Here is a 72089-nt window from a genome sequence, read left to right as displayed (position 1 = left end):
ATGAACACTGGATGCATGACGTGCTGAGACGTCGGGGCTGCACGTAGTGTCTCTGCCTGCTTCCTCATTTGTTGCAAGAGGTGGGGTAGTTGTGTGTCATCTGGGAGAGGAACTGGTGCAAGGAATTCAGCTGGAACTCGGAGTGGTTCTCTGTATACCAACTCTGCCAAGGAACAATTGATGTCTGTTTTTAATGCGGTCCGTAGCCCCAACAAAGCCAATGGCAACGCTTGAGTCCATGAGTCCTTGTGGCACATCAGGGAAGCCTTTAAGGTCCGGTGCCACCTTTCCACCAAACTGTTGCTGGCCGGGTGGTAGCTAGTAGTACGGTTTTGTTGGAAGCCGCAGAGTTTTGACAGTTGTTGGAACAGTGTTGACTCGAACTGGCGTCCTTGGTCGGTGGTAACGAGAAATGGGCACCCAAAACGAGCCATCCAAGTTTCCAAGAATGCGCATGCAGTAGTCTCTGCAGAAATGTCCCTGATTGGTGTAGCCTCTGCCCACCGCGTGCTACGATCCACTGCCGTAAACAAGTACCTGTAACCTTCTGAAGGGGAGATGGGTCCAACCAAGTCAATGTGTACATGCCCAAAATGTGCCGTTGGGTTTGGGAATTGTCGTACTGGAGCGTGAACATGGCGTCCCACTTTCCTACGTTGACACTGATAGCAGCTGCGGGCCCACTCCCGTGTATCTTTCTTGATTGAAGGCCACACAAAACAGTCCGTCACGAATTTCACTGAGGCATTGGTTCCCGCGTGTGCCAGGTTGTAAATGCTGTCGAATACCTTTCGTCGGAACTGGGGGGTGATGTATGGGCGTGGTCTAACCGTGGAGGTGTCTCACCATACCTTACATGGGCTGCAGGGGACGTCCACAAGTTGTAAACGTAGGCCAGTGGATGGGTCCACCAACAAGGATTGCAGCTGCGTATCTGAAGCCTGAGCCCTTGCCAATTCGGAATAATCTAACATTGGACTTTTCCCATTAATACATGAGAAATAGTCTGCCACAATGTTTTCAGCACCATGGATGTGACGCACGTCTGTCGAAAACTGGCATATAAACTCTATATGGCGGGCCTGGCGGGGGGAACATGAATCGCTGACTTTGTAGAAAGCTGCCACGAGAGGTTTGTGGTCGGTGTATATGGTCAATTGCCTGCCCTCAACTAAGGGGCGGAAGTGCCTGACGCTTTCATACATTGCGAGGAGTTCCCTGTCATATGCACTCCAACGAGTTTGACTCATCTGTAGTTTTTGTGAGAAGAAACTTAGTGGCTACCAATGACCCTTCACTCTCTGGTGCAGTGCTGCCCCGATTGCGACTTGGCTTGCGTCCACTACTATGGCTAGCTGAGCTTCTCGTGCAGGGTGCGCAAGCCCCACTGCGTTGTGAAGGCTGTTTTGCAGTGCCTTGAAAGCCGAGTCCATCTCAGGTGTCCATGGGAGTGGGCGCTTGCCAATTTTGTTGTGTCCGGCCAAGGCATTGTTCATTGGCGTCTGGATTGCTGCTGTTCCGGGGAGGTGGCGACGATAGAAATTTATCACCCCTAGGAACTGTCGGAGATCGTGGTAGGTTTGAGGCCGTGGTAGGGTAGGCAACAACTCCAGCTTCTCTGGCAGTGGGAAAATGCCCTGAGCTGACACTTTATAACCCAGGAAGGTTACAACGGGTTCCCCAAACACGCACTTGTCCTTGTTAAGTGTAATTCCATGAGCACTAAGCCTGCTTTGCACCTCGCTTACGTGTTTCTGATGGTCAGAAACATTCTCCGAAAACACCAGAATATCGTCTAAATAGGCGAAACAATATGGTAGTCCTCTTAGTACGCTGTCTAGGAACCGTTGCCATGTGTGGGCCGCATTTTTCAGCCCAAATGGCATCACCAAAAATTCAAACAGCCCCAATGGGGTTGTCACTGCAGTCTTTGGTATGTCCTGCTCTGCCATTGGGGTCTGATTATAAGCCTTACGGCAATCCAAAACACTGAATATGGATGCCCAGGCCAGTGAATGGGTGAAATCCTGTATATGTGGCACAGGGTATCTGTCTGGAACAGTTCGGGCGTTCAAAGCTCGCTAATCACCACATGGGCGCCATGACCCACTCTTTTTATGAGCGAGATGCAGAGGAGAGGACCACGGACTGTTGGATGGCTGTATAGTTCCTTCCTGTAGCATCTCGTTGAAAATGGCCTTGGTTTCTCACAAGCGATCAGGTGCAAGCCTGTGAACACGTGAGGAGACTGGTGGGCCCGGAGTTGTACGGATGTGGTGCACCGTCTCATGCTTTGCCCTGCTCTTTCTTGTTCCCTGTTGTGGTTTGGGTGTCGCCTTTGTGGTTGAAACAGCAGGAGCCTGTTGTTGTGTCGTTAACTGTTTTGATGTCGTTTGAGCCATGTGCCGGTCAGCTTCCTTCGTTGCTATGGTGTCCTCCCAGGTGGATGCACTGAGGTTATCTACCCTTTGGCATACATGAGAAGTCGGACGTCCTGGAATAACAAATCCATTGACAGAATGGACGAGTTGTGACTTGTGTAAATCCATGGACAATGCATGTTTTGCCAGGAAATCAGCACCTAGTATAGGTTGGTTGATATTGGCCATAACGAAGGTCCAGTAGCATTCTTCTGGTAGCCCAATGTGCACTGGCAGTGTTTTCTGTCCATATGTGTGGATGACTGAGTCGTTGACTGCTTTCAAAGTGGTCTCTTCAGTGTGTTTGTCTGAAGGGAAGAAATTTACAGGCAGAGTGCTGACATCTGAGCTGCTGTCGACCAAGAACATCCATCCTGTAGAGCGATCAGGAACGAAAAGTCTTTGTGAAGCAGCATACCTTACAGCTGTGGGAGAAGTCGATCCACATAACGTAGGCTCGTGCTGAAATGGGGGTGTTCCCCTTCCATGCGTCTGTGAGATTAGGCGCAGTTGCTTGTTGTCACGGTCGGCTGCGCCTAAAGCAGGCTGTGGGATGCGTTTGGGTGCGAGCACGGCGTCTTACACTTCGTAGCTTGCGCGCCGAAGCGCTGGTGGAACCAGCAATAACCGGTGCCGTTGTTTGCGTGACGTGGCAGTCGCCTCCGCTGGCGACGAGGCGTGTGTGTGTCAGCCGCCGCAACGTCACGTGGCTCTAGCCACTGCAGCTGGGCGGTCAGCTGATCGATGGCAGCGCGGAGAGATCGGAAATCTTCGGTCGCGTCCGGCGCTCGTCATGCGGTCGTTGCAGCACAAGCTGGAGGCGCCGCGTCGACTGGCTCTGGCCGTGCTCGGTTGGTGTCGTTGGCCAAGGTGGTTGCGGCGGCGGCCACTGTGGCGCGCGAGTCGAACAGGGAGTGCGCTCTATCGGCTACTTGCAGCAACTCGCTTAATGACCGGCCCTCGTAAGCAATTAAGGTTAAGCCCACCTGCGGAGGTAACTGCTGTTGCCATATGTGCAAAAGTAATATGTCTGAGAACACGGAAGGGTCCACCATAGCACGTAAATGCCGGTAAAAGTCTGAAGGCGACCTGTCACTGCGTTTCTTGTGGTACTGGAGCTGTGATATCCGCTGATCCACAGGTTTTGTACAAGACGAAATTAAAGCCGTCTTGAGAGTGGCGTAGGCTTGTGGTGGGGGTTGCATAATTATATCCGATACCACTGACGACGCACGTTGGTCCAGGTTGCATAGCACTAGCGTGAACTGTTCAAAATCGTTGACTATTTGTTGCTGCACGAAAATGTTCTCCATAATAGTGAATCAAATTTCCGGACGCTCGGGAACGAAAGGTGGGGGTCGAATTTGTAACCGCGACGCGGGTGGCCCACGATCACTGGCGAACGGAAAGTGCGAAACTCGTGGGAGCGGTACTGACGCGGGTGATGAAAACGGGAGCACTTTGGGTCTGATATCGGCGCCTCCTGCGCGCTGGTTGTGCGAGGCAATGTCCTGTGGCGGCGGCGCGGGACCCGCCGGCACACACGGCGCGGTTGGAAACGTAACGTCGTGGGCGAAGTCGGTTTGAGATGTAGGCGTCCGTGGCATTGTGAACTGAGGGTTTTGCTGCATCGTGTCGAGCTCCTTTTTGATGTTTTGGATGACGCCGTCGATGTCGCGGAAGAGGTTCTGTGCAGACGACAAGTCGATACGAGACGCCGTGGAAAATATCCCAAGAAACTTGCCTACTGTCACACTGCTTAGTTACGGGGTCACCACTTATGTAGGGGTAATTTCACTACATAAAGGAAAACACTTTTGTGGAATTTATACTGTGAACGACCACCTTTATTGCACCGCACAAACACACTTGATACATACGTTAACGCGGGAAAACAAACACTCATCGTGTCCTCCAAAGAACCCCGCTCGTAGAGAGAATCTCTCAGTGTCTTGTCGACTATCGACTTGTCACTCGCACACAGCCCCCCCCCCCCCCCTGAAGTGCGGAGCACACGGTATGGTGGGGTAGTTAAACTTCACCTCTCGGCCTGCCCGAGTGCAGATAGTGCGGGTGTGGGTGCTGCTTGCTGATTCTGTTGCTGCATTAGGCCCCCTGGTGTGGGGCTTATGTGGGACACAGCTGTCTGGTTCTGCGGAAGGTGTGGGTTCGTTGCAAGTTGTGTTTGAAGTCGTCTGTGAGACTGTCGTCGGTGCTGTCATTGTCCAAGCGGGTTTTACTCGCTCAATGGAAACTTTGGTCGACTTTCCCTGGAGGAGGATATCCATTGTGTGTGTGTCCCGTCCTAGCACTTGGTATGGTCCAGTGTACGGTGGCTGTAACGAATGACATACCAGGTCTGTGCGGAGCATGATGTGGGAACAAGTATCGAGGGACTTGTGTATGAACACTGGATGCATGACGTGCTGAGACGTCGGGGCTGCACGTAGTGTCTCTGCCTGCTTCCTCATTTGTTGCAAGAGGTGGGGTAGTTGTGTGTCATCTGGGAGAGGAACTGGTGCAAGGAATTCAGCTGGAACTCGGAGTGGTTCTCTGTATACCAACTCTGCCAAGGAACAATTGATGTCTGTTTTTAATGCGGTCCGTAGCCCCAACAAAGCCAATGGCAACGCTTGAGTCCATGAGTCCTTGTGGCACATCAGGGAAGCCTTTAAGGTCCGGTGCCACCTTTCCACCAAACTGTTGCTGGCCGGGTGGTAGCTAGTAGTACGGTTTTGTTGGAAGCCGCAGAGTTTTGACAGTTGTTGGAACAGTGTTGACTCGAACTGGCGTCCTTGGTCGGTGGTAACGAGAAATGGGCACCCAAAACGAGCCATCCAAGTTTCCAAGAATGCGCATGCAGTAGTCTCTGCAGAAATGTCCCTGATTGGTGTAGCCTCTGCCCACCGCGTGCTACGATCCACTGCCGTAAACAAGTACCTGTAACCTTCTGAAGGGGAGATGGGTCCAACCAAGTCAATGTGTACATGCCCAAAATGTGCCGTTGGGTTTGGGAATTGTCGTACTGGAGCGTGAACATGGCGTCCCACTTTCCTACGTTGACACTGATAGCAGCTGCGGGCCCACTCCCGTGTATCTTTCTTGATTGAAGGCCACACAAAACAGTCCGTCACGAATTTCACTGAGGCATTGGTTCCCGCGTGTGCCAGGTTGTAAATGCTGTCGAATACCTTTCGTCGGAACTGGGGGGTGATGTATGGGCGTGGTCTAACCATGGAGGTGTCTCACCATACCTTACATGGGCTGCAGGGGACGTCCACAAGTTGTAAACGTAGGCCAGTGGATGGGTCCACCAACAAGGATTGCAGCTGCGTATCTGAAGCCTGAGCCCTTGCCAATTCGGAATAATCTAACATTGGACTTTTCCCATTAATACATGAGAAATAGTCTGCCACAATGTTTTCAGCACCATGGATGTGACGCACGTCTGTCGAAAACTGGCATATAAACTCTATATGGCGGGCCTGGCGGGGGGAACATGAATCGCTGACTTTGTAGAAAGCTGCCACGAGAGGTTTGTGGTCGGTGTATATGGTCAATTGCCTGCCCTCAACTAAGGGGCGGAAGTGCCTGACGCTTTCATACATTGCGAGGAGTTCCCTGTCATATGCACTCCAACGAGTTTGACTCATCTGTAGTTTTTGTGAGAAGAAACTTAGTGGCTACCAATGACCCTTCACTCTCTGGTGCAGTGCTGCCCCGATTGCGACTTGGCTTGCGTCCACTACTATGGCTAGCTGAGCTTCTCGTGCAGGGTGCGCAAGCCCCACTGCGTTGTGAAGGCTGTTTTGCAGTGCCTTGAAAGCCGAGTCCATCTCAGGTGTCCATGGGAGTGGGCGCTTGCCAATTTTGTTGTGTCCGGCCAAGGCATTGTTCATTGGCGTCTGGATTGCTGCTGTTCCGGGGAGGTGGCGACGATAGAAATTTATCACCCCTAGGAACTGTCGGAGATCGTGGTAGGTTTGAGGCCGTGGTAGGGTAGGCAACAACTCCAGCTTCTCTGGCAGTGGGAAAATGCCCTGAGCTGACACTTTATAACCCAGGAAGGTTACAACGGGTTCCCCAAACACGCACTTGTCCTTGTTAAGTGTAATTCCATGAGCACTAAGCCTGCTTTGCACCTCGCTTACGTGTTTCTGATGGTCAGAAACATTCTCCGAAAACACCAGAATATCGTCTAAATAGGCGAAACAATATGGTAGTCCTCTTAGTACGCTGTCTAGGAACCGTTGCCATGTGTGGGCCGCATTTTTCAGCCCAAATGGCATCACCAAAAATTCAAACAGCCCCAATGGGGTTGTCACTGCAGTCTTTGGTATGTCCTGCTCTGCCATTGGGGTCTGATTATAAGCCTTACGGCAATCCAAAACACTGAATATGGATGCCCAGGCCAGTGAATGGGTGAAATCCTGTATATGTGGCACAGGGTATCTGTCTGGAACAGTTCGGGCGTTCAAAGCTCGCTAATCACCACATGGGCGCCATGACCCACTCTTTTTATGAGCGAGATGCAGAGGAGAGGACCACGGACTGTTGGATGGCTGTATAGTTCCTTCCTGTAGCATCTCGTTGAAAATGGCCTTGGTTTCTCACAAGCGATCAGGTGCAAGCCTGTGAACACGTGAGGAGACTGGTGGGCCCGGAGTTGTACGGATGTGGTGCACCGTCTCATGCTTTGCCCTGCTCTTTCTTGTTCCCTGTTGTGGTTTGGGTGTCGCCTTTGTGGTTGAAACAGCAGGAGCCTGTTGTTGTGTCGTTAACTGTTTTGATGTCGTTTGAGCCATGTGCCGGTCAGCTTCCTTCGTTGCTATGGTGTCCTCCCAGGTGGATGCACTGAGGTTATCTACCCTTTGGCATACATGAGAAGTCGGACGTCCTGGAATAACAAATCCATTGACAGAATGGACGAGTTGTGACTTGTGTAAATCCATGGACAATGCATGTTTTGCCAGGAAATCAGCACCTAGTATAGGTTGGTTGATATTGGCCATAACGAAGGTCCAGTAGCATTCTTCTGGTAGCCCAATGTGCACTGGCAGTGTTTTCTGTCCATATGTGTGGATGACTGAGTCGTTGACTGCTTTCAAAGTGGTCTCTTCAGTGTGTTTGTCTGAAGGGAAGAAATTTACAGGCAGAGTGCTGACATCTGAGCTGCTGTCGACCAAGAACATCCATCCTGTAGAGCGATCAGGAACGAAAAGTCTTTGTGAAGCAGCATACCTTACAGCTGTGGGAGAAGTCGATCCACATAACGTAGGCTCGTGCTGAAATGGGGGTGTTCCCCTTCCATGCGTCTGTGAGATTAGGCGCAGCTGCTTGTTGTCACGGTCGGCTGCGCCTAAAGCAGGCTGTGGGATGCGTTTGGGTGCGAGCACGGCGTCTTACACTTCGTAGCTTGCGCGCTGAAGCGCTGGTGGAACCAGCAATAACCGGTGCCGTTGTTTGCGTGACGTGGCAGTCGCCTCCGCTGGCGACGAGGCGTGTGTGTGTCAGCCGCCGCAACGTCACGTGGCTCTAGCCACTGCAGCTGGGCGGTCAGCTGATCGATGGCAGCGCGGAGAGATCGGAAATCTTCGGTCGCGTCCGGCGCTCGTCATGCGGTCGTTGCAGCACAAGCTGGAGGCGCCGCGTCGACTGGCTCTGGCCGTGCTCGGTTGGTGTCGTTGGCCAAGGTGGTTGCGGCGGCGGCCACTGTGGCGCGCGAGTCGAACAGGGAGTGCGCTCTATCGGCTACTTGCAGCAACTCGCTTAATGACCGGCCCTCGTAAGCAATTAAGGTTAAGCCCACCTGCGGAGGTAACTGCTGTTGCCATATGTGCAAAAGTAATATGTCTGAGAACACGGAAGGGTCCACCATAGCACGTAAATGCCGGTAAAAGTCTGAAGGCGACCTGTCACCGCGTTTCTTGTGGTACTGGAGCTGTGATATCCGCTGATCCACAGGTTTTGTACAAGACGAAATTAAAGCCGTCTTGAGAGTGGCGTAGGCTTGTGGTGGGGGTTGCATAATTATATCCGATACCACTGACGACGCACGTTGGTCCAGGTTGCATAGCACTAGCGTGAACTGTTCAAAATCGTTGACTATTTGTTGCTGCACGAAAATGTTCTCCATAATAGTGAATCAAATTTCCGGACGCTCGGGAACGAAAGGTGGGGGTCGAATTTGTAACCGCGACGCGGGTGGCCCACGATCACTGGCGAACGGAAAGTGCGAAACTCGTGGGAGCGGTACTGACGCGGGTGATGAAAACGGGAGCACTTTGGGTCTGATATCGGCGCCTCCTGCGCGCTGGTTGTGCGAGGCAATGTCCTGTGGCGGCGGCGCGGGACCCGCCGGCACACACGGCGCGGTTGGAAACGTAACGTCGTGGGCGAAGTCGGTTTGAGATGTAGGCGTCCGTGGCATTGTGAACTGAGGGTTTTGCTGCATCGTGTCGAGCTCCTTTTTGATGTTTTGGATGACGCCGTCGATGTCGCGGAAGAGGTTCTGTGCAGACGACAAGTCGATACGAGACGCCGTGGAAAATATCCCAAGAAACTTGCCTACTGTCACACTGCTTAGTTACGGGGTCACCACTTATGTAGGGGTAATTTCACTACATAAAGGAAAACACTTGTGTGGAATTTATAGTGTGAACGACCACCTTTATTGTACCGCACAAACACACTTGATACATACGTTAACGCAGGAAAACGAACACTCATCGTGTCCTCCAAAGAACCCCGCTCATAGAGAGAATCTCTCAGTGTCTTGTCGACTATCGACTTGTCACTCCCACAATATCTTACATTTGTCTGGCATGCAAATACAGGAAAATGTTTTGTCATTCAACACATTAATACCTAGCATGTATATGAGTATCAAAGGAAATCAGGTTTAAAAATATATGCTGTATTGAAAAGGATTTTGAGTATTATTTATGTGAATTAACAGAAAGAAAAATTATAATTGCATATCAATATAGGCAATTCTGAATTGTTCTCTGAAAGTGTGGAAAAGCTTCTGAACTGTCTCAGTAGTCAGTCAAAATACATATTTATGCTTCGGGACTTCAATGTTAATTTTAAGCACAACTCTAAAAAAAGGGCAGAAACTGGTCAATCTACTAAAAACATACAATATGGACATATGTGTAGAAGATATCACCAGATATGACAGCAGAAGTGGAAGTACTACTGATCAAATAGTCATTGATAAATCAAAATGTAGTTTTAAATCTCAGGTATTGGATATAGGCTTCTCTAACCATCAAGTAATTAAATTGACTGTAAATGAATCTTATGAGGAAAGAGATATATTGAGAGAAGAGTAATGAATGACAACAGCATTAGGGTCTTTAATCTTATGTTAAAAAATGTAAAATGGAACATCTAAACCAATACTTCTGTAGACATAAAATTCATCAAGCTCCTGTCAAATTATAAATACTGTTATGATATTTCAATTTTTCTGAGAAAACAAAACTAAACAATAACTCAAATTCATGGTTAACAAGTGACATTAAAGAGTCATCAGAAAGTCATAGAACGCAAAATAATATCTTAAAACCTTATGTAAAGTATTATAGAAAAAAAGCACAGGAAAGCTATAGTTGCTGCAAAGAAAGAAGCACAATGATTCCTATATCAGCAAAGGAAACATCAAAATGAAATTCTGGTAAAGGAACAGAATGGTTCAGAAAAGGGAAATCTACAGAAACAGCTCTCTTCAATTTCCTAAAACTTGTTTAGAAAGCTATAGAGGAGAAGAAACTGGTCTGTGGGTTGATTTTCGACGTTTCCAAAGTGTTTGATCTTATAAATCATTATCTACTACTGTCATAACTATATAATTATGGTGTCCATGACATTTCCAATCAGTGGTTTAAGTATTTAACTAATAGAAAGCAAAGAGTGAAAATTTCTCAAGATCATAATGTATGTCATTCTGAATATAAAAGAGTTAATTATGGGGCGCCCCAGAGCTTGGTAATGAGACCATTGTTATTCTTGTAACAATTTTCAACAGCTGATACTATATTATTTGCTGGTGATACCAGCTTCTTTATAAAAGGGAAGAATGATTATGAGATGCAGCAAAAGATTGAAAAATTTGCAGAAACGTCTGAAAAATCGTTTAAAGATAATTGTCTGGTTGTCAGTAACAATAAAACTGTATGGATGATCTTCAACCATATAAAAATAGCACCAATGTAAAATTGACATTATCGAATAGCGAAATTCAGGAAAAGAATTACATAGAATTATTAGTATTACATGTGGGTGAGCATCTAAGATGGGAAAACATGTAGAATGATTAACAAAAAATTAACAAGCATTGTTACATATTAAGCATGCTTAAAGTTTGGTGCAATACTGAAACAGTGCTTATTATGCATACATCCATAGTCTACTGTGGTATGGTGTAGTATTCTAGGGAAGTACCTCTGTCACAAAGCAGTCTTTTAAACTTTGAAAGAAAGCTGTAAGATTAATAAGTGATGTTGCTTACAGACAATCATGTAGAAGTACCTTTAAGGAATCTATATTTATATTTGAAATAATCTACTTCATTAAAAACCATCAAGTTTCTGCTTTTAACAGTGAGACTCACAATTATCAAACAACGAACGGGGGTGATTATCACAGGGATGTACACAGAAAATCAATATATCAAGACAGTGTTGTTTACAAAGCAAACATTCTTTACAGTGTTTTGCCTGATAACATCAAACAATACCAGACATTAATACTTTTAAAAAAGATATAAAAAATGTACTAATAAACAACAGCTGCTGCACCATTAATGAATACCTATAATTTTGCTCAAATCTGCAGGTCTGCTCATAATCTGTCTAAACAAAAATTCATAATTATCAGGGTATTCTTAGATAAAACTGAACTGCTTTCGTCAATGTATGTATCTAATTCTGCACATAACTATAGTGCCATAAGTTACTATGCCTATTTCAGTAAAGTTGTCATTTTTAATAGTTTTAGTAAAATCAATTTTATCTGTATGTATGTATATAATTTTATAATCTGATTAAGCAGAATAATGTTTCTGCTGTAAAGATGTGTTGCTGAGAATGTTAAGATTTTGTACATGATAAAAATATATAGTATTTTAGACTGTTTTGGTTTTTTAAAAGTCCAATATCATTAATGTGATAATATGGGTGCTAAATAAGTAAATGCTCACATATGGTCTGCTGTGTGTGACATAGGTGGTAGAATACTGGGAAAATCCAATCAGTCTACAAAGGAGAATGCTTATATGTCACTTGTCAATCGAATCTTAGAATATTGCTCAAGTATATGGGCCCCCACCAAATAGAATGAACAGTTGATTTGCAGTGTATACAAAGACGGCAGTGTGACTTGTCACAGGTTTGTTTGACTCATGGGAGAGCTTCATCCAAATGTTGGATAACCTTATTTGACAGACACTTGAAGATATACAGAAGGCATTAACAAAAGTTTACAAACAAGTGTTTAAGAAGATATATTAAGTGGAGAATTTAGAGAAATTCACCTTCCCTTATGTATCACTTATACATGGGCTGTAAAAACAAAATAATACTAATTACAGCGCACAAAAATGCATATGAGCAGCCATTTTTCCCATTCTCCATACTCAATTGGAACCAGAAGAAATCTTAACATGATACTGTTCTCTGTACCCACTCTCATACACTTCACAGAGGCCTGCAGAGTGTATATATATATATATATATATATATATATATATATATATATATATATATATATATGGCTATTACTTGAGTGTCAGATATGTCATACATCATACAGAAGCTGAACACCTTCACAATCTGTACCCGTTCTTTACAAAACTCCAGCAGAATGGTATAAAGCCTAACTTTGATAAATGTGGATTCTTCCATACTCAAGTGCAATATCTATGGCACATCCTTAACAGTAGAGGTACAGGACTGATGCAGCTCATCTTGAAGCAGTCATTACTTACCACTGCCAACAAACCAGAAGGAACTTTAAGGCTTCTTAGGAAAAGTAAATTATTACTCCAAATCCACACTACATAGATCTGAGTTTGTAATTGGCAATAACTGCCCACTTCTACAGATACAGCACATTACCATCAATGGCTGAGCTGCAAACCTACCTCTCACACCAGCATTGGAACTATGCACAAATCTCTTCCTCTAGCATCAATTACAGGTCATCACCAGAGTCACTCTAAGCCTCCTGGAAAATGAAGAATGCAGGGTTGTTATGCATCACTGTTTCTGCCTTCTCATCCTGCAGAATCTCCATGGTGACTAGTATGACACCAGCCACATAACAGCAATGGGCACCATAACTATTGATTGGGAATCAAATGTGGTGTTAAGTGTAATGCCACCACATATGCAACCTGCTACAACTATCAGGTGACTCCACAGCTCTGCAGCGTAGCCTGCTCCATGCTACAAGTTCCATGGAATTCACTGTAGCTTTTCTCAGCAAAATGTGACTTATCATCATTCATGCACTATGTAAATTTGAGTATGTGGTACAAATGTATTCTTCAACTACTTCTATGCCAGAATGTCTTCTATTCCAATCACTATATTAACCCAGATCTCAAACTTATTATTTTAAGGTGTCTGTCAGTTCTAGGTATCAAGCAATAGCCCACAATCTACGTCTGCTGAATTATCTTCTTTGTGCCATTCTACTAACAGTGACCACATATTCACAGCCCCATTCCCACTGGCCTCAGGTGGCAAAGCAGAAGTTTCTGTACGTGGCTTCAAACAATAACTTAAGAAAAATATGTTTGTAGATAACAACAAATACAATACCATGGTGGGATTCCTCTCTTCATATCAAACCACTCCAATTCACTCGATGTTTGTGACCAAGATACTCCACTTTGTCAGATCTCTTATGTCACATAGTGCAACAGTTACCTCAGTCAACTCACTCACACTACTTTGTGGACTCCCCAGTGTGGGATCACGCCTACAGCTGGATGTTAGGCTGGATCCCAAGTAAAGTTACTGCTCTCTGAGGTAAAAGCCAGTTGGGCAAACTTCCAATGAAATGCTCAACTTTGCCTCTGCAATTCGCCCTAGCCGCTGGACTGGGCCACAGTATGATCTTTATCCTGGGGCACCAACATCCACAGACCTTCTTAACTTCTACCCATTTACAGAGGACATCAAGGAAACCAAGGAGATGGTGCCCCAACTACAACAGAATGACAAGAATATAGGTCTCATATTAGCTGTGGAGTACCTCTTTGGATATTCTAGTAACTTTACCTGAACAAATCATGAAACATGCTTTTGCCTGTTAACTTAGATACATTCTGGATTACAACACTGGAGGATTAGACTTTGGATACCTGATTATTCTGGTCAAATTATCTTGTTCTGTTTTGGTCTCGTAGTGAAATTTAGCTTCAAACGGATAAATTATGAAACAAATTAACTTGCATTGTGATTATTAATTCAGTGTGTGGATGAATCAGGTCATTAAAGATGTAACACAAGTTCTGAGGGGTTAAAGGATGGCTAAGGACATCAGTGTTGTCCTTTCAAAGGAACCAACCTGACATCTGTCTTGAGCAATTTACAGAAATAATGTGACATCTAAATCTGGATGGCTGGATGCAGATTTGAGCTGTCATACTCTTGAATGAAGGAGGCGTATTCATCACAGTGGACAATAAACACAAATCCACCAAAATACAAATTCAAGAAGCATTTGCGCTTGTTTTGGCCCCTCATGTGGCCCATCCTAGTATATCTTTCCACTCTATAGTACCTATATTGAACAGGACTGATGGGGATACTAGATGTACAAGGCCTGTCCACAAAATTCCAGGACTTCATCCACAAAGGACATTAATAATTAAAGTCTTGTAATCCTGCCAGATGTACTGATGAATGACCTTACTGTCAACATGCCGCATGACACTTATGGCAGCAGGGTATCTGGAAGCACTGAGCAGCACAGCATTTTCAGCTAATAGGTCAGGAGGGACTATCAGCCAGCAGATTTAAGACCAAGCAGTCACTTCTGTTTGATAGCTAATGTGTTCTTCTCCATGACCAGCTGATATACAGATGACGATTCTGCACTATAACAGTGATATCAGGATATTCTTTGGACTAACCATGTTATTTGTTCATAGCAAGTGGGCTGGCTGGGTAACTGAGTATAATGACTTCAGCCTACCATTATCAAGGTCTGCTTTGGAGGACTGTGACATCATTTTGGTCAAATGATTCATTTCAGCTTTGTCAGTAATTCCCATCATTGTAGTTCATATTTTGTTGATTCTGATTGCTTTCATTTTCGGTCCTGGAAAATGCATAGGATCAGCAGCTCTTCTGAGCTATGCATGATGTATCCTGTGTTTCAGTTTTTTTGATAATGTGTACATAAATGAGTTTTGTGATATAAATTGGGTCCAATAACTTTTTTTACCAACATGTATTTTGCACAGCTCAAATAGATTTTTTTTGCAACACCGTAACTCAGACTCACAGATCTTGAAGACTGAGTACGAAGTGTAACTGTATATGCATTTGTAGCCTAGCACAAGCAGGAAGTTTAATTGCAGATACTGTAACTCATCTCAACCCATGATAGAGATGTATGCTCATAAGGGTTGCCTCAGTTAGATACAATACAAGCAGAGGTTTTATGAGTGGCTAGATCTTTTAAAATTTCAAAATTTGCCCAGAAAACGTTTTCTGATTGTTTTTAAATGTCTATGATGGCCTCGATGAGGACCAACAAAATGCCACAGATGTTTCCTTCTAAACAGGTCTCATCCTGTGGCCCTCTGCCAATCACACTATACTTTATCTCTTGTATTTCAGAGGCAAAGTTTCCAGACTCAAAGCTTTTGATCATTGCCTAATTTTTCTGATTGTTTCACTTTACACCCATTTCAGAACTGCCCTGATTATAGTGACAACTGCCAAAAGTCGACACTGTTTCCATAAGGGGCACATAGTGGACAGATGTCAAAGTTCTGCTAGGTTCGCAGGAGAGCTTCTGTAAAGTTTGGAAGGTAGGAGACGAGGTACTGGCAGAAGTAAAGCTGTGAGTACTGGGCGTGAGTCGTGCTTCGGTAGCTCAGTTGGTAGAGCACTTGCCCGCGAAAGGCAAAGGTCTGGAGTTCGAGTCTCGGTCGGGCACACAGTTTTAATCTGCCAGGAAGTTTCGGTCCACAGCTTGTTAGCAAGTGTTCGAACTATGAAATCTCACCTATTGTTAGCCCCTTGCTATGTGATGCATCACCCTTGGTTGTCATTGATTCTGGCAATAGGTGCATCTCTTCATGGAAATGGGGTCATTGTTTCTCATACATTTCCAAATAGTTCTCAGAATCTTGTACTGTTTGTTTCTGAATCCCTAGTTCAGGCTCAAGAAAATTAGGCACAATTCACGAAGGAAGCACGGGATATAATTTTAGACTGCACAAACTCTTCATTTTTCTTTCTAAAACTAAGTCACTGAAGCAAGTCTTTACTTGCTTTGTTTTGGCTGATGGTTGTATTGGCAGAACAAATGGCTCATCATACTATTTTCATCGTAAATTCATTACTTTTGAAGTTTTATGTAAATTGTAGGTGGTGGGGGGGGGGGGGGAGGACGAGAAAGGAAAGGTAGTGGGAGGGACTCATGATGGCAACTGCTTCAAGACTTTATGCAGAATCTGCAGCACCAAGCTACAATGTGTGGTGGTGCAGGATTCGAAGTCAGGATCTTTTGCTAACTAGGCAGTTGCATAAACCACTATGCCATTCGGACACGTTGTTCAGCGTAATTGCACAGACTCCCTCAGTATGACCCCTGGTTGATCCACATTCCTACCTGGCTCCACAGGGCACCATACGTTCCTACAGCTTTCATCGGAAATTCATTACTTTTGAAGTTTTATGTAAATTGTAGGTGGAGGGGGGGGGGAGGACGAGAAAGGAAAGGGAGTGGGAGGGACTCATGATGGCAACTGCTTCAAGACTTTATGCAGAATCTGCAGCACCAAGCTACAAAATGTGGTGGTGCAGGATTCGAAGTCAGGATCTAGGCAGTTGCATGAACCACTATGCCATTCGGACACGTTGTTCAGCCTAATTGCACAGACTCCCTCAGTATGACCCCTGGCTGATCCACATTCCTACCTGGCTCCACAGGGCACCATACGTTCCTACAGCTGGGTCACCTCAATGGGCTATGAAACCACCACCTTCAGTGTGAATGAACAGCCACGGTCAACCACCTGCTGGAATGTGAAAGAAGCGAGCATGGAGGACATGGATGGGGACTACGGATATGTCATGCTAGGTGGGTATTTGGGTTGGCTGAGGGGCATACCGAGATAGACCATGTGGGTGTGACAAACATTGTGTCTGGGTGGCACCGTGGGTAACTCAACTACATAGTAAGCAGGAGATCCCAGGTTCAGATCCTGGTCCGCCACACATTTTCGCTCGACATAAAGTCCTGATGCAGCTGACATCATCAGTTCCTTCCGCCTCCCGCCGCCCCCCTCCCCCTCCACCTTGAATTTACATAGTATGTATCACAGCTGCGGATTCTGGGTGATGTCTGTTCAGACACGAAACGTTCATATATTTTTTGAAATTTTTCTTATGTTGAGCATCAGCTGCCAATGTCGATACCAAGCACTGATCTTCCGAAGGTATTCCTGCAGTTCGTTACAATTTCCTAGCGTTGTGATGTCTGCGTAAACGACAAAATTATCCGTGAACAGCCTCATAGAGACTCCGACGTTATCCTCTACGTTATTTATAAAAAAAAAAAAAAATTAATGTGAACAGTAATTTCCTTGGCGTATGGTCGAAGTCACTTTCACATCTAAAGATTTGTTTCCGATAAAATGACATGGCGTGTTCTATTTGATATGAACTCTTCAATCCCGTCATAAAGCTGGTCTGATACTCTGTACGCTGGCGTATGATTCATTAATCGACAGTACAGAGCAGTATCGAAAGACTTGTTACCTTTCCGTAGCTAAACCGCTAAACCGATTTTGATGAAACTTGGTGCGGAGATAGCTTGAATGCTGAGGAAGAACTCATTCATATTTATGGTGTATGCAGGACTTGGCCAGATATGAAAGTGACAGAAATGGAAGCTCCAGATGGCCAACTGGATAGAGGAAATAGTAATTTTGACGCGGGTCGGGCGAATTATGAGCTATTTATGTTAGTGTAGCTTCCATGCAGCTGTTGGTGTAGTGTTGGGCCGGCATCAGAGTGCCGAACTTCATGTGTGCAGCATGTGAGGTCTGCGTGTGAGCCAAGGACCGGCCTGTCATTCACATTTGCTCGGTCCTTCTCGGAAGTACTCGGAACAGCACGACATTTCTTTAACATTGCGGTGTGGCAGTTTTCTGTCGTCACATGTCTCTGAATTCGACAGAATCGTAATGTCAGTGCTGATTAAATGTTGTATAAATAGTTCCACGGAAAACGGCAACATATCGAGTATAAATTGTATAAAGTGCAATAACTACATCGCGAAAGTTATCAGGTTATGTGCAGTGTCGCAAAAATGGATTCATGCGAAGTGTTTCGCGGGAACAGAAGAATGGGACGCGAAATGTGACTGTTGCATGGAATACTGCGACCTACTAACGGTAGCTTTGTCAAGATACGATAACTGCATAGAAGAAAGTGTTACTGCATCGCTTCAGCAAGATCCTGTGCTTGCATATCGTTACGTAAATAAGTTAGAGGAGCTGATAAACCAACGGAAAAATGACGATTTAAAAAACGAGTGTAATGAAAACACACCAGCAACTTTGGTTTGAAACAAAACTTCTGCTCATAGTGAACGAAATCTTTCTGACGGTATGAAATCGTCAGTAAATAGAGTGCAAAGAAAAACGGGTAATAAAGACAAGACAGGACGAAATGTGAACTCTAAAAATAAGACAAGTGAAAGTGAATCTAGATCATCTTTGTGTTCTAACGAGAGAACTTCAAAGAGTACCATAAAACCAACTGAACGAGGGCACTTGGAGAACAACAAATATCAAGTCCGTGTATTAGGTGTGGCACAAATAATAAATGATCAGCATTTCCAATTTAGAGTAACCGGCATTGTCAAACCTGGCGCTCCCCTTAGTAAAATAGTAAATAATTGTGAAAACTTAGTTAAGACTGGAACATGTTGTGTGGTAATAGGTGGAGCAAATGACATGTACAAAAATGGAAGCCATTTACCGGCAAGGGCACTTCAAACAACTCTAAAAAAGGTGTCAGATCTAAATTTAAAGGTTCTCGTTGTAAGTGTGCCACATGGTCATGATCTAATTGAGGAATTTTGTGTAAACAAAGAAATAAAGTCATCAAATAATAAATTGAGGAAGATCCGCTCTGCTTTTAAGAGAGATATTATTTCACGCGGCATGGACAGCACAGGAACTATTATGGAAAAAAGATGATGGGTGAAAAGATACTTGAAGAAATAAGCCTTATATCAATAGAAAAGTTCCCTAAAATCCCACTCCAAATGTAGCTAGTATAAACAATCAATCAGCATCATCCATTTCAAGTTGGAAAAGCAACAGAAACAAGAAGCCGGTGGTACAACAGGATTTTTGGTTTCCAGCCTTAGTGAAAACTCTAAGTTAACAGTGTTAAACGAAAGAAGAAATACCATCGGTATGGAGTAGATGAGGTGCCAATAATACTAGTAAGGAAAACAGCTAATCAAATAGCGAAACCATGGGGGCACATAGCAAACTTGTCAATGGCTGAGGGCGTGTTTCCACAGAAACTGAAAATTTCTGAAGTCGTTAACCACTTGAAAAAGGGTGATAAGCTTAAAATAGAAAACTACCGACCTGTCTCACTTCTCCCAACTTTCTCTAAGGTTTTAGAGATACTAATGAAATATAGAGTCACACATTATCTTAATATCCTCACTCTCATAAACAGTAATCAGCATAGATTTCAAACTGGGAGAAGTACCGAAACAGCTGTACTGGAATACACAAAATAAATAATCAGTAAATTGGGAGAGGGAAAAAGTGACGTCGGGATAAATCTAGATCTGTCAGAAGCCTTTGACACTGTTGACCACAGCATACTTTTGGAAAAGCTGAGAATTATTTTCCTTTATTTGGAGTAAATAATTTATCTGATAAACTTCTGAATGCAATATTATTTTCAGCCAAAGACAAAGTTTTGTGCATCAATCTTTGAAGAACATTGTTCCATCGTAAACATTTTTTGAAGTTAGCTTTCGTTCTTTCTTGTCAATGGTTATTCCAGCTTTAGATCTGAGTTCAGCCCAGTCCATTGAGTAAATGGTTTTTGTGGTTAGGACTGTTTTCATGTATTTTCAAAGCTGCACTTAAATGTTTCCAATTTTTGAAACCCTCAGTGGTAGTCAAATTAGCAGTTGACTTTATGTCAAACAGTCGACAACAAGAACAAAACACACTATCGTTTGATACTGAATAAACTAGCCACCATCGTCTGATAATTTCTTCATTTGATAGTTTTCTTGTGCAATGTGTTAAAGAGAAATGACGCCCATTTTCATCTTTTGGAAAATTATTTACATATACTTGTCAGGGTTCACATAGTATAATATGTTCTATATCTTTCGCATTAAGTACTTTTGGCCATGTACCTACATTAGAAACATTTTGTTCTGTTATTCCATGTACGTTGATACTTTCATCAACCACATTAGTCATACATTAATTTTTACTAGGAGAAATCTCAAGAGGATTCATAGGATTCATGCAAGAATTTACTGGGCTAGTCAGTTTGACCATCTTGAATAAATGATTGTATATTTTTAGTGCCTAATTCTTCAGAATCTCATGAAATATTGGCTGATACATGGACTTCTTACTCAATATCTGATGTACTTGTCTTAGAATTTCGTTTAAGGTATTCATGAATGTTCATGTGTTTCTTAGTTTCTTCTAAACCTTTTTCCATTTAGCTATTCTTTTCCGAAATTTTTATAATTAATTCCCTCTCTTCTGGCATGATTTAATAATCTTGCCAATTATTGCTTACTGGAATTAAACATGAACTAAAAGATACAGATGTTGTTCGGACTTATCAAAAAATTAAAATAATGTCACACTCAAGACACTCGTTTCAGTCATTATTACTCAGCCACGGAAACATGACCCCTACCTCCGACGCTTACTGACAATTGCTGAGTGTAAATCGTAGTGCTATCAACGTATGCTGTCTAACAATGTGTGGCACTGTGTTTCTCCAGTAACTTTTCTTTCGTTGAGACTTACAGTGTGTGAGTGACCATGAGCGAGATTTTCGCGACTCCTCAAATCCATATTGCAAGCCCGTGATACTTGGAGCAATCTGTGAACTGTACTGCAACATACACAGCAATTTGGCCGAAATAATCCTGCAGAATCCCACAGTACACCTGGGAGGAAAAGATGAGCGTTTATTCAATATATTCATTCGACAGCCCAGTGTGACTCATAGCATCCTCAATAGTATAAATTACGCATTAATTCATAAGATTTATTGACCTCCATCGTCCACATTCAGTTCTATTTTTAATTATGGTTATTGCAATTTTTGAAGACTTCCTCATATTACGATACTGGCACTTAAAGGAACAACACAACAGTGAACTCAGAAGACAATGGAAGACACTCCATGACAATGACTATAGGATTTATAGTTGAAATATCAGGAGAAATATGTTGGAACACTACAAAAGAACTAATTGCAGAAACTGTTTCACTGAATGCTCTTTATTAATATGGCCTGAACAATTCATTGAAATGAAATGGTTATTTTCAGTTACTTGGAGACCATTTGTAGTCGTTAATGAACAGCATCTTTCCAAACAACAATGAAATTTTTGCAGGTGATAATGTGCCATGTCACAAGGCCACAATAGTTCACAGTTCAGTTGAAAAACATTGTGGACAATTCATGCAAATGATTTGGCCACCCCGACTGCTCAACATGAATGCAATAAAACATTTAAACGATATAATCAGGAATTCAGTTACTACAAAAATCCTGTACTGGCAACACTTTCACATTCATGATTGACTACAGAGGCAACATGGCTCAGTGTTTCTGCAGGGGAGTTCCTACGATGTGCTGAGTCCACACGACATTTACCTACTGCAGTACACTGGGCAAAAGTAGGTCTGAAACAATATTAGGAGGTATTGTGTGACTTTTGTCACCCCAGTGTAATGTTAAGAGAAGGAGTACATAAAATTTTATGATATCTACTTCAATAATACAGTGTTACAGGTAAGATCAAAATTATGTAAGCAGGAATCTGTTAACAAACCATTTGATGTAGATTATTTGAATCTGCTAGTATTCTCTAGTATTACAACTTAATGAGGGAGTAATTTATCAGAGATTAATGTCACTTAAATTTGATTTCTTCTGTTCTTTTTTTGAGTAGTATGCTTTTTCTTATACCCCTCAGATAAAATAATTTTAAGTGCACTGTAGGCAAAAGAACGGACTACTTTTTGGACTCTGTTGAAATATCTGAGGCCAAGATATTTGTGCCTGTTAAGAACATTAGCAAGCCTGTTGTGGGGAATATCATTTGACTGTCCAGTCCCTGTGTTTTCTTTCTGTATGGACATCTTAAGGTCAAAGTTATTTAAATTCTCTTTAATACTGAGGAGATAACTATAGATATAGAGGCTAGGAACTGTCATAATATTAAGATCTTTGAAATGAGTTTTACATACTTCTCTTAAAAATTGTTACTATAAATCTGATAGCCTTCTTGTTGCCACCTGAAAACAATTTCTGAGCCAAAGCAGTTACCCCATCGAAGAATTCCACAGGTAAGGTGAGAGTGGAAAAATAAAAAATATGCATATACCAATAGGGCTTTGCTTATGTTATTCCTGAACTTGTTCATCAGATAAATCACTCAAGACAGTCTGGAGCACAATTTTTCCGTGTTACTCACCTAGGTGAGTCTCTGGTCAGTGTAAAGACCTAACAGTTAGATTATTTTGTACTCTTCACTGGAGACACTAAAACTGAAAACCATATCTTTAGTTTTCTTATAATTAATTTGCAGGCAATTTGTCTGGAACCAACTAGCATGTGTGTCCATTGCTGTATTTATGTTGTGCCACAGCTTTCTATATAACAAAAATGGTGTAATTAAAGTTTCATCATCTGTGCATAATAAAGACTCATATGGCAAGAATGAGCGGAAATTACCAAGTAGTGAGCTCTTTGGCATACCTTTGACAGCAGATACACAGTCCAATATTTTATCATTGTTACTAACTGTTCTATGGCTCAATAAGGTGAACAGCATTCCCACCAGCTCTACAGTACCAGCACTTGATGGTAAGTCTACTGTGGGAGACAGTGTCAAGATTTGCTCAGGTGTGGAGCATGCCGATTCTTTATTTCTTTAAGTTTATTACACCAGTTCAATTTTCTGTTTTTTGTGATATTTGGAACAAAAGGAGTAATCTTTCCTACCAAAAACCATAAAAATTTCTTTGTTGACTTATAATTTGTAAACCATCACAAATAGTAGCCAATTGTGTAAATTTGCTACCATCTTCATGTGCACGGCATCAAGCTTTTGATGAAATAGATGTTATGGTAAAAACAGCTGTGTAGGTAAGAGGAGGTATAATTGATGTTATAGCCAGAGAGGAAAAATATCTTTCTCATTCCTCTCGCACACATTCAATATGATGTCACCCCCACACCTGAGCCAAACAATAATCAAACTGGTATCTTTCCTCAACATTCCTGTCACTGTACTGGCTAATAATTACACTGATAATGCCACAAGTCCAATACAAACAGTGCATTGGTACTTGTTCTGTGGCTGCTGATGACATTCTGCACAATTGCTGAGATAGCTGTTTCTGCTGTTCCGCAATCTGAAATACTAGAAGTATACACTGACATGAAATGACCTGGTCATAATTTTTCTGAGGTATGCTTGTATGAATGTTAGGGTAAGTGTTTATTCATGTACTATTCCACTGAGTCATTCATTTGAAACATTCTGGAACACTTACAGAAAATTTTACTCTGCTTCAATGTGTTTTAGGAAGATACCAACCTCAATAATAACAGTAGTTGTGGAATCAAAGGCACAGACTGGGTTATTCAGGACTCTGATGATAAACCTTCTCACGCTCTTCAGGGATACCTTCTGAGTATTTAGTTACTGGGGATTAGTGGTTTCTGGCTGTTCATTACAGAGTTACTGCATTTTGTTTTCTTTCTTGTTCCAATTAGTTTAGTGTCTTTATTGCACTGAAAACAGTGCTGACAGCAGTAGCAGCAGTAATACCCTTCTTACCTCATTGTCCTCAAGATTGCTTCAAGTACCGCACAATTCCACCTAGGATTTTGTTTTCCAGCAGTTTTAGTTATGCAATCATGATAATACACAGCAGTATTAAAGGTATGCTTACTGATGATGAGTTGGATGATATGCACTAGGTTTATGAATTCACTGAATGCAATGTGAGAACTGCACAATGAAGCTGTGATAATAGCTTATGTGTTCCATCTTAAGATTGTAGCATTATCTGTGTTGTGTGGGGTACGCTTTGATCACTGCATATAACATACTTCTTCATTGTTCTGAAGGTATTTTCACAGACACAAGAGTGGCTGCATTAACAAACCAAACAAATTATAATAACATTATTACTCTGTAATGAATCACCAGAGACCATGACACCCTCATACCAAAATATTAGAAAAGTATCCCTGGACAATCTCTTAAAGCTTATCAGTGGGGTTCTGGTTCACCCTGTGTATTAATAAAGCAACCAGATGGTAATATATTTATGACAACAACAGAACTATGGACAGGATTTGACAAATTGTAACAAAGAGAAATATTTCTATTATACTATTCACTCATCTTCAAATATTTTACATGTCACTGGTGTAAAGATTTACATATCAACTGAGGTGACCAAAGTAATGGGATAGCGATATACACATATACACATGGCAGTACTATAATGTACATAAAGCATAAGAGAACAGTGCACTGGAAGAGCACTCATTTATACCCAGTTTGCTATGTGAAAAGGTGTCTGACATGAATATGGCCACATGAGAGGAATTAACAGACTTTGAATGTGGAATGGTAGTTGGAGCTAAATTCATGGGACACTCCATTTTTCAAATCACTTGGGAATTCTATATTCCGAGATCCACAATTTGAAGAGTTTGCTGAGAATATCACATTTCAGGCACGACCTCTTACCGCAGATCACACCACTGCCAATGGCCTTCACTTAATGATTAAGAGCAGTGGAGTTAACAGAGAGTTGTCAATTTTAACCGATAAGCAACAATGCCTGAAAAGACCAAAAAATAAATGTGAGATGTATGACAAATGTACCTGTTAGAACAGTGCAATGAAATTTGTCATTAATGGGCTATGGCGGCAGATGACCAATTTGAGTGCCTTTGCTGAGTGACATCAGCTACAGTGCCTCTCCTGGGCTTGTGACCTTATCACTTGGGCTCTAGATGACTGGACAACTGTGGCGTGGTCTCATGAGTCCAAGTTTCAGTTATTAAGAACTGATGGTAGGATTTGAGTGTGGCCTAGACCCCATGAAGTCAAAGACACAACTCAATGAGGCACTGTGCAAGCTGGTGGTGGCTCCACAATGGTGTGGGCAGAACCAATCATTGACAGGAAATTGTTATTTTCTGTTACTTGGAGACCATTTGCAGCTATTCATGAACTTCATCTTCCCAAAAAGTAATGGAATTTTAGTGGGTGACAATGCACCATGTCACCAGGTCACAATTGCTCTCAGTTCAGTTGAAATATATTGTGGATGATTTGAGTGAATGATTTGGCCACCCAGACTGCTTAACATGAATGCAATCAAACATTTACAGAATATAATCAGGAAGCACCAAATACTGCACTAGCAACATATTCACAATTATAGTTGGCTATAGGAACAGAAGGTCTCATTATTTTTGCAAGGGACTTCCAATGACTTGTTGAGTCAATGCCAAGTTTAGCTGCTGCACTACGCTGGACAACAGGAGGTCAGAAACAATATTAGGAGGTATACCATGACTTTAATCACTTCAGCATAAAGCTAAGTGAAGTAGAACATAAAATTTCATGACATTTACTTCAACAACATTGTGTCACATCTAACATCAAAAATATGTATGCAGGAACCCATTAACAAACCATTTGATGTAGATTATTTGTATCTGCTAGTTGTCTCTAATGTGACAACTTGGTGCGGGAGTAATTTATCAGAATGTAATGCCAATTGAAATTGATTTCTTACATTCTTTTATTTCTTAGACCACTCTGATAAAGTAATTTTAAATGCACTATAAGCTATAGAATGAGTTAGTTGTGGAAGTCTGTTGAAGTATCTGAGACCAAGACAATTGTGGCTGCTACAAGTATTAGCTAGCCTGTTGTACAGCAAATGAACTGATTGTCCAGCCCCTGTGTTGCCTTTCTGTATGGATACCTTAAGGTTAAAATTATTTAAATTCTCTTTAAAACTGAGGCGATAACTATACATGTATAGGCTAGGAACTGTTATAATATTAAGATCTTTGAAATGAGTTTTACATGCTTCTCTTAAAATTTGTTACTATTAATCTAGCAGCCTTCTTATTGCCACCTGAAAGCAATTTTGGAGCCAAAGCAGTTACCCCATAGATGAATTCCCTGGGTGAGGTGAGAGGGGAATAATACAATATATGAATATGCGAAGAGGGTTTTGCTTGCATTATGTCTGAATTTGTACAACAGATAAATCACTCAAGACAGTTTGGAGCACAATTTTTATGTGTTACTCACCCAGCTGAGTTTCTGGTCTATGTAGAGACCTAACAGTCAAATTATTTTATACTCTTCATTGGAGACTCTAAAACTGAAAACAATTCCTTCAGTTTTATTATAATTAATTTGCAAGCAAAACGTCTGGAACCAAGTAGCATGTCAGTCCATTGCTATATTTATGTTATGTCATGGCTTCTCTATATAATCAAATTGTGTAATTAGAGTTTTACCATCTTTGTACAGTACTGACTCACATGGCAAGAATGAGGGTAAATCATATTTGATTATAATTACTAAGTTATCTCTCTGGCTTGGGCATGACCCAATAAGGGGAAGAGCACTCCCTCCAGCTCTGTAGTACTGGCAGTTGATGATAAGTATACTGTGGGAGACAGTGTGAAGAGCTTTCCTCAACTCCAGAAGAGTTGTGCAGCTTGTTTCCTTACACTCAAGAGAAACGAAGTTGTGAAGAGCTAAGTAAATTATTTTCCTTAAAATGCTGGTTCATCTGTTTGTGCACATAATATTCTGTTATCTTTGACATTATTGGTAGGAGTGAGATGGCATGATAGTTATCAGGGGATGCTTTATCACTCCTGTTATGGATAGGTGTTACAGTAATAATTTTTCGCAACCAGGAGAGATCCCTTCATGACAAATTTCATTGATGATTATAGTTACTGGCAGTAAAATTTCTTATTGCATAACTTGAGAGTTCACAGAAATCTTTGGCTTTTGATTTTCTGAGTTTGGCAACTGTTTCACATACTTTTCTGTAAGATACACAAGACCAGCAAAAATTATAAACTGGCTTACAATCTAGAGCTTGGAGCAAAACTGCATCTTTATTTACATCTTCAGTGAGATTTTTATTTGAGCCACAACTGGTAATGTGTGCATTTAAGATGATTGGTTAGATTGGAATTTTGTGCTTCCTTTTAGGCCTTATTTTTGTTTTAATAATTTTATGCACTACTTCACACTACTTTGTTGAGTATATAGTTGTCATTTGCTTTCTTTCTGGACACTCTAATTTCTGACCTGCTGTGTAAGTTTTCTTCTTAGATTGACTCTGGTGCAATTTGACATAGTGCACAACCTTTTCATCATTGAGTTTGCTCAGGTGTGGAGTGTACCAGTTCCTCATTTATTGAGGTTTATTACAACAGTTCAATTTTTTGTGTTATTTTGGACAATATGAGTAATCTTTACTACCAATAACTGATAAAATTTCTTCGTTGACTTATAATTTGTAAACCATCACACATAGTAGGCTGTTGTATGAATTTGCTACCTTTTTCATATATATGGCATCATGCTTTCACTGAAATGGATTTTAAGGTAAAAACAGTTGTGTAAGTAAGAGGAGGTATAACTGATGTTACAGCCAAAGTGGAAAAATATCTTTCTTATTCTCCTTATGCTGTTCAATAAGATGTCTCCCCACACCTGAACAAAACAATAATCAAACTGGTATCTCTTCTGAACAATCTTGTCACCGTACTGGCTAGTAACCTCCGTAGATCTGTAAGTTGAATGAGTGAGATTCAGATTCCTGTCTTGGCATCTAGAGTTTGATATTCTATGGATTCCCTATATCATGGCAAGCAATTGCTGGAATGCCTTCATATCTGGATTCTTTCCCTATCCTAGTAAACTCCACATCTCAAATTATCTATGTACTCTTCAAATAATCATACAGTTTGTAGTGGATACAGTATCAGTATCATTTTACTTCCTTCTTGTTTCATTCCCAATTAATGTGTTGGAAGAATGACATTCAATGTGCCATTTAGTATGTAGGAATTTATCTAACTGTGCAGTCATGGTTTTTATGCTAGGTATTCTTGCAACATTTTAAACTTTTCTAGGTTCATTTCAGAATTCATTTTCTCTGAATTTTAAAACGTGTGGGACTCTGATGGATAATGATCATTTCTGTGATGACCTTTTGCAGACTACTCAAGCTTGTGAGTGTTTCAAAACGTTTCTTTCAATATTCTGCATTTTCTACATAATTCTGTTTGAGCAGACTACAAATGACAAAACATACAGTGCCACTCTATGTGTGTTTAAACTATATTCCTCTAATAGATTTGACATTCATAGAACACGAGCAATTTTTAGGATGTTTTACACAAACACTGAATTCACTGCAATTTAATCAATCTCTTCAATGACAATACACAACTATTCAAATCATCAGTTTTCCGTTACAAGTAACATAAAATACCAAGTGCTAAATCATTCAGTACTCTGCAAGCAAAATAGGATATTTCACTTTGACAGCATTCTTACTTCACAGCTCCACACAAAATATTGAAGTTGACACCTTTGTCTGAGAGGTTAATAACATTACAAAAACATATTGAACATTATGTACAAAGCCCTTTTGTGATTATTACTTCCATGAAATTACCTATCATATAACAGAAGATATTTGAGGGTGTAGTCTTAAAATGCATGCATAGTTTCAAGATAGCTGTTGAGTACTATTATTCTAATACTGTCCATATTGTGAGACAGAGGTAGCGACTGCTGAGATAAGGTCCACAGGTAACAAGAACCCATTTCCTGCAGCCTAGTGATGAGTTCTACTGCAGGGTGTATTTACTGTACACTGCCTTTTAATCAATAAAAAAAAACTGCCATCCAGAGGGAAACATTAGCTACTGACATCTCAAAGTGCTTGTTTTCATAAGTCAAGGTTTTGGTTATCTATTGTATCCTTAAATTATTACAGGGCAATTTGGGATGGTTACTCTCAAAAGCAAACAGCCATCCATCTCCTACTGGAGTTTATAATCTGTTTCACTGTCAATTGGTCATTAAATTCTAGTGCAGCTACCTTCCTTTCTTATTTTGTGAATGATGTTTCAGGTATTTAACAAACTCTCAGTTGAGCTGTACAGTTAAATCAAGTTCTGTTTGATGCTAATAAATATCGGGAGAAGGTTCCGTTCTGATTTAACATGAGTAATTGAGGCAATGTTAAGTAATGTATCAGTTAATGCGTGATTTGTTTGTTCTCCAAGTAGTTGGATGTCTGTTAAAGATGAAATGTTGTTGGGATGTACCCCAACTTATGAAACGGTCAAGAAAGGGATAAAATCTGTTATGTCACTTCATCTGACCATTTCAGAATGTCTAATAAACTGAATATGAATTGACTTAAATATCCTGAATTTCATTCCACAACAATTTACTGAAGATACATAGATGAATAGTGGCAACAAAATTCTTTCTGCTTGTGCTTTAATGTGGATAGAGAAGCACCCATGTGTAAGCATGTGCTACGGTTTAGAAGAACGGTCAGTAATCAAATCTAAATTCTATCAAAAAATCATTTTGGGCCCTGAGACATCATTTTATACAAATGACTCTTAAATTGAAGAGCAAGTGAGTGAGTGGAAGACTGGCACCTCCACCTAAGGTAAGAAAACAAAGCAGGAAAGAACCAACATGAAAGCAATATTGTTGTGTTTTCTTTGTTTCTGATGTCGAGGGGATATGTTCGATATGTGTTTGTTGCCCAAGGTACCACAGTTAAAGTGCATTAACACTTTCAAATGGTTCACCAACTGAAGTTTACATACATATGTGTTAGATAGGATTTAAAAGAAAAAAAATGGTCCTTTTTTTTTATTTTCATGGCTGCCCAAAACGATATAATCCTAGACAGGAGCATTTTTTAGATTGAATAGCTGAAGCGTGATTCATTGGAGACTCTATGCAGCAAGAATGTTTGTGGAGGTTCCCTTTCTGATAACCAGACCCAAAAACTTGCTACAATATGGGTACACTAGTATGCTGCATGAAGATGCTCTGAAAACTATTTGGTGCATGTCTCATACCGTAAATAGACCTCAGATAAAATTTAAATGGTCACATCCAGTAATTTTAATACACTCTCTGCACAATTTTCGGAGGAATAAACTTGTGGTTTGGTCTTGCATCTTGCACTAAATTGGGAAGGACATTCTGTTTAATTGTGGTGCCTTACCCTGTACAGAAGCTTTGCTGGTGGATGGACCCAATTGTAGCTGCACAGTTTTCTGAGCCATCTTCATGTGATGCACTGCAGCTGTTGCATAGGGACACTGCAGTATACACAGCTTTTGATCCAACAGGGACAAGACCCAGGAGCAATGCTGTGGGGGGCCCAGTGGGGTTAGAGGTGGAGGCTGCCTAACACCAGCCTGCCACAACCCAGCTTTCTCCTCCCTGAAACAGCACAAACAAAACTAAGACACTGTGCAGCTCTGATCCTTAACTGAAGTGTCACATCCAGTAATTCTGATACATCCTCTACACAATACATGGAAGAATGAACTTGCCACTTTGTATTTTGGAATTTCACCTTGCACAAAATTAGCAAGGAGCTTGTGTTTACTTGCAGTGCTCAACCCCATACAGGAGCTTTGCTGGTGGGGAAACCAAATTGTAGCTGTATGTTTTTCTGAGCTATCTTCATGTAATTTACAGCTGCTGTTGCACACAGACACTATAGTATACACAGTTTTTGGTGCATTGGTGACAGACTGTGTCAGCAAACACATTGTGGTGACTGACCAGAATCAGGGTAGAGGCTGCCTAACACCAGTCTGCCACAGCCCTGCTTGCTCCTCACTGCAACAGCTCAATCACATCTATGGCACTCTGCAAATGTCCTCAGCTAAAGAGTCACATCCAGTAATTTTGATGTGTTTTGGTATTCCATCTCACAATAAATTAACAAGGAGTTCTGTTTAGTTGTGGTGCCTTACCATGAACAGGAGCTTTGCTAGTGGGCAAACCAAATTATAGCTGCATGCATCTCTGAACCATGTTCATGTGATGTAAAGCTGCTGTTCGTCTTTTAGTGGGCTGGGGAAAGCAAGAGTGGCAGCGGGGGGGGGGGGGGGGGGGGGGGGGGCGTGAGGGAGGGGAAGGGGCAACTGGGGGGGGGGGTCTAACACTAGCTGGACACAGGCCTGCTGCCTTCTGCCTGTAACAGCACGAATCCATCTATGCTATTCTGCAGCTCTGGTCCTTCGGTGTGGATCATGAATCTCACAGAAGTTATATACCTGTCTACATTTCAGAGAAATGGAATTCAAGTTAATGCTAACTATGAAGAGTAGTCATTGAGTTTTAATCATACCCTCAAAAAAATTATGTTTCATAATTAGTTTAGTGTTTGGAGGTGCATCTCTGCAGTCTCAGTACACACTGAAAACACCACACTACAATAATCCCTATCGTAATATGTTTCTCGAGGAGACAAAACAAAATGGTGTAGACCTGTAATAATGTGGAATATCATACAATGACTTGTTTTGTACATTTGAACAGGAGAAATGTGGCAACAATCCATGTAGAGTGCACACAATCAAGGCAGTAGTGGAGAAAGTGGAAATTAGTATGAAAAATATTGCTACTTGTTGGCTCCATGACTATTCACATCATTACAAAAAGCATGCCAAACAAAAACCACAGCTTAAATATTGCAGCTATGCCATAGTCATCCAAATGACATCCTTAGCCACCTTGTCACTATGGATGGGTGTTTGGTGTAGACACAAACTTGTCTTGGTGTCGTGCAAGCAGCTAACAGGCAGAGTGTCAAATGAGCATATTACCAAAATCTCTTGTTGAAGTAAAGGGGCAGCTGCTAAATGAAGAATCATGGGAATCTGTCTGAGGGTGTGTTTTACTCCATGATAACACCTAATATAATTAGACATAGACATTTGACTATCAAATATTGCTATGTATTCTCTTGACATGTTATCCAGTGACGTTTCCCATTTCCTTCAATGAAGAAATCATTATGTACCAAGCATTTCCAGTATGACAATCAGGTGTTTTCAAAGTGAAATGTTTCCTGAACAGTGAAACACAGATTTCTACAAAATATCCAGAGAATTGCCAACACAATGAAATTCCTACAAGTCACACATTTACTTGTTCTAAATAAGCCAATTTGCACTTACACTACACTAGTGACCAAATCTCAGTCATAAGTGGGGTAAGAAAACAATGGAAATGTGTACTGTTACTGAAAATTGTTGTATCTCTAAGATAGGACTACACTGCACTTCTTATATGCACATGATTCGTCAGTGATAAAAATGATTGCATTAGACCTACAATAGCTTAGCCATTATTTTCATGTTCTTTGTAAGCACTATGTTGACTCCTGATGAAGTCTCCTTTTGAGACAGCGCAAGGTTGACTCCTCAACATAACTTATGTCTGTTCTTTGTGTAGGATGTAATTCAGTGATTTCTCTTATCTTGAACTCTGCTGAAAAAAGTGAAATGACACAAACTCCGTAAATTGGAGCAGGTTTCGTTAATGAATTGCTCATTTCCTCATTGATTTATCCTTTCTTTCATTATACTTTGTCAGTGTTGCTGGATCCATGTTTCTAGGATACACACTGGTTGTATGTGCGGTATCTGGATCAACTACTATGAGCCTTCAGGATGCATTTAATTGAGAAATTCTATGCCTGAGGCAAGTTCTTAATCGTTATTGGCCTTGCTATGGCCAATTTCCTCTCTCCAAAAACTGTTACCCACAGTTTTAATAGTAATTGTGGATGTACTTTCACACATTGAGCAGTGATTAGTTTGCACTTAGCTTCTGCTGAATGCAAAGAGAATCTTCATAGCACTATGATTTTCTTTCTGCAAACAATATGAATTGCAGGCATATTGTCAACAGATAACTGTACACAATACAGATAAATCAATATATAAATGTATAGAAGTACAGACATAATTTGATGCTTCACTATGTTATGTGTTTGTACAGCATATTATAATGAATAATTGTAGAATGTCTCTCAATCATAACAGTTAATGATTAGCATAACTGTCACCATAATGTATATGCCATCTCAGACAATCTTTGACAGCAACTGTAGAAACACTTTTCTAAGAGATTTTTAGGGTATTTCTGAACTAATGAGTTTTTCTCCTCATTCTTTGGTCACCACAAAAGTTTGTTGTAATCTCTAATTCCACTGTGTAGGAAATCATGTTGTAGTTCTTCTTTGTTTTTCCTACTGAGAAGTAAGCAGTGGCTACATTTGGTTCTATATTCATCCTTTAGTGTCTCTGGTGAGCAGCCTGCAATGAAAGATTCATTTATGATTTGCAATAAAGAGTTTTTCGTATTGACTATGCAGTCCTTCAGTATGTACACAGGCACTTCATCATTTTTTAGACTGTGCTTAAAGCTGCATAGTGCTATTGTAGTGATGGGTCACAGCATCATTGTATTTGACATATAGTTGTGTGTGTGTATAGACTGTTTTGTCAAATGTTTGTTGTACTTAGCTTGGTACCTATGTTTCTGACGTATTGAATTGCAATGTGTGCTTATTTCTTGGGACCATATATTAAGGTACCATGATACTTAAGTGGCATGTTTCTTGTGTTTTTTTTCTATTGGTCTCCTCTTTGGTGAATTCCAGACTTCACTGATTTTGTTTTCTGCCTTTCCTATAAATTTGACTACTTTCAAGATAATTTTTCTGTTGGTAATGCTTTTCTATGTGTCTTTTTGTATGAGTGGTATTAGTTACAAAATGTGGCATCACTTTATTTGTTTTTATGATGCTGACATCTTTGAAGGCTACAGCTTTCTGTATCTCATTAGTTACTGTGTTATTTTTGTTTTGTCTTAGTACTTTACGGAAGACTTCTTCAGACCGGAATTAGATAATCATATGAACTATTGAAGTTTCCCATTCATGCTGATCTCCAAGTACTAGTGTTTCCAAGTTTAATTGTTCATCTTTGTGAGAGATCTGACTATTTTAGCTTAGAGAAAACCCTTATGCATGTGAGTATTTCAGTTTTCTTTTCTACAGAGCATAGTGTCAATGAAAACTATGCTGTTGGGACAGTTGCAGCGAAATTACTATTGTATTACTTTATTTCTCAGAGATTTCTTATACAATGTGAATGCAAGGAATAGTCTTCAGTGGGATAAAAAGCAAAAACCATGCAGGACCTATCAAGAGAAACACAGTATGCTATCCAACAAGATGTTTTTCACAGTTCTCCCTGCAGCAGAATGTTCTTGATTTTGGAGAATGCCAGGAAGACCAACTAGTAGAGGTTTTGGAATGGCTCAAGGAATCATATCATTGAACATGTTATGGCAAACCAACAGAAAGCCCAATGATAAAATACAAGATTAATAATTCTCCTCTGTATTTGTAACATGCACTTTTTCACTTTTTATGACAGATTAATTTGTGAAACAGAACATGAAGCAAGTAGAGTCCATAGAGTTCTGACAATGTGGAAAGCAGAATCATCCACAACATAAATGACAAACTGTTATTAAATATCAGTTGTAGAGCAAAAGATAGACAGTGATATGAGCATGGGCATCTGCAGAAATTTTTCCAAGATGGTGCAAGATTCTAAATTTGCTAGTTTGGATGTAACCAATTAAGTGGGTATGAAAATGTATTAAGCCCTATGAACTAAATTAGACAAGAAGTACACAAAACTTACTATACCTCAAAAGCTGGAAATTTGGGTGTTTATCTGCTTAGTATTTTGAAGGCACATTAATTTTGCACCTAAACATTAAGCACATTTCAATAGTATATGCTAAAAACATCTACTTATATTATTAAGATTAATGTGGATGACATCTTATGATTCAACTACCATATCTGAAATTACATCCTCTTATCATTAAATGTAGGATGTCCAACACATTATGAACTAAAGCTAGAAAATATTCACAAAAATTATTTATTTTGACTTGCATTATGCTAGGCAGAATTGGAAAATTAAAAACCTGATATAAGGAAAAAGTCAGAATGATAGAGAGAATCCTGTAGGATGACATAAAAAATGCCACTTTTACAAAGGTTTATTCAGCTCTGTTATTGTCTGTAAGACTTTGTTTGCTTACAAGACTTCACATCTGTTCACATTAATGGACTTATTGCGTTATTTTCATTATTCCCATTTTTAGTGCAGGCTGGAATAACTGAATTTGAAGAAAATTGACTTTGAACCTGCATTTTTTTTTTTTGGATAAAAGTGTAGCCTAGGGCCAATATCCCACTGGATGAATGTGGAAAACCTTCAAACACCATTGTCGAACTGATTGGTAGAATCAACTTTTAGCAACCTGGGACTGCATATCCCTCCAACTTGTCACATTATTGTGCAGTATGCCAAATATGCACATATGGGGCTGTGTTTTACCCACAGACAAAGGTCCCAATCCTGGAGAGCATATTTTTATGACCTTGGAATGTCATATTTTTCTCAACTAATATTTTTGGGATAAAGTATCAATTTAGGCATCCATAATCTAGCATAACTGTGTTCTTATTACTGTACTACAATAGCTCTTTCATGTAAAGTTGAGTGGAGAATCAGTAGACCATCATGGATTTTCTTTTCCAACAGACACGTGGTAAACTATATCATGCACCAGATAACCAGATGGAGGGGTGTCGTTACAGGAAATGTGAGTAGATGAAAGGCATGTATATTGCTGCCAAGTTTATGTGGTGGGAATTGGGGACAGCACCCGTGCACCATGGTGTTAGACCAACTCCTTTCTGCAACTCGGTAAGTGCTGAATGAGGAAGTGACAGAAACCGAATTCAAGGTTCCATAAAGATCTGTATCCATCTTGACCACAGATCAGCATCAAAATCAGAGCTACCTCAAATAATTGGTGTGCTTTTCTGTAAAAAGAGTGACAACTGTGAAAACCTAAGATACACAGTGATTATGTAGCTTTTGTTGTGGTTGGCAATGTTAAATCTGCAGTACCCAGGTTCGCGGAGGGTGCATGTCTGTGGACATGAAGAAAAAAAATTTCTGTTAAGTAAGATAGAGACAACTTGCAGATGATGGTGAAACAAATGTGTGTGAAGTCTTATGGGACTTAACTGCTAAGGTCATCAATCCCTAAGCTTACACACTACTTAACCTAAATTATCCTAAGGACAAACACACACACCCATGCCCGAGGGAGGACTCGAACCTCTGCCAGGACCAGCCGCACAGTACAAGACTGCAGTGCCTTAGACCACTCAGCTAATCCAACGCGGCGATGGTGAAACACCACTAAAGCATGTAATGGATGAAGAGTGAAAAACAACACAGATTAGAAGTCCTCTTGAAACCTTGATGTCACACAGAAACAGGTTTTATCTTATGTGTTTCAGCTTGTATATTGGCATTTGCCTGTCATAAGTGTTGTCCATGTCATTTGGCATGATCACTAAAGTGGTTGCTGCTGCAACCACATCCTCTGTGTTCCCAAAAAGTAAAATCATCTATTAGTCATAGGTGTTCTGTCCTACAGCAACTTGCTGATTGTAATTTAAAAGGTGATGATGCCACGGAACATGTGAGGCTGTCAGATGATGTTTGTTCCATTCCTTACATATTACTTTTGTAAAAACAGTGGTCCTTCAAAAGTCAGCAACTGTGTCAGTAAGAATTTAAATAATAAAAATGGTATGACTTACTGGTACATTTTTTTCAAGTGCGAGACATTACTGAAAACGCAAGAAAACTCCTGAGCTGCATCAATTTAAGCATGCTAAAACATAACTAGGGCACTGTTCTACTATTTGAACTATTTTGGGAGTTGTTAACTGTAGTATTACCAGTCATCCATAAGGCTTATTTGTTTTGGTTAATTAAATATTGAGGATTGGTTCCTCACAAAGGGAATACTTTAGTGAGCTTCAGGTATGTGTGATGAGTGATAGGAATATCAGCGTCAACACGCTGATATTACCACCACATTTCTGTTTTTTCCTCCTCTTGATGCAATGATCTGGTGTTCTCATTTATATTTCCCTTGAGTTAAGCAATCTCTGGAAGAATTCAGAGCTATCATATACGAGGGTGAGTCAATTAAAACTTTAAATTTGTAATAACAAATGTAAATTTCTGCGCTGTTAGCCTGTAAGTTGGTAAGCATGCTACAAACAGCGTACATAATGACCTGTAGGTGGCAGCATAGTTCACATGGGCCATATACCGTTGCAGTATCAGTATAAAGATGGCCGCCCCACTTGCGACTTGCACCAGGGAAGAACAGCGTTCTGTTATTCGGTTTTTGCGCAGTGAAATTCATCAACGAATGAAGGTTCAGTACAATGATGCATGTTTGTCATAGCAGAAAATCTATGAATGGAGTAGGATGTGAGGTGTGACTTTAGTGGAAGATGCTCCTCGTCCAGGTCAGGCACAACGAATTGTGACTCCACAGAACATTGCAGCAGATGAAGCCATAGTGAAGGAAAACCGCCGAGTGACACTGAATGACATTGCAGCATGTATACAGATTAGTCATGGGTCAGCACACCACATTGTGGCGTTTCACAAAGTGTCTGCAAGATGGGTGCCACGGCAACTGACTCCTGAAATGAGAGAATGACATGTTGATGCTTGTGAACTTCTTCAGCACTTTAAACGAGGATGTCATGGTTTCCTTGCAAGAATCGTTACTGGGGACGAAACCTGGGTTCACTTCCACCAACCAGTAAAGAAGAGAGCTAGCAACGAATGGCACCTTTCCTCGTCACCAAAACCACAGAAGTTTCGAACAGAACCCCCAGCAGGGAAGGTTATGCTGACACTCTTTTGGGACAAAAAACGCGTCATTTTGGAACGTTACATGCCTAGAGGGACCACTGTCACCAGTGCATCCTACACAGATCTCCTAAAAAATTATCTGAGGCCTGCAAACAAATCAAAGTGACGTGGATTGCTGTCAGCAGGTGTCCTTTTGCAACATGACAATGCAAGGCCCCACACTGCCCATACAACAGTTGCAACAATTACAGACCTGCATTTTGAGTGTCTTCCTCATCCACCATACACACCAGACCTGCCCCAAGTGATTTCCATAAGTTTGCACTTTGTAAACTCTGGAGGACTTGCATTGAGCGTGAGGGACATTATGTTGAAAAGTGATACAGCTTTCTACCACTTCTGCACAATAAATAATATTTAATAAAATATTTAAGGTTTTCATTTGACGCACCCTCGTATATCTATGTATTTTGTGTTGTTGTGTTGATCAAAAATTGCCTAAAACTGTACGCAAATGGTAAGGTAGTTTGTGTTTTGTGTTGATCTACAGTCCTCAATAAGATCAAATCATCCTTGAAAACAATCACAAACGTACTAAGAACACCTGAACATATCTTTTCACACTTACTAATTATGGCTGAGCTCTGTTCTATTTTGTTTCTTGAAAAGCATTATTAAACTTTCTCAATTTTGTATGCTTTCATATCCTTCTTATGAAGATATACGCTCATCATGGCATATGAACAGAGTTTAAATCCAGTGACACATTCTGTTTCTGTCTGATGCTGTTATGATACAGTTTCTTCTCTTTACTAAAATTTAAATTCCAAATCACTCATCATGCTGCATCTTAACCTTTCTGTTAGTAGCTTGTGGTAGATCCAATACACTGAAACGGTTTGGTGAGTTATTTCGGTAATCTGAATGCTAAGTACATTTGCAGTACTGTAGTGCTTAAAATTGTAACATGTCAACAGCACTCGTATAGGGGACGAACATTGACAGCCAAGTTTGCATAGCGCCAAGTGAAGCCACTATTGTTATTATTATTTAATGTTCTTCTTTTAGATAGCTATGTAATACTTTAATTCTCTTAGGGCATAAAACTTCTTGCCAATATGATGCTCTAAAACAGACAAATGGAAATATGTGGGAAACGGTATCTAGTAACCAGACAATTGGAGATGTGGGAGATTAGTATTTACTACTTGACACTGAAGTCAGCACAGCACTGGCAGCATGCTCACATCCTTTAAATTTCTGCTGACTGTAGCAGTACTGGAAGAATGTTGTGATGTTCTAGTCTGGTTCTTACTTTTCTGCCTGGCAAGTTACATTTGATTAATGTCTTATTGGCAATGAACTCGTGTTTTGTACACAGGCATAGCCAATCCTATAGATATTAGTATCACACATTTTAGCTACCCATTTAACAAAATCAGCTGCAGGTAATCGATTTATGCAGCACATAGTGCCTTGGCAGTGCAAGAAAAGCTTATTCTGAGTCTATAGTATTTGTGTGTGAGTGATGTAGTGATCTATAAGTTGACATTTCATATTTGTATTTTGGACAGTGAGGACAGATGCAAACTAGGTGTTAGAGGTTTTATACCAATTTAATTACCATCATTGTCACATGACGTATTTGCAGAGATAAGAGAAGAGACACCTGCAAACTTTATCTTTGGTTTGATCAAGAAACTTGAAATTGTCACTATCACTGAAATCCTGTAGAATGAAGAACTGGTACAAATGCCTTCCAAGGACTTAACTGATTTTGAACAAATTTATGAGACATTTAGTGATAATTGAAACAAAAAATAGTGGGTGGTCATTGAAAACAATTATGCATCACTTCAGAAAGGCTGAGGGCAGGGACATCTGTCTCATTACCAAAGATGTTATGAACATCAAGGAACAAAACGTGAAAAACTGAAGGTCATATCAGAGTACATTTGGTGTATTTTCCAAGTGGCAAGCCGGCCAGTGTGGCCGAGCGGTTGTAGGCGCTGCAGTCTGGAACCGCGCGACCACTACGGTCGCAGTTTCGAATCGTGCCTCGGGCATGGATGTGTGTGATGTCCTTAGGTTTAAGTAGTTCTAAGTTCTAGGGGACTGATGACCTCAGATGTTAAGACCCATAGTGCTCAGAGCCAGCCAATCCAAGTGGCAAGGGTCAAGTCCATGGCTGTGGATGATCTCAATACAAGGCTGTCAGCATAGGCCTACACAAAAGCTAGAGTGCTTGGACACAGGGGGCCATCATCATTGAAGACTCCAAAGTTGGCAGACCAAGTGCAGTGGTCGTTCACCAGCAGCCGCTACTGCAATGAGTGCTGTCCAACCCCAAGCAGCAGCAGGTCCCATCACCAGTGCAGCAGTTCCACCAGAGCATGAGGCTTGACCACATGCAGAGGCACCATCTGCAGTGGCAGTTCCAGCTACTTTCCAGTTACTCCTCAGTTATGTTTGGGATCCACCCATTATAGTTCTCAATGACACCAGGGAACCACTTAGCAGTACAGTGATGCACATTGCTAATCAGTGTTTACTTCATCTCAGAGACATCAACTCATCCATGGCTAGTACGATTATCTTTCTGAAACCTTGACCTCAGCCAGATGCAATTGAACTATTGTTCAGAGACTTACTATTGTACATGCCAATGCCATCATTAGGCAAAAGACTTTTTACTGCACCAGAAGCCTGTCTTCAATTTGTAAGTTGACTATTCTCCGTATAACTTTTTTAAGATGATGTTTGTCATGCTCTGATTGCCGTGCACCTTTTGGAACAGAATTTTATTTTGTATGCATGTCTACCTCTCAGGCACACATTGATCGGTGCTGACGCTAAGAACTACAACATCTGGTGACAAGGAAAAATAAGATTTTGAAACTGCTGTTTGAATTCGAGAAAATTTGTGCCTGTTTCAGATCTGGCTGTTACCCACCAGTATTTACATGTACTTAGATGTTCTTATCACAGAATTCATGCAGAAGACAACTTCCTGAGTGTATACTGTATTTCATTGTTGTGCAGTACTCTGCTTTCACTTTTCTTAGAATTAGTCATTACTTGAACATTTACTTGTCATTGTTGTGCCAGAAATGTCATTTGTACAAATCGCTCAGTTTCAGGCACTAAAGATCCAAAAATATAATGGATAGTATGAATAGAGTCTTGGAGTTCCAATCAAACATAACAGCATGGCATCCTGCTACCCAGGCCACGCTGAAGCATTCTGAATCTGCCTGTGCACCTACGTTCCGAGAGTATGATGTACAGCAGGAAGATTGCACTGAGTATTTTGCACAGCTGCAGGCACATTTCTCAGTCTATCACATACAATGTACAGAGTGATTTGATCATTTTCTTTCAACAGTCAGTGTTGAATCTCACCAGTGGTTTTGTAAACTGTTTCGCGCAACTTGTACTGATAACGTTACCTTTGTCAATTTAGGAGCAGTTTTAGAGAAGCATTTTGATGAACAGATTTCTGTAGCAGCTGCAAGGTTTAAATTTTTTTACATTGTGTAGAAAGCAGCAAACTATCAAACAATAGCCTGCATATTAGAGAGACTTAACCAGACAGTGCAAATTAAAATGTGAATGTGGCAAATATTATAGTGATGAGAGTTTCATGATGCCATTATCCAAAATGTTTCAGACACTTGTCTAGAGCTCAAATTCTCAGACTCCCAGGTCCTATTCTCAAGCAGGTTGTCGATTTGTTGGGTCACCAAGACATATTTGATATAGTGATGTTCAGGCTAGTGGCAGTAGTAAACAGCCTATGGATGCAGGCTATGTACCGTGGCACAGTGCGAACTGGCCCAGCCCAGCATGTCCTGTGCAATCAGGTGGAAGTAGCAAACACCTGCCTCTCACTAAGGAACCGATAAACAAAGTAAAGTTATGTCCACAATGCTTCAACGCACGTAAGCGGCAAGCTTGTCCTTGTAGATAGGCACAATGCTTTAAATGTAGCAAATGTAGACACATTCAATCAGTCTGCATGCAAAACAATTTCAGAACAAGTCAGGTGTTCGTTCATTAGAAAAGCAAGATTATAGTGTGACTATAATTGTGTCAAAACCAGTTCCTGAGGCAAACATCGTTAAGTCTGCCAGTTCCAAGTCAGTAGCTAAATCAGTCACAAAGCGATAGCATTGTCCTCAATCCAGAGAAAACCTAAGTTATTCATGTCTTTGAACGTTTCTCAACAACATCTGCATATGCAACTAGACACAGTAGCATTAGTCACTGTGTTAAACATATTAACAATTACGTAGTCACTGTGTTAAACATATTAACAATTACATAGTCACTGCGTTAAACATATTAACAATTACGTTACTCAAAACTTTTGAGAGTCGCAAACTGTACTGTCCACTTACAATAGAGGTGATATTCCGGATCTTGTGATGTGTGCTCTACCTGCAACTTCTAAAAAAGAAACAAAAACTGTGTCATTTGTGGTACTATGCACAAAAGACAGTCCAAATATTTTTTGTATTGATACTGTAGGGGTAATTTCACTACATAAAGGAAAACGCTTGTGTGGAATTTATACTGTGAACGACCACCTTTATTGCACCGCACAAACACACTTGATACATACGTTAACGCGGGAAAACAAACACTCATCGTGTCCTCCAAAGAATCCCGCTCGTAGAGAGAATCTCTCAGTGTCTTGTCGACTATCGACTTGTCACTCCCACACAGCCCCCCCCGCCCCTGAAGTGCGGAGCACACGGTATGGTGGGGTAGTTAAACTTCAGATAGTGCAGATAGTGCGGGTGTGGATGCTGCTTGCTGATTCTGTTGCTGCATTAGGCCCCCTGGTGTGGGGCTCATGTAGGACACAGCTGTCTGGTTCTGCGGAAGGTGTGGGTTCGTTGAAAGTTGTGTTTGAAGTCGTCTGTGAGACTGTCGTCGGTGCTGTCATTGTCCAAGCGGGTTTTACTCGCTCAATGGAAACTTTGGTCGACTTTCCCTGGAGGAGGATATCCATTGTGTGTGTGTCCCGTCCTAGCACTTGGTATGGTCCAGTGTACAGTGGCTGTAACGAATGACATACCAGGTCTGTGCGGAGCATGATGTGGGAACAAGTATCGAGGGACTTGTGTATGAACACTGGATGCATGCCATGCTGAGACGTCGGGGCTGCACGTAGTGTCTCTGCCTGCTTCCTCATTTGTTGCAAGAGGTGGGGTAGTTGTGTGTCATCTGGGAGAGGAACTGGTGCAAGGAATTCAGCTGGAACTCGGAGTGGTTCTCTGTATACCAACTCTGCCGAGGAACAATTGATGTCTGTTTTTAATGCGGTCCGTAGCCCCAACAAAGCCAATGGCAACGCTTGAGTCCATGAGTTCTTGTGGCACATCAGGGAAGCCTTTAAGGTCCGGTGCCACCTTTCCACCAAACCGTTGCTGGCCGGGTGGTAGCTAGTAGTACGGTTTTGTTGGAAGCCGCAGAGTTTTGACAGTTGTTGGAACAGTGTTGACTCGAACTGGCGTCCTTGGTCGGTGGTAACGAAAAATGGGCACCCAAAACGAGCCATCCAAGTTTCCAAGAATGCGCATGCAGTAGTCTCTGCAGAGATGTCCCTGATTGGTGTAGCCTCTGCCCACCGCGTGCAACGATCCACTGCCGTAAACAAGTACCTGTAACCTTCTGAAGGGGGGATGGGTCCAACCAAGTCAATGTGTACATGCCCAAAATGTGCCGTTGGGTTTGGGAATTTTCGTACTGGAGCGTGAACATGGCGTCCCACTTTCCTACGTTGACACTGATAGCAGCTGCGGGCCGACTCCCGTGTATCTTTCTTGATTGAAGGCCACACAAAACGGTCCGTCACTAATTTCACTGAGGCATTGGTTCCCGCGTGTGCCAGGTTGTAAATGCTGTCGAATACCTTTTGTCGGAACTGGGGAGTGATGTATGGGCGTGGTCTAACCATGGAGGTGTCTCACCACACCTTACATGGGCTGCAGGGGACGTCCACAAGTTGTAAACGTAGGCCAGTGGATGGGTCCACCAACAAGGATTGCAGCTGCGTATCTGAAGCCTGAGCCCTTGCCAATTCGGAATAATCTAACATTGGACTTTTCCCATTAATACGTGAGAAATAGTCTGCCACAATGTTTTCAGCACCATGGATGTGACGCACGTCTGTCGAAAACTGGCATATAAACTCTATATGGCGGGCCTGGCGGGGGGAACATGAATCGCTGACTTTGTAGAAAGCTGCCACGAGAGGTTTGTGGTCGGTGTATATGGTCAATTGCCTGCCCTCAACTAAGGGGCGGAAGTGCCTGACGCTTTCATACATTGCGAGGAGTTCCCTGTCATATGCACTCCAACGAGTTTGACTCATCTGTAGTTTTTGTGAGAAGAAACTTAGTGGCTACCAATGACCCTTCACTCTCTGGTGCAGTGCTGCCCCGATTGCGACTTGGCTTGCGTCCACTACTATGGCTAGCTGAGCTTCTCGTGCAGGGTGCGCAAGCCCCACTGCGTTGTGAAGGCTGTTTTGCAGTGCCTTGAAAGCCGAGTCCATCTCAGGTGTCCATGGGAGTGGGCGCTTGCCAATTTTGTTGTGTCCGGCCAAGGCATTGTTCATTGGCGTCTGGATTGCTGCTGTTCCGGGGAGGTGGCGACGATAGAAATTTATCATCCCTAGGAACCGTCGGAGATCGTGGTAGGTTTGAGGCCGTGGTAGGGTAGGCAACAACTCCAGCTTCTCTGGCAGTGGGAAAATGCCCTGAGCTGACACTTTATAACCCAGGAAGGTTACAACGGGTTCCCCAAACACGCACTTGTCCTTGTTAAGTGTAATTCCATGAGCACTAAGCCTGCTTTGCACCTCGCTTACGTGTTTCTGATGGTCAGAAACATTCTCCGAAAACACCAGAATATCGTCTAAATAGGCGAAACAATATGGTAGTCCTCTTAGTACGCTGTCTAGGAACCGTTGCCATGTGTGGGCCGCATTTTTCAGCCCAAATGGCATCACCAAAAATTCAAACAGCCCGAATGGGGTTGTCACTGCAGTCTTTGGTATGTCCTGCTCTGCCATTGGGGTCTGATTATAAGCCTTACGGCAATCCAAAACACTGAATATGGATGCCCCGGCCAGTGAATGGGTGAAATCCTGTATATGTGGCACAGGGTATCTGTCTGGAACAGTTCGGGCGTTCAAAGCTCGCTAATCACCACATGGGCGCCATGACCCACTCTTTTTATGGGCGAGATGCAGAGGAGAGGACCACGGACTGTTGGATGGCTGTATAGTTCCTTCCTGTAGCATCTCGTTGAAAATGGCCTTGGTTTCTCACAAGCGATCAGGTGCAAGCCTGTGAACACGTGAGGAGACTGGTGGGCCCGGAGTTGTACGGATGTGGTGCACCGTCTCATGCTTTGCCCTGCTCTTTCTTGTTCCCTGTTGTGGTTTGGGTGTCGCCTTTGTGGTTGAAACAGCAGGAGCCTGTTGTTGTGTCGTTAACTGTTTTGATGTCGTTTGAGCCATGTGCCGGTCAGCTTCCTTCGTTGCTATGGTGTCCTCCCAGGTGGATGCACTGAGGTTATCTACCCTTTGGCATACATGAGAAGTCGGACGTCCTGGAATAACAAATCCATTGACAGAATGGACGAGTTGTGACTTGTGTAAATCCATGGACAATGCATGTTTTGCCAGGAAATCAGCACCTAGTATAGGTTGGTTGATATTGGCCATAACGAAGGTCCAGTAGCATTCTTCTGGTAGCCCAATGTGCACTGGCAGTGTTTTCTGTCCATATGTGTGGATGACTGAGTCGTTGACTGCTTTCAAAGTGGTCTCTTCAGTGTGTTTGTCTGAAGGGAAGAAATTTACAGGCAGAGTGCTGACATCTGAGCTGCTGTCGACCAAGAACATCCATATTGTAGAGCGATCAGGAACGAAAAGTCTTTGTGAAGCAGCATACCTTACAGCTGTGGGAGAAGTCGATCCACATAACGTAGGCTCGTGCTGAAATGGGGGTGTTCCCCTTCCATGCGTCTGTGAGATTAGGCGCAGTTGCTTGTTGTCACGGTCGGCTGCGCCTAAAGCAGGCTGTGGGATGCGTTTGGGTGCGAGCACGGCGTCTTACACTTCGTAGCTTGCGCGCCGAAGCGCTGGTGGAACCAGCAATAACCGGTGCCGTTGTTTGCGTGACGTGGCAGTCGCCTCCGCTGGCGACGAGGCGTGTGTGTGTCAGCCGCCGCAACGTCACGTGGCTCTAGCCACTGCAGCTGGGCGGTCAGCTGATCGATGGCAGCGCGGAGAGATCGGAAATCTTCGGTCGCGTCCGGCGCTCGTCATGCGGTCGTTGCAGCACAAGCTGGAGGCGCCGCGTCGACTGGCTCTGGCCGTGCTCGGCTGGTGTCGTTGGCCGAGGTGGTTGCGGCGGCAGCCACTGTGGCGCGCGAGTCGAACAGGGAGTGCGCTCTATCGGCTACTTGCAGCAACTCGCTTAATGGCCGGCCCTCGTAAGCAATTAAGGTTAAGCCCACCTGCGGAGGTAACTGCTGTTGCCATATGTGCAAAAGTAATATGTCTGAGAACACGGAAGGGTCCACCATAGCACGTAAATGCCGGTAAAAGTCTGAAGGCGACCTGTCACCGCGTTTCTTGTGGTACTGGAGCTGTGATATCCGCTGATCCACAGGTTTTGTACAACGCGAAATTAAAGCCGTCTTGAGAGTGGCGTAGGCTTGTGGTGGGGGTTGCATAATTATATCCGATACCACTGACGACGCACGTTGGTCCAGGTTGCATATCACTAGCGTGAACTGTTCAAAATCGTTGACTATTTGTTGCTGCACGAAAATGTTCTCCATAATAGTGAATCAAATGTCCGGACGCTCGGGAACGAAAGGTGGGGGTCGAATTTGTAACCGCGACGCGGGTGGCCCACGATCACTGGCGAACGGAAAGTGCGAAACTCGTGGGAGCGGTACTGACGCGGGTGATGAAAACGGGAGCACTTTGGGTCTGATATCGGCGTGTCCTGCGCGCTGGTTGTGTGAGGCAATGTCCTGTGGCGGCGGCGCTGGACCCGCCGGCACACGCGGCGCGGTTGGAAACGTAACGTCGTGGGCGAAGTCGGTTTGAGATGTAGGCGTCCGTGGCATTGTGAACTGAGGGTTTTGCTGCATCGTGTTGAGCTCATTTTTGATGTTTTGGATGACGCCGTCGATGTCGCGGAAGAGGTTCTGTGCAGACGACAAGTCGATACGAGACGCCGCGGAAAATATCTCAAGAAACTTGCCTACTGTCACACTGCTTAGTTACGGGGTCACCACTTATGTAGGGGTAATTTCACTACATAAAGGAAAACACTTGTGTGGAATTTATAGTGTGAACGACCACCTTTATTGTACCGCACAAACACACTTGATACATACGTTAACGCAGGAAAACGAACACTCATCGTGTCCTCCAAAGAACCCCGCTCATAGAGAGAATCTCTCAGTGTCTTGTCGACTATCGACTTGTCACTCCCACAATACCTTAGATTTGTCTGGCATGCAAATACAGGAAAATGTTTTGTCATTCAACACATTAATACCTAGCATGTATATGAGTATCAAAGGAAATCAGGTTTAAAAATATATGCTGTATTGAAAAGGATTTTGAGTATTGTTTATGTGAATTAACAGAAAGAAAAATTATAATTGCATATCAATATAGGCAATTCTGAATTGTTCTCTGAAAGTGTGGAAAAGCTTCTGAACTGTCTCAGTAGTCAGTCAAAATACATATTTATGCTTCGGGACTTCAATGTTAATTTTAAGCACAACTCTAAAAAAAGGGCAGAAACTGGTCAATCTACTAAAAACATACAATATGGACATATGTGTAGAAGATATCACCAGATATGACAGCAGAAGTGGAAGTACTACTGATCAAATAGTCATTGATAAATCAAAATGTAGTTTTAAATCTCAGGTATTGGATATAGGCTTCTCTAACCATCAAGTAATTAAATTGACTGTAAATGAATCTTATGAGGAAAGAGATATATTGAGAGAAGAGTAATTAATGACAACAGCATTAGGGTCTTTAATCTTATGTTAAAAAATGTAAAATGGAACATCTAAACCAATACTTCTGTAGACATAAAATTCATCAAGCTCATGTCAAATTATAAATACTGTTATGATATTTCAATTTTTCTGAGAAAACAAAACTAAACAATAACTCAAATTCATGGTTAACAAGTGACATTAAAGAGTCATCAGAAAGTCATAGAACGCTATATAGCATGCAAAGCAAAATAGTATCTTAAAACCTTATGTAAAGTATTATAGAAAAAAAGCACAGGAAAGCTATAGTTGCTGCAAAGAAAGAAGCACAATGATTCCTATATCAGCAAAGGAAACATCAAAATGAAATCTGTGTGGAAAGTTATGAATAAACATACAGGGAAATATGAAAATACAAGTATTAAAATCAACATAAAGCAAATAAATGAAGTTCTTGATCAACCAATTCTAATAGGTAATGATAGGAAAACCATCACCACAAGTATATATAATCCAAAGACAAAGGTAATAACTCCAATAAATAAAAAGACAATGTTCCTATATCCCGTAATACTCGAAGTAGTACAAAGGGCTATCAGTAAAGTAAAGAGTAAAATGACCTGCACATTTGTTTGTATCAGTGACGAAATTATTAAACATAGTGCCAATAATGCTGTCTCTCAACTTGTGTAAATAATCAATAACTCCTTTGAAATTGGTGTGTTTCCAAGTAAACTTCAGTAGACAACAGTAATAACAGTTTATAAAAGTGGTGACAAGTTTGACATTAAAAATTGCAGACCACCATCACTATAATCCACATTTTCGAAAATAATTGAAACAATAATGTATGACAGGTTGCTAGACTTCCTAAACAAATATAAAATTCTGGTAAAGGAACAGAATGGTTCAGAAAAGGGAAATCTACAGAAACAGCTCTCTTCAATTTCCTAAAACTTGTTTAGAAAGCTATAGAGGAGAAGAAACTGGTCTGTGGGTTGATTTTCGACGTTTCCAAAGTGTTTGATCTTATAAATCATAATCTACTACTGTCATAACTATATAATTATGGTGTCCACGATATTTCCAATCAGTGGTTTAAGTATTTAACTAATAGAAAGCAAAGAGTGAAATTTTCTCAAGATCATAATGTATGTCATTCTGAATATAAAAGAGTTAATTATGGGGCGCCCCAGAGCTTGGTAATGAGACCATTGTTATTCTTGTAACAATTTTCAACAGCTGATACTATATTATTTGCTGGTGATACCAGCTTCTTTATAAAAGGGAAGAATGATTATGAGATGCAGCAAAAGATTGAAAAAATAGCAGAAACGTCTGAAAAATCGTTTAAAGATAATTGTCTAGTTGTCAGTAACAATAAAACTGTATGGATGATCTTCAACCATATAAAAATAGGACCTAATGTAAAATTGACATTATCGAATAGCGAAATTCAGGAAAAGAATTACATAGAATTTTTAGTATTACATGTGGGTGAGCATCTAAGATGGGAAAACATGTAGAATGATTAACAAAAAATTAACAAGCATTGTTACATATTAAGCATGCTTAAAGTTTGGTGTAATACTGAAACAGTGCTTATTATGCATACATCCATAGTCTACTGTGGTATGGTGTAGTATTCTAGGGAAGTACCTCTGTCACAAAGCAGTCTTTTAAACCTTGAAAGAAAGCTGTAAGATTAATAAGTGATGTTGCTTACAGACAATCATGTAGAAGTACCTTTAAGGAATCTATATTTATATTTGAAATAATCTACTTCATTAAAAACCATCAAGTTTCTGCTTTTAACAGTGAGACTCACAATTATCAAACAACGAACGGGGGTGATTATCACAGGGATGTACACAGAAAATCAATATATCAAGACAGTGTTGTTTACAAAGCAAACATTCTTTACAGTGTTTTGCCTGATAACATCAAACAATACCAGACATTAATACTTTTAAAAAAGATATAAAAAATGTACTAATAAACAACAGCTGCTGCACCATTAATGAATACCTATAATTTGGCTCAAATCTGCAGGTCTGCTCGTAATCTGTCTAAACAAAAATTCATAATTATCAGGGTATTCTTAGATAAAACTGAACTGCTTTCGTCAATGTATGTATCTAATTCTGCACATAACTATAGTGCCATAAGTTACTATGCCTATTTCAGTAAAGTTGTCATTTTTAATAGTTTTAGTAAAATCAATTTTATCTGTATGTATGTATATAATTTTATAATCTGATTAAGCAGAATAATGTTTCTGCTGTAAAGATGTGTTGCTGAGAATGTTAAGATTTTGTACATGATAAAAATATATAGTATTTTAGACTGTTTTGGTTTTTTTAAAAGTCCAATATCATTAATGTGATAATATGGGTGCTAAATAAGTAAATGCTCACATATGGTCTGCTGTGTGTGACATAGGTGGTAGAATACTGGGAAAATCCAATCAGTCTACAAAGGAGAATGCTTATATGTCACTTGTCAATCGAATCTTAGAATATTGCTCAAGTATATGGGCCCCCACCAAATAGAATGAACAGTTGATTTGCAGTGTATACAAAGACGGCAGTGTGACTTGTCACAGGTTTGTTTGACTCATGGGAGAGCTTCATCCAAATGTTGGATAACCTTATTTGACCGACACTTGAAGATATACAGAAGGCATTAACAAAAGTTTACAAACAAGTGTTTAAGAAGATATATTAAGTGGAGAATTTAGAGAAATTCACCTTCCCTTATGTATCACTTATACATGGGCTGTAAAAACAAAATAATACTAATTACAGCGCACAAAAATGCATATGAGCAGCCATTTTTCCCATTCTCCATACTCAATTGGAACCAGAAGAAATCTTAACATGATACTGTTCTCTGTACCCACTCTCATACACTTCACAGAGGCCTGCAGAGTATATATATATATATATATATATATATATATATATATATATATATATATATATATATATATATATATATATATATGGCTATTACTTGAGTGTCAGATATGTCATACATCATACAGAAGCTGAACACCTTCACAATCTGTACCCGTTCTTTACAAAACTCCAGCAGAATTGTATAAAGCCTATCTTTGATAAATGTGGATTCTTCCATACTCAAGTGCAATATCTATGGCACATCCTTAACAGTAGAGGTACAGGACTGATGCAGCTCATCTTGAAGCAGTCATTACTTACCACTGCCAACAAACCAGAAGGAACTTTAAGGCTTCTTAGGAAAAGTAAATTATTACTCCAAATCCACACTACATAGATCTGAGTTTGTAATTGGCAATAACTGCCTACTTCTACAGATACAGCACATTACCATCAATGGCTGAGCTGCAAACCTACCTCTCACACCAGCATTGGAACTATGCACAAATCTCTTCCTCTAGCATCAATTACAGGTCATCACCAGAGTCACTCTAAGCCTCCTGGAAAATGAAGAATGCAGGGTTGTTATGCCTCAGTGTTTCTGCCTTCTCATCCTGCAGAATCTCCATGGTGACTAGTATGACACCAGCCACATAACAGCAATGGGCACCATAACTATTGATTGGGAATCAAATGAGGTGTTAAGTGTAATGCCACCACATATGCAACTTGCTACAACTATCAGGTGACTCCACATCTCTGCAGCGTAGCCTGCTCCATGCTACAAGTTCCATGGAATTCACTGTAGCTTTTCTCAGCAAAATGTGACTTATCATCATTCATGCGCTATGTAAATTTGAGTATGTGGTACAAATGTATTCTTCAACTACTTCTATGCCAGAATGTCTTCTATTCCAATCACTATATTAACCCAGATCTCAAACTTATTATTTTAACCCTCTAACCGGAACATCTTTTACTCGGCGGTAAGATGGAACATCGGTCTGCTAGACCGCTAGGACATTTAAAGTGTATTTTTCTCTATTTTTATGACTTTTCCGCACTTCTACGTTGCTTCTCTCTCTCTTTAAGGTGTAATTAAACATAATAATAGGTTTTTGAACCATAATATTTGTTAAAATACCAGTAAATTCAAGTTTATTACTAGGAAAAACTTTAATTTGCAGTGTTTTGTTGTTTACACATTACTCCTTTAGAAATACTTTTTTTTTACATTATTATAGTTACAACACAAAGAAAATGAATACTAAAATGTAATGCAAAGAAAAAATTTAACTTTTATTTTTAATTGCACAAGTCTTGCACACTTTTCGTGAACACTCCAAGCACGTTGGTTCTTCGCAAGAAATACACTTGTAGGCAGTTTTCCTCTTTTTTTGATATGGACAAAATCGACAGGTTTTTCTTTTACCAAGTGTGTCCGTCGGACACTCATCAACTCGAACAACAAATTTATTCCGTTGGCTAACGATTTGCTTTTCTTTTGCTGCCTCTTCTTCTAAAGATGAAATAATACTTTGTAGCTCTTGAGGCAGATTGGAGATTGCCAGTCGGGATTTTACGAAATCGTAGACCAAATATAGAGAAACTCTTTTCAGGAAATCAAAACGTGATACGGTTTTCTTCTCTCCAAAAAGTCCATAAAGTATACTTGCGTTTGATCCAGCCATGGCCACCATGTGGTAAAAAATAGCCAACGGCCACCTTCTTGTTTTGCGATTAGTAGAATAAACACTGCACTTCATATCTAGCGTGTCTATTCCACTTTTTGTGGCGTTATAAAAAGATATGATTTCAGGTTTATCATTTGAAACGTCAGTGTAATTGGAATGATGCATTGACGAAAGAAGTAGGACTGCCTTATTCCTTTTTGGGACATAAGAAAGCAGAGTCATTTCTTTCGTAAAGCCATAAAGGCTGGACCCAATTTCACGATCGCTTCTTGCTTGAAATTCTGCTGGTATCTGGGGTCTGTTTCTTTTTAGTGTCCCAACTAATGTCAAATTGTGAGCTAGTAGCTCCTGGGCAAGTTCCACAGAACAAAACCAATTGTCGCAACTAATATTTCTGTTTGTGCCATACAGCCCTTTAGATAGGCGGATTACAGACTGCGTGGGAATGCTCTTTTTCTTTTCTGCTGTAGAAAGTGTGGCTCCATCACAGCCTTTGCCGGAGTAGATGTAGGCATTGTAAATATATGCATTGTGTGCATCTGCCAGACCCATGACCTTAATGCCATATTTAGCCGGTTTATTCGGCATATATATACGAAATTTAACCCTCCCTCTGAAAGGCACCAAAGTTTCATCAACTGTCAAATGCGCTCCAGGGCTATAAATTTGTTGGCAGTTCCAAATAAACTTATTAAATATGTCTGTAATGGCAGCAGCTGGGTCATATTTTTCCCTCTGTTCCCTCGTGCTCGAGTCATCGAATCTAAATGCCCTAAGCAATATTCCTAATCGCTTTTCTGTTATTATTGATCGAAAAATTGGCCTCCCCAAGACCGAAGTGGAAAACAGCGAGGTCATAGGCTCCCTCGCAGATTTGAATATGCTGCAAAGAACTGTGACTCCAATCACAGCGTTCACTTCCTGCACAGTAGTGTCTCTGTAAGCTACACTTTCTTTTAGTTCAATAACAGAACGAATTTTGGCCAACTTTTCATTAGTATGCTTTACAATCGTCTCAATCATGTCGTCAGTAAACAAAAGGCGCCACACTTCACCTGGGAGTGGGTTTTTCCCCACGGTAAGAGCAGGCCCTTGTATCTTTGATAGCCGTACCTTTATTATATTGGATGCTGCTGTTCGCGTCTTAGAGCGAACAGGAGTTGATGACCATGTGAAACACTTGTTTCTTCCGTAGTAAGAAACTGGAAGACGACTCTCATCTAGAGTGTCATCAGAACGCGTAGATGAGCTAGCAACATCAGCAGGCTTCTGTGGAGTGATTAGTCTGCTTCCACCAGAAGTTATGTCAGACTGTGGTTGCTCTCCAGTTTCTTCGCGAACTGCGGTATTTTCGACTTCAAATATTTCTCGAATAGTTTCATCATCGCGATCATCATCATTGGGAGAGTCATCGTCATTATCTGTTTCATTGCGAGGATCTTGGATAGTAAGGTCCTCATCTGGAATGCATGATTCATCTGAATCCACTTCCGAGTCTGATTCTTCAAGGTAATTTTGAGAGCGTGCAAGGGCTACAATTCTTTTCGACCGATTTGAAACATATTTCGGACCTTCCATTGTAAACCTGCAAGGAAAAAGGGAAAAATGAGTTTTAACGAAATTTAATGGGGATAATTCTATCGCTGTAATAAGTTTGCGCGGTAAATTGGAGAATGTGTGTGAAAAACGGAAAGAGGAAAAATTAAAACGTTAAATACGAGTTGTTACACTTTTTTCTCGTTCTTCTATGAACACAAAAGTATTAAGCATCGTGTGGTGGCAAAAATTTCAATCAAATAGATGAAATGTTGCTACACAGAAAACAGAAGAGTTCAAAGAGTGGAACATCGGTCATACAGACCGACAAATGCGTGATACTTTTAGGAACACCGGTCTGGGAGACCGGCAAAAATTTGACACTTTTAGGAACACCCGGTCTGTCAGACCGGGAGGGGAATGCATTTTTTCGGAACACGGTCTCACAGACCGACAATACGTAACAAAAATTCTACTTACTTGAAAACAATGCATGCGCCGACAATACGTTGTTGGCCAGCTGCGGTTCGGGACCCGACTGAAGATTACTGGGCTTCTCCCCACCCTCACGAACAATGCAGCGCCGTTAGCATTGTTAATGTCAACTATGGCGGTATCTCAGACCGATGTTCCGTTCAAAGGGTTAAGGTGTCTGTCAGTTCTAGGTATCAAGCAATATCCCACAATCTACGTCTGCTGAATTATCTTCTTTGTGCCATTCTACTAACAGTGACCACATATTCACAGCCCCATTCCCACTCGCCTCAGGTGGCAAAGCAGAAGTTTCTGTATGTGGCTTCAAACAATAACTTAAGAAAAATATGTTTGTAGATAACAACAAATACAATACCATGGTGGGATTCCTCTCTTCATATCAAACCACTCCAATTCACTCGATGTTTGTGACCAAGATACTCCACTTTGTCAGATCTCTTATGTCACATAGTGCAACAGTTACCTCAGTCAACTCACTCACACTACTTTGTGGACTCCCCATTGTGGGATCACGCCTACAGCTGGATGTTAGGCTGGATCCCAAGTAAAGTTACTGCTCTCTGAGGTAAAAGCCAGTTGGGCAAACTTCCAATGAAATGCTCAACTTTGCCTCTGCAATTCGCCCTAGCCGCTGGATTGGGCCACAGTATGATCTTTATCCTGGGGCACCAACATCCACAGACCTTCTTAACTTCTACCCATTTACAGAGGACATCAAGGAAACCAAGGAGATGGTGCCTCTGGCAGCACTGCTGGTCTAGTACTTCAGAAAGCTTCCCAGCATGGCTGGCTGTTCCCAGGGCATGGTAGCAGGACACAGGGGACAACATCGATGGAAGTGTCACAAAAGAATCATCTTCAGATTCTGTATTGTGTTCATCCCTACAGCTGGCATCTTTGGCTCAGCTACCTGTACCACTTACCCCTTAACATTGTGCCACCACCAATACCAGGTGGGACAGTTGTGATTGTAGTGGGTAAACATGAGGGAGGAATCTTATATCCTGTCCTAACACTGTATCTGGTTCTAACTCACACACTGTTATTGACATAATACGATTGTTTACATAAACAGTACCCCAGGTGAGGAATCACACACAAGTCACTGTGGCCTTCATTACTAGGTACTCACATCATGTCAAGTGCTGCCCCAACTACAACAGAATGACAAGAATATAGGTCTCATATTAGCTGTGGAGTACCTCTTTGGATATTCTAGTAACTTTACCTGAACAAATCGTGAAACATGCTTTTGCCTGTTAACTTAGATACATTCTGGATTACAACACTGGAGGATTAGACTTTGGATACCTGATTATTCTGGTCAAATTATCTTGTTCTGTTTTGGTCTCGTAGTGAAATTTAGCTCCAAACGGATAAATTATGAAACAAATTAACTTGCATTGTGATTATTAATTCAGTGTGTGGATGAATCAGGTCATTAAAGATGTAACACAAGTTCTGAGGGGTTAAAGGATGGCTAAGGACATCAGTGTTGTCCTTTCAAAGGAACCAACCTGACATCTGTCTTGAGCAATTTACAGAAATAATGTGACATCTAAATCTGGATGGCTGGATGCAGATTTGAGCTGTCATACTCTTGAATGAAGGAGGCGTATTCATCACAGTGGACAATAAACACAAATCCACCAAAATACAAATTCAAGAAGCATTTGCGCTTGTTTTGGCCCCTCATGTGGCCCATCCTAGTATATCTTTCCACTCTATAGTACCTATATTGAACAGGACTGATGGGGATACTAGATGTACAAGGCCTGTCCACAAAATTCCAGGACTTCATCCACAAAGGACATTAATAATTAAAGTCTTGTAATCCTGCCAGATGTACTGATGAATGACCTTACTGTCAACATGCCGCATGACACTTATGGCAGCAGGGTATCTGGAAGCACTGAGCAGCACAGCATTTTCAGCTAATAGGTCAGGAGGGACTATCAGCCAGCAGATTTAAGACCAAGCAGTCACTTCTGTTTGATAGCTAATGTGTTCTTCTCCATGACCAGCTGATATACAGATGACGATTCTGCACTATAACAGTGATATCAGGATATTCTTTGGACTAACCATGTTATTTGTTCATAGCAAGTGGGCTGGCTGGGTAACTGAGTATAATGACTTCAGCCTACCATTATCAAGGTCTGCTTTGGAGGACTGTGACATCATTTTGGTCAAATGATTCATTTCAGCTTTGTCAGTAATTCCCATCATTGTAGTTCATATTTTGTTGATTCTGATTGCTTTCATTTTCGGTCCTGGAAAATGCATAGGATCAGCAGCTCTTCTGAGCTATGCATGATGTATCCTGTGTTTCAGTTTTTTTGATAATGTGTACTTAAATGAGTTTTGTGATATAAATTGGGTCCAATAACTTTTTTTACCAACATGTATTTTGCACAGCTCAAATAGATTTTTTTTGCAACACCGTAACTCAGACTCACAGATCTTGAAAGACTGAGTACGAAGTGTAACTGTACATGCATTTGTAGCCTAGCACAAGCAGGAAGTTTAATTGCAGATACTGTAACTCATCTCAACCCATGATAGAGATGTATGCTCATAAGGGTTGCCTCAGTTAGATACAATACAAGCAGATGTTTTATGAGTGGCTAAATCTTTTAAAATTTCAAAATTTGCCCAGAAAACGTTTTCTGATTGTTTTTAAATGTCTATGATGGCCTCGATGAGGACCAACAAAATGCCACAGATGTTTCCTTCTAAACAGGTCTCATCCTGTGGCCCTCTGCCAATCACACTATACTTTATCTCTTGTATTTCAGAGGCAAAGTTTCCAGAGTCAAAGCTATTGATCATTGCCTAATTTTTCTGATTGTTTCACTTTACACCCATTTCAGAACTGCCCTGATTATAGTGACAAATGCCAAAAGTCGACACTGTTTCCATAAGGGGCACATAGTGGACAGATGTCAAAGTTCTGCAAGGTTCGCAGGAGAGCTTCTGTAAAGTTTGGAAGGTAGGAGACGAGGTACTGGCAGAAGTAAAGCTGTGAGTACTGGGCGTGAGTCGTGCTTCGGTGGCTCAGTTGGTAGAGCACTTGCCCGCGAAAGGCAAAGGTCTGGAGTTCGAGTCTCGGTCGGGCACACAGTTTTAATCTGCCAGGAAGTTTCGGTCCACAGCTTGTTAGCAAGTGTTCGAACTATGAAATCTCACCTATTGTTAGGCCCTTGCTATGTGATGCATCACCCTTGGTTGTCATTGATTCTGGCAATAGGTGCATCTCTTCATGGAAATGGGGTCATTGTTTCTCATACATTTCCAAATAGTTCTCAGAATCTTGTACTGTTTGTTTCTGAATGCCTAGTTCAGGCTCAAGAAAATTAGTCACAATTCACGAAGGAAGCACGGGATATAATTTTGGACTGCACAAACTCTTCATTTTTCTTTCTAAAACTAAGTCACTGAAGCAAGTCTTTACTTGCTTTGTTTTGGCTGATGGTTGTATTGGCAGAACAAATGGCTCATCATACTATTTTTATCGTAAATTCATTACTTTTGAAGTTTTATGTAAATTGTAGGTGGTGGGGGGGGGGGGGGAGGACGAGAAAGGAAAGGGAGTGGGAGGGACTCATGATGGCAACTGCTTTAAGACTTTATGCAGAATCTGCAGCACCAAGCTACAATGTGTGGTGGTGCAGGATTCGAAGTCAGGATCTTTTGCTAACTAGGCAGTTGCATAAACCACTATGCCATTCGGACACGTTGTTCAGCCTAATTGCACAGACTCCCTCAGTATGACCCCTGGCTGATCCACATTCCTACCTGGCTCCACAGGGCACCATACGTTCCTACAGCTGGGTCACCTCAATGGGCTATGAAACCACCACCATCAGTGTGAATGAACAGCCATGGTCAACCACCTGCTGGAATGTGAAAGAAGCGAGCATGGAGGACATGGATGGGGACTACGGATATGTCATGCTAGGTGGGTATTTGGGTTGGCTGAGGGGCATACCAAGATAGACCATGTGGGTGTGACAAACATTGTGTCTGGGTGGCACCGTGGGTAACTCAACTACATAGTAAGCAGGAGATCCCAGGTTCAGATCCTGGTCCGCCACACATTTTCGCTCGACATAAAGTCCTGATGCAGCTGACATCATCAGTTCCTTCCGCCTCCCGCCGCCCCCCTCCCCCTCCACCTTGAATTTACATAGTATGTATCACAGCTGCGGATTCTGGGTGATGTCTGTTCAGACACGAAACGTTCATATATTTTTTGAAATTTTTCTTATGTTGAGCATCAGCTGCCAATGTCGATACCAAGCACTGATCTTCCGAAGGTATTCCTGCAGTTTGTTACAATTTCCTAGCGTTGTGATGTCTGCGTAAACGACAAAATTATCCGTGAACAGCCTCATAGAGACTCCGACGTTATCCTCTACGTTATTTATAAAAAAAAAAAAAAAATTAATGTGAACAGTAATTTCCTTGGCTTATGGTCGAAGTCACTTTCACATCTAAAGATTTGTTTCCGATGAAATGACATGGCGTGTTCTATTTGATATGAACTCTTCAATCCCGTCATAAAGCTGGTCTGATACTCTGTACGCTGGCGTATGATTCATTAATCGACAGTACAGAGCAGTATCGAAAGACTTGTTACCTTTCCGTAGCTAAACCGCTAAACCGATTTTGATGAAACTTGGTGTGGAGATAGCTTGAATGCTGAGGAAGAACTCATTCATATTTATGGTGTATGCAGGACTTGGCCAGATATGAAAGTGACAGAAATGGAAGCTCCAGATGGCCAACTGGATAGAGGAAATAGTAATTTTGACGCGGGTCGGGCGAATTATGAGCTATTTATGTTAGTGTAGCTTCCATGCAGCTGTTGGTGTAGTGTTGGGCCGGCATCAGAGTGCCGAACTTCATGTGTGCAGCATGTGAGGTCTGCGTGTGAGCCAAGGACCGGCCTGTCATTCACATTTGCTCGGTCCTTCTCGGAAGTACTCGGAACAGCACGACATTTCTTTAACATTGCGGTGTGGCAGTTTTCTGTCGTCACATGTCTCTGAATTCGACAGAATCGTAATGTCAGTGCTGATTAAATGTTGTATAAATAGTTCCACGGAAAACGGCAACATATCGAGTATAAATTGTATAAAGTGCAATAACTACATCGCGAAAGTTATCAGGTTATGTGCAGTGTCGCAAAAATGGATTCATGCGAAGTGTTTCGCGGGAACAGAAGAATGGGACGCGAAATGTGACTGTGGCATGGAATACTGCGACCTACTAACGGTAGCTTTGTCAAGATACGATAACTGCATAGAAGAAAGTGTTACTGCATCGCTTCAGCAAGATCCTGTGCTTGCATATCGTTACGTAAATAAGTTAGAGGAGCTGATAAACCAACGGAAAAATGACGATTTAAAAAACGAGTGTAATGAAAACACACCAGCAACTTTAGTTTGAAACAAAACTTCTGCTCGTAGTAAACGAAATCTTTCTGACGGTATGAAATCGTCAGTAAATAGAGTGCAAAGAAAAACGGGTAATAAAGACAAGACAGGACGAAATGTGAACTCTAAAAATAAGACAAGTGAAAGTGAATCTAGATCATCTTTGTGTTCTAACGAGAGAACTTCAAAGAGTACCATAAAACCAACTGAACGAGGGCACTTGGAGAACAACAAATATCAAGTCCGTGTATTAGGTGTGGCACAAATAATAAATGATCAGCAGTTCCAATTTAGAGTAACCGGCATTGTCAAACCTGGCGCTCCCCTTAGTAAAATAGTAAATAATTGTGAAAACTTAGTTAAGACTGGAACATGTTGTGTGGTAATAGGTGGAGCAAATGACATGTACAAAAATGGAAGCCATTTACCAGCAAGGGCACTTCAAACAACTCTAAAAAAGGTGTCAGATCTAAATTTAAAGGTTCTCGTTGTAAGTGTGCCACATGGTCATGATCTAATTGAGGAATTTTGTGTAAACAAAGAAATAAAGTCATCAAATAATAAATTGAGGAAGATCCGCTCTGCTTTTAAAAGAGATATTATTTCACGCGGCATGGACAGCACAGGAACTATTATGGAAAAAAGATGATGGGTGAAAAGATACTTGAAGAAATAAGCCTTATATCAATAGAAAAGTTCCCTAAAATCCCACTCCAAATGTAGCTAGTATAAACAATCAATCAGCATCATCCATTTCAAGTTGGAAAAGCAACAGAAACAAGAAGCCGGTGGTACAACAGGATTTTTGGTTTCCAGCCTTAGTGAAAACTCTAAGTTAACAGTGTTAAACGAAAGAAGAAATACCATCGGTATGGAGTAGATGAGGTGCCAATAATACTAGTAAGGAAAACAGCTAATCAAATAGCGAAACCATGGGGGCACATAGCAAACTTGTCAATGGCTGAGGGCGTGTTTCCACAGAAACTGAAAATTTCTGAAGTCGTTAACCACTTGAAAAAGGGTGATAAGCTTAAAATAGAAAACTACAGACCTGTCTCACTTCTCCCAACTTTCTCTAAGGTTTTAGAGATACTAATGAAATATAGAGTCACACATTATCTTAATATCCTCACTCTCATAAACAGTAATCAGCATAGATTTCAAACTGGGAGAAGTACCGAAACAGCTGTACTGGAATACACAAAATAAATAATCAGTAAATTGGGAGAGGGAAAAAGTGACGTCGGGATAAATGTAGATCTGTCAGAAGCCTTTGACACTGTTGACCACAGCATACTTTTGGAAAAGCTGAGAATTATTTTCCTTTATTTGGAGTAAATAATTTATCTGATAAACTTCTGAATGCAATATTATTTTCAGCCAAAGACAAAGTTTTGTGCATCAATCTTTGAAGAACATTGTTCCATCGTAAACATTTTTTGAAGTTAGCTTTCGTTCTTCCTTGTCAATGGTTATTCCAGCTTTAGATCTGAGTTCAGCCCAGTCCATTGAGTAAATGGTTTTTGTGGTTAGGACTGTTTTCATGTATTTTCAAAGCTGCACTTAAATGTTTCCAATTTTTGAAACCCTCAGTGGTAGTCAAATTAGCAGTTGACTTTATGTCAAACAGTCGACAACAAGAACAAAACACACTATCGTTTGATACTGAATAAACTAGCCACCATCGTCTGATAATTTCTTCGTTTGATAGTTTTCTTGTGTAATGTGTTAAAGAGAAATGACGCCCATTTTCATCTTTTGGAAAATTATTTACATATACTTGTCAGGGTTCACATAGTATAATATGTTCTATATCTCTCGCATTACGTACTTTTGGCCATGTACCTACATTAGAAACATTTTGTTCTGTTATTCCATGTACGTTGATACTTTCATCAACCACATTAGTCATACATTAATTTTTACTAGGAGAAATCTCAAGAGGATTCATAGGATTCATGCAAGAATTTACTGGGCTAGTCAGTTTGACCATCTTGAATAAATGATTGTATATTTTTAGTGCCTAATTGTTCACAATCTCATGAAATATTGGCTGATACATGGACTTCTTACTCAATATCTGATGTACTTGTCTTAGAATTTCGTTTAAGATATTCATGAATGTTCATGTGTTTCTTAGTTTCTTCTAAACCTTTTTCCATTTAGCTTTTCTTTTCTGAAATTTTTATAATTAATTCCCTCTCTTCTGGCATGATTTAATAATCTTGCAAATTATTGCTTAGGCAATGCTCTCTTTCGCCATCACAATATCACATCTATAACAAATAAAGAAAGTAAAGTATCAGCAGACGTAACTGGAAAAAAACATGAACTAAAAGATAAAGATGTTGTTCGGACTTATCAAAAAATTAAAATAATGTCACACTCAAGACACTCGTTTCAGTCATTATTACTCAGCCACGGAAACATGACCCCTACCTCCGACGCTTACTGACAATTGCTGAGTGTAAATCGTAGTGCTATCAACGTATGCTGTCTAACAATGTGTGGCACTGTGTTTTTCCAGTAACTTTTCTTTCGTTGAGACTTACGGTGTGTGAGTGACCATGAGCGAGATTTTCGCGACTCCTCAAATCCATATTGCAAGCCCGTGATACTTGGAGCAATCTGTGAACCGTACTGCAACATACACAGCAATTTGGCCGAAATAATCCTGCAGAATCCCACAGTACACCTGGGAGGAAAAGATGAGCGTTTATTCAATATATTCATTCGACAGACCAGTGTGACTCATAGCATCCTCAATAGTATAAATTACGCATTAATTCATAAGATTTATTGACCTCCATCGTCCACATTCAGTTCTATTTTTAATTATGGTTATTGCAATTTTTGAAGACTTCCTCATATTACGATACTGGCACTTAAAGGAACAACACAACAGTGAACTCAGAAGACAATGGAAGACACTCCATGACAATGACTATAGGATTTATAGTTGAAATATCAGGAGAAATATGTTGGAACACTACAAAAGAACTAATTGCAGAAACTGTTTCACTGAATGCTCTATATTAATATGGCCTGAACAATTCATTGAAATGAAATGGTTATTTTCAGTTACTTGGAGACCATTTGTAGTCGTTAATGAACCGCATCTTTCCAAACAACAATGAAATTTTTGCAGGTGATAATGTGCCATGTCACAAGGCCACAATTGTTCACAGTTCAGTTGAAAAACATTGTGGACAATTCAAGCAAATGATTTGGCCACCCCGACTGCTCAACATGAATGCAATAAAACATTTAAACGATATAATCAGGAATTCAGTTACTACAAAAATCCTGCACTGGCAACACTTTCACATTCATGATTGACTACAGAGGCAACATGGCTCAGTGTTTCTGCAGGGGAGTTCCTACGATGTGCTGAGTCCACACGACATTTACCTACTGCAGTACACTGGGCAAAAGTAGGTCTGAAACAATATTAGGAGGTATTGTGTGACTTTTGTCACCCCAGTGTAATGTTAAGAGAAGGAGTACATAAAATTTTAAATATCTACTTCAATAATACAGTGTTACAGGTAACATCAAAATTATGTAAGCAGGAATCTGTTAACAAACCATTTGATGTTGATTATTTGAATCTGCTAGTATTCTCTAGTATTACAACTTAATGAGGGAGTAATTTATCAGAGATTAATGTCACTTAAATTTGATTTCTTCTGTTCTTTTTTTGAGTAGTATGCTTTTTCTTATACCCCTCAGATAAAATAATTTTAAGTGCACTGTAGGCAAAAGAACGGACTACTTTTTGGACTCTGTTGAAATATCTGAGGCCAAGATATTTGTGCCTGTTAAGAACATTAGCAAGCCTGTTGTGGGGAATATCATTTGACTGTCCAGTCCCTGTGTTTTCTTTCTGTATGGACATCTTAAGGTTAAAATTATTTAAATTCTCTTTAACACTGAGGAGATAACTATACATGTATAGGCTAGGAACTGTCATAATATTAAGATCTTTGAAATGAGTTTTACATACTTCTCTTAAAAATTGTTACTATAAATCTGATAGCCTTCTTGTTGCCACCTGAAAACAATTTCTGAGCCAAAACAGTTACCCCATCGAAGAATTCCACAGGTAAGGTGAGAGTGGAAAAATAAAAAATATGTATATACCAATAGGGCTTTGCTTATGTTATTCCTGAACTTGTTCATCAGATAAATCACTCAAGACAGTCTGGAGCACAATTTTTCCGTGTTACTCACCTAGGTGAGTCTCTGGTCAGTGTAAAGACCTAACAGTTAGATTATTTTGTACTCTTCACTGGAGACACTAAAACTGAAAACCGTATCTTTAGTTTTCTTATAATTAATTTGCAGGCAATTTGTCTGGAACCAACTAGCATGTGTGTCCATTGCTGTATTTATGTTGTGCCACAGCTTTCTATATAACAAAAATGGTGTAATTAAAGTTTCATCATCTGTGCATAATAAAGACTCATATGGCAAGAATGAGCGGAAATTACCAAGTAGTGAGCTCTTTGGCATACCTTTGACAGCAGATACACAGTCCAATATTTTATCATTGTTACTAACTGTTCTATGGCTCAATAAGGTGAACAGCATTCCCACCAGCTCTACAGTACCAGCACTTGATGATAAGTCTACTGTGGGAGACAGTGTCAAGATTTGCTCAGGTGTGGAGCGTGCCGATTCTTTATTTCTTTAAGTTTATTACACCAGTTCAATTTTCTGTTTTTTGTGATATTTGGAACAAAAGGAGTAATCTTTCCTACCAAAAACCATAAAAATTTCTTTGTTGACTTATAATTTGTAAACCATCACAAATAGTAGCCAATTGTGTAAATTTGCTACCATCTTCATGTGCACGGCATCAAGCTTTTGATGAAATAGATGTTATGGTAAAAACAGCTGTGTAGGTAAGAGGAGGTATAATTGATGTTATAGCCAGAGAGGAAAAATATCTTTCTCATTCCTCTCGCACACATTCAATATGATGTCACCCCCACACCTGAGCCAAACAATAATCAAACAGGTATCTTTCCTCAACATTCCTGTCACTGTACTGGCTAATAATTACACTGATAATGCCACAAGTCCAATACAAACAGTGCATTGGTACTTGTTCTGTGGCTGCTGATGACATTCTGCACAATTGCTGAGATAGCTGTTTCTGCTGTTCCGCAATCTGAAATACTAGAAGTATACACTGACATGAAATGACCTGGTCATAATTTTTCTGAGGTATGCTTGTATGAATGTTAGGGTAAGTGTTTATTCATGTACTATTCCACTGAGTCATTCATTTGAAACATTCTGGAACACTTACAGAAAATTTTACTCTGCTTCAATGTGTTTTAGGAAGATACCAACCTCAATAATAACAGTAGTTGTGGAATCAAAGGCACGGACTGGGTTATTCAGGACTCTGATGATAAACCTTCTCACGCTCTTCAGGGATACCTTCTGAGTATTTAGGTACTGGGGATTAGTGGTTTCTGGCTGTTCATTACAGAGTTACTGCATTTTGTTTTCTTTCTTGTTCCAATTAGTTTAGTGTCTTTATTGCACTGAAAACAGTGCTGACAGCAGTAGCAGCAGTAATACCCTTCTTACCTCATTGTCCTCAAGATTGCTTCAAGTACCGCACAATTCCACCTAGGATTTTGTTTTCCAGCAGTTTTAGTTATGCAATCATGATAATACACAGCAGTATTAAAGGTATGCTTACTGATGATGAGTTGGATGATATGCACTAGGTTTATGAATTCACTGAATGCAATGTGAGAACTGCACAATGAAGCTGTGATAATAGCTTATGTGTTCCATCTTAAGATTGTAGCATTATCTGTGTTGTGTGGGGTACGCTTTGATCACTGCATATAACATACTTCTTCATTGTTCTGAAGGTATTTTCACAGACACAAGAGTGGCTGCATTAACAAACCAAACAAATTATAATAACATTATTACTCTGTAATGAATCACCAGAGACCATGACACCCTCATACCAAAATATTAGAAAAGTATCCCTGGACAATCTCTTAAAGCTTATCAGTGGAGTTCTGGTTCACCCTGTGTATTAATAAAGCAACCAGATGGTAATATATTTATGACAACAACAGAACTATTGACAGGATTTGACAAATTGTAACAAAGAGAAATATTTCTATTATACTATTCACTCATCTTCAAATATTTTACATGTCACTGGTGTAAATATTTACATATCAACTGAGGTGACCAAAGTAATGGGATAGCGATATACACATATACACATCTTCTTCTCTTCTTCTTCAGTAGCTCTACAGCCCTTGGTGAGCCTTGGCTTCTTCAACAATCTTCCTCCACACTTCTCGGTTATTTGCTGCTCTTTTCCACCCCCGGACTCCCATATTGCTGATATCCATTATTACCTCATCGATCCATCTTCTTCTAGGTCTCCCTTTTCGCCTAACTGAATGGATCATACCTTTCATCATTTTCTTTGGCATTCTATCCTCTGCCATTCTCTCCAAGTGTCCTAGCCATCGTATTCGCTGTGATTTAACAAATTTTACTATGTCCCTGCCTTGTATTAACTCCTGTAATTCAGCATTGTAGCGTATTCTCCAGCCTTCTTCCTCCCTTATTGGCCCATAGATTTTGCGTAGTATTTTCCGCTCAACGCTTCTTAGAGCATTTTTATCGTGTTCTGTCAATGTCCATACCTCTGAGCCGTATGTGATAACTGGGCGGACTAGGGAATTATATATTAGCAATTTAGTTTTTCTTGTAACAAGGCTACTTTTGAAAAGCTGCATATTTGCAAAGTAAGCTCTGTTTCCTGCTTGTATTCTTTCCCTTATAGCCTTTCCAATACTGTTATCATTTGTTATTAGGGCTCCCAAATAGTTAAAAGAGGACACTCCATTAAAGCATTTCCCATTGATGTTTAGGTTTTTAGGGGTTCTTCTGGCCTCAGATTGTGACATTACCATATATTTTGTTTTGTTTACATTTACTATGAGGCCAATTTTTAAGGCTTCTGTTTCCATTGCCCGGTATGTTTCTAGGAGTGTATTGGTATTTCTTCCTACTATAGCAATGTCATCAGCGTATGCACATATCTGGCTAGTTTTCATAAATATGGTGCCTCTTTTGTTGATTTTATTTACTGCACTATGCAGGGCAATGTTGAATAGGACAGTGGAGAGGCTATCCCCTTGCTTCACACCTTTATTAAAGTCAAAGCTCTCACTTGTTCTGCTAAGGACCTTTACTTTTGCTCTTGTCTCTGTCATTGTCATTCTGATTAGTCTTATTAATTTAGCACATATACCAACTTCTTTCAGTACTCTGTATAGTTCTTGCCGAATTATGCTGTCAAAGGCTTGTTTGAAATCGATGAATAAGAAATGCAGATCTATATCATATTCATAGAACTTTTCCATCATTTGCCTTATCACAAATATTTGATCAGTTGTTCCTCTGCCCGGTCGAAAGCCACACTGATATTCCCCTAGTATGCCTTCTGCACACTTTCGTATCCTTTCGTTTAATATACTTGTGAAGATCTTATAAGCTGTACTTAGGAGTGTTACACCTCTATAGTTTTCACATGCTGTTCTGTCCCCTTTCTTATAAATGGGGACTATTATTCCAATTTTCCAATTATCTGGCATAGTTTCTGTTTCCCATATATCTGATATTAATGTGTGCAGTTCCTTTATTACAGCCTCACCACCAGTTTTTATTAATTCAGCAATTATGCTGTCTTCCCCAGGGGCTCGATTGTTTTTTGACTTGTGCACAGCCTGGGAGACCTCTTGTAGTGTTGGTTTTCTTGCCTCATTGGTTTCATTGTCTACTTCCAGCTCCACTCTTCCCTCCTGTGCAGCTGTCTCTTCATCTTCTAGGCTGGTGCTTAGTGTATCTTTGAAATATTCTGCCCATCTTCCCACTATCTGTTCTTCCTCCCTTATCATTTTCCCATCTTTACTGGAACAGGCCATTGTTTTTGGTTGGAATCTATTCTTCATTTTGCCTATGGCATGATAGAACTTTCTTATTTCACTCTGTTCCTTTAGTTCTTCTAATTCTTGAAATTTCTTCTTATTCCACTCTCTTTTCTTTCTCTTGCACAGTCTGTTAGCTCTTCTCCTTAATTCTCTATATTGTTCCACATTATTTCTGGTTTCTCTCTGTAGCATTTTTGTTCTTGCCCTGTTCTTTTCCTCTATTGCTGATCTGCAATCTTCATCAAACCACTCCTGGGTTCTTCTGTTCCTTCTTATGCCTATTATTTCCTCTGCAGCATCCTTAATGGCTTTTTCAAACCTGTTCCACCTTCCATCTACTCCTTCTGTGGTCTCTTCATTGCTCAACTTTCTGCTTAGTGTTGCTTGGTATTTTTTTACTTCATCGGGGATGTTCAGTTTGTCTGTATTCCATTTCATCATCTTTCCCATTCTGTTGCCATTTGTTAGTGACAGTTTCTCTCTCAAGACTGATTTTATCAGAAAGTGGTCTGAATCACAGTTTGGTCCTCTGCAGCTCCGTACATCCGTAACTGACGTGGAGTGGCGTGCAATCACTAAAATATGATCAATCTGATTGACTACTCCATTGGCTGCAGACTTCCAAGTTCCCAGATGGATCCTTTTATGTGGAAAGCAGGTACTTTTAATAATCATATTATTCCTTGCTGCGAATTGGCATAATAAGTCTCCATTCTCATTGTTTTCTTCATGTAGTGAATATTTTCCAGAAACTCCATACAGATGTTCATTCCTCCCTATTTTTGCATTAAAATCTCCTATTACTAGCATCAGGTCATATTTAGGTACTGCACCGTATACTTTTTCCAAGTCTTCGTAGAAATGTTCTTTAATTATATCCTCTTTTTCCTCTGTTGGTGCATGTGCATTAACTATTGATATATTCCTAAATTTACCTTTTAGTCTGAGTCTGCATATCCTTTCATTTATGGGTTCAAATTCTAGAAGGCTTTTCCTAACTTCCCTAGTTATTATAAACCCTGTTCCAAGTTGGCCTGTTCTTTCTTCTGGTCCACTATATACCAACGAGTACTCAGGTTTATCTATCTGCCCATTCCCCTGCCATCTTATTTCCTGTAGCCCTACAATATCATATTTGAATTTTAAAATTTCATTAGCTATTTCTTTCATCTTTCCAGGCTGAAGCATTGTCCTAACATTCCATGATGCTACTGTTAGATCCTTTATCCGTTTCCTTTGCCGGGGTCGTGATACATGCTTTCCATCCAGTTTCCGAGGCTTCTGTTGAATTTCCGTAATATTCTTTTTTTTTTACAGTATGGGGTTATTAGCCCCATGCCCAACCCCCAAACTGGAGGACCAGGATTTGTATGAGGTTTACTCCTCTAGGGAAGCTGGCTTCACTACGCCTCTAGAGCCCTCCCTGCCCTATGTTGTGGGACACACTTTGTCTGGCTCCTCTGTCGGGACCAGTCCGGCTTGGGAGACCCTGCCAGTAGCTATGCTACCGCCGGCATAGCTCTCGACTTCACCGAAGCACGCAAACCCTCCCGCCCGGCACTGAAGGTGCCTACTATAAGGCGGTGTCCCCTGAGAGGGCACATATACACATGGCAGTACTATAATGTACATAAAGCATAAGAGAACAGTGCACTGGAAGAGCACTCATTTATACCCAGTTTGCTATGTGAAAAGGTGTCTGACATGAATATGGCCACATGAGAGGAATTAACAGACTTTGAATGTGGAATGGTAGTTGGAGCTAAATTCATGGGACACTCCATTTTTCAAATCACTTGGGAATTCTATATTCCGAGATCCACAATTTGAAGAGTTTGCTGAGAATACATGACCTCTTACCGCAGATCACACCACTGCCAATGGCCTTCACTTAATGATTAAGAGCAGTGGAGTTAACAGAGAGTTGTCAATTTTAACCGATAAGCAACAATGCCTGAAAAGACCAAAAAATAAATGTGAGATGTATGACAAATGTACCTGTTAGAACAGTGCAATGAAATTTGTCATTAATGGGCTATGGCGGCAGATGACCAATTTGAGTGCCTTTGCTGAGTGACATCAGCTACAGTGCCTCTCCTGGGCTTGTGACCTTATCACTTGGGCTCTAGATGACTGGACAACTGTGGCGTGGTCACATGAGTCCAAGTTTCAGTTATTAAGAACTGATGGTAGGATTTGAGTGTGGCCTAGACCCCATGAAGTCAAAGACACAACTCAATGAGGCACTGTGCAAGCTGGTGGTGGCTCCACAATGGTGTGGGCAGAACCAATCATTGACAGGAAATTGTTATTTTCTGTTACTTGGAGACCATTTGCCGCTATTCATGAACTTCATCTTCCCAAAAAGCAATGGAATTTTAGTGGGTGACAATGCACCATGTCACCAGGTCACAATTGCTCTCAGTTCAGTTGAAATATATTGTGGATGATTTGAGTGAATGATTTGGCCACCCAGACTGCTTAACATGAATGCAATCAAACATTTACAGAATATAATCAGGAAGCACCAAATACTGCACTAGCAACATATTCACAATTATAGTTGGCTATAGGAACAGAAGGTCTCATTATTTTTGCAAGGGACTTCCAATGACTTGTTGAGTCAATGCCAAGTTTAGCTGCTGCACTACACTGGACAACAGGAGGTCAGAAACAATATTAGGAGGTATACCATGACTTTAATCACTTCAGCATAAAGCTAAGTGAAGTAGAACATAAAATTTCATGACATTTACTTCAACAATATTGTGTCACATCTAACATCAAAAATATGTATGCAGGAACCCATTAACAAACCATTTGATGTAGATTATTTGTATCTGCTAGTTGTCTCTAATGTGACAACTTGGTGCGGGAGTAATTTATCAGAATGTAATGCCAATTGAAATTGATTTCTTACATTCTTTTATTTCTTAGACCACTCTGATAAAGTAATTTTAAATGCACTATAAGCTATAGAATGAGTTAGTTGTGGAAGTCTGTTGAAGTATCTGAGACCAAGACAATTGTGGCTGCTACAAGTATTAGCTAGCCTGTTGTACAGCAAATGAACTGATTGTCCAGTCCCTGTGTTGCCTTTCTGTATGGATACCTTAAGGTTAAAATTATTTAAATTCTCTTTAACACTGAGGAGATAACTATACATGTATAGGCTAGGAACTGTTATAATATTAAGATCTTTGAAATGAGTTTTACATGCTTCTCTTAAAATTTGTTACTATTAATCTAGCAGCCTTCTTATTGCCACCTGAAAGCAATTTTGGAGCCAAAGCAGTTACCCCATAGATGAATTCCCTGGGTGAGGTGAGAGGGGAATAATACAATATATGAATATGCGAAGAGGGTTTTGCTTGCATTATGTCTGAATTTGTACAACAGATAAACCACTCAAGACAGTTTGGAGCACAATTTTTATGTGTTACTCCCCCAGCTGAGTTTCTGGTCTATGTAGAGACCTAACAGTCAAATTATTTTATACTCTTCATTGGAGACACTAAAACTGAAAACAATTCCTTCAGTTTTATTATAATTAATTTGCAAGCAAAACGTCTGGAACCAAGTAGCATGTCAGTCCATTGCTATATTTATGTTATGTCATGGCTTCTCTATATAATCAAATTGTGTAATTAGAGTTTTACCATCTTTGTACAGTACTGACTCACATGGCAAGAATGAGGGTAAATCATATTTGATTATAATTACTAAGTTATCTCTCTGGCTTGGGCATGACCCAATAAGGGGAAGAGCACTCCCTCCAGCTCTGTAGTACTGGCAGTTGATGATAAGTATACTGTGGGAGACAGTGTGAAGAGCTTTCCTCAACTCCAGAAGAGTTGTGCAGCTTGTTTCCTTACACTCAAGAGAAACGAAGTTGTGAAGAGCTAAGTAAATTATTTTCCTTAAAATGCTGGTTCATCTGTTTGTGCACATAATATTCTGTTATCTTTGACATTATTGGTAGGAGTGAGATGGCATGATAGTTATCAGGGGATGCTTTATCACTCCTGTTATGGATAGGTGTTACAGTAATAATTTTTGGCAACCAGGAGAGATCCCTTCATGACAAATTTCATTGATGATTATAGTTACTGGCAGTAAAATTTCTTATTGCATAACTT

The 72089-nt window shown here is 40.7% G+C and overlaps 1 protein-coding gene across 1 annotated transcript; it reads right to left on the bottom strand.

The window, feature by feature from the left end:
* Nucleotides 1-51803: 51803 nt before the first annotated feature.
* LOC126471183 (piggyBac transposable element-derived protein 4-like) lies at nucleotides 51804-54452 on the bottom strand. Its single transcript, XM_050099288.1, has 3 exons — nucleotides 54352-54452; nucleotides 52094-54075; nucleotides 51804-51970 (listed from the first exon to the last, which is right to left on the bottom strand). The coding sequence occupies exons 1-3, from the start codon at nucleotides 54450-54452 to the stop codon at nucleotides 51804-51806; spliced, it is 2250 nt and encodes a 749-aa protein (XP_049955245.1).
* Nucleotides 54453-72089: the final 17637 nt, after the last annotated feature.

Source organism: Schistocerca serialis, chromosome 3 (genome assembly GCF_023864345.2).
Source record: "Schistocerca serialis cubense isolate TAMUIC-IGC-003099 chromosome 3, iqSchSeri2.2, whole genome shotgun sequence".
In the NCBI taxonomy this organism is placed as follows: domain Eukaryota; kingdom Metazoa; phylum Arthropoda; class Insecta; order Orthoptera; family Acrididae; genus Schistocerca; species Schistocerca serialis.
Note: the sequence above shows the minus strand (reverse complement) of the source record. Positions and strands in the feature narration are given on the sequence as shown.

Coding starts and splice junctions, on each gene's coding strand:
- LOC126471183 (XM_050099288.1), bottom strand. CDS start 54,452: ATGCATTCCCCTCCCGGTCTGACAGACCGGGTGTTCCTAAAAGTGTCA. Junction 54,076..54,351: donor AAAGTATCACGCATTTGTCG/GTCTGTATGACC, acceptor TTTTCCTTGCAG/GTTTACAATGGAAGGTCCGA. Junction 51,971..52,093: donor TTGTGCAATTAAAAATAAAA/GTTAAATTTTTT, acceptor TGCAAATTAAAG/TTTTTCCTAGTAATAAACTT.